The sequence below is a fragment of the Helianthus annuus genome, chromosome 3 (genome assembly GCF_002127325.2).
Source record: "Helianthus annuus cultivar XRQ/B chromosome 3, HanXRQr2.0-SUNRISE, whole genome shotgun sequence".
NCBI classification, from domain to species: Eukaryota; Viridiplantae; Streptophyta; class Magnoliopsida; order Asterales; family Asteraceae; genus Helianthus; species Helianthus annuus.
Genome location: NC_035435.2, coordinates 24495209 through 24567297, shown reverse-complemented (window position 1 = coordinate 24567297; position 72089 = coordinate 24495209). Strand labels below are relative to the sequence as shown.

General features: G+C 37.3%; 4 protein-coding genes and 1 long non-coding RNA gene across 10 annotated transcripts in view; 2 read left to right on the top strand and 3 right to left on the bottom strand.

The window, feature by feature from the left end:
- Window positions 1–5693, bottom strand: part of LOC110928806 — a 5872-nt gene extending 179 nt beyond the window's left edge. Inside the window, exons 1-4 of the mRNA XM_022171837.2 lie at window positions 5454–5693; window positions 5280–5348; window positions 261–392; window positions 1–175 (exon numbers count right to left, since the gene is read on the bottom strand). The exon at window positions 1–175 is cut by the window's left edge and continues 179 nt beyond it. Coding sequence (XP_022027529.1) covers window positions 1–175; window positions 261–387 — 302 coding nt within the window. The 5' untranslated portion in view covers window positions 388–392; window positions 5280–5348; window positions 5454–5693. The remainder of the gene's footprint in view (window positions 176–260; window positions 393–5279; window positions 5349–5453) is intronic.
- LOC118490334 lies at window positions 452–1841 on the bottom strand. Its single transcript, XM_035987887.1, has 3 exons — window positions 1513–1841; window positions 1366–1432; window positions 452–1282 (listed from the first exon to the last, which is right to left on the bottom strand). The coding sequence occupies exons 1-3, from the start codon at window positions 1830–1832 to the stop codon at window positions 533–535; spliced, it is 1137 nt and encodes a 378-aa protein (XP_035843780.1). The 5' UTR covers window positions 1833–1841; the 3' UTR covers window positions 452–532.
- A 2073-nt stretch (window positions 5694–7766) lies between the features above and the next one.
- On the top strand, window positions 7767–11104 carry LOC110928805. 2 transcript variants are annotated; one of them, XM_022171836.2, is made up of 8 exons: window positions 7767–8059; window positions 8165–8476; window positions 8548–8895; window positions 8976–9593; window positions 10100–10222; window positions 10315–10461; window positions 10535–10648; window positions 10724–11104. In XM_022171836.2, the coding sequence occupies exons 1-8, from the start codon at window positions 7906–7908 to the stop codon at window positions 10957–10959; spliced, it is 2052 nt and encodes a 683-aa protein (XP_022027528.1). In that variant the 5' UTR covers window positions 7767–7905; the 3' UTR covers window positions 10960–11104. The 2 variants fall into 2 exon arrangements, with proteins under 2 accessions (XP_022027528.1, XP_035843779.1); XM_035987886.1 differs by lacking the exon at window positions 8976–9593.
- A 31632-nt stretch (window positions 11105–42736) lies between these two features.
- Window positions 42737–56017, top strand: LOC110891754. The gene is made up of 4 exons (XR_004889268.1): window positions 42737–42984; window positions 44768–44825; window positions 55406–55463; window positions 55945–56017. It is a non-coding gene; the product is annotated as an uncharacterized LOC110891754 (long non-coding RNA).
- A 31-nt stretch (window positions 56018–56048) lies between these two features.
- Window positions 56049–69313, bottom strand: LOC110928797 (DNA (cytosine-5)-methyltransferase 1). 5 transcript variants are annotated; one of them, XM_022171821.2, is made up of 18 exons: window positions 69152–69313; window positions 64348–64391; window positions 62518–62598; window positions 61928–62035; window positions 61708–61799; window positions 61501–61575; window positions 60867–60936; window positions 60677–60778; window positions 60375–60489; window positions 60008–60070; window positions 58934–59441; window positions 58329–58468; window positions 58046–58132; window positions 57873–57950; window positions 57652–57699; window positions 57335–57490; window positions 57159–57262; window positions 56275–56597 (listed from the first exon to the last, which is right to left on the bottom strand). In XM_022171821.2, the coding sequence occupies exons 2-11, from the start codon at window positions 64354–64356 to the stop codon at window positions 59347–59349; spliced, it is 810 nt and encodes a 269-aa protein (XP_022027513.1). In that variant the 5' UTR covers window positions 64357–64391; window positions 69152–69313; the 3' UTR covers window positions 56275–56597; window positions 57159–57262; window positions 57335–57490; window positions 57652–57699; window positions 57873–57950; window positions 58046–58132; window positions 58329–58468; window positions 58934–59346. The 5 variants fall into 5 exon arrangements, with proteins under 5 accessions (XP_035843776.1, XP_035843775.1, XP_022027513.1 ...); XM_035987883.1 differs by lacking the exons at window positions 62518–62598; window positions 64348–64391; window positions 69152–69313 and having other exon boundaries at window positions 56049–56597; window positions 61928–62024; XM_035987882.1 differs by lacking the exons at window positions 62518–62598; window positions 64348–64391; window positions 69152–69313 and having other exon boundaries at window positions 56054–56597; window positions 58329–59441; window positions 61928–62024.
- Window positions 69314–72089: the final 2776 nt, after the last annotated feature.

Genomic DNA, 72089 nt, shown 5'->3' with positions numbered 1-72089 from the left:
GGGATGGACCGCCACATATACAGGCCGGCCTCCCGTGAAAACATATCCCTTGTTTTACCAACAGGGGTATACGTCACCTGCCTGTCAAACGTAAGCGATACAGGCCCCCCCGCTTTTACCAGACGCCTTAGTTTCTCGTTTTTTGCTTTTCCCCTAACCCTCTTCGGGGGAACCGCTGCAATTAAAACAAAAATAATTAGTAAGAACATTTATAATATATAAAATATAAGGACTACAAAATAATTTAGTAAAAGACTTACCGTCTGTCTCATGTGTGCCACGAAATCCACCAGGAGGAATCGGTGGATCACCAGCGCCGTCACCCCCATGTCCCCAGGGGGCCACATCAGCCATCAGATACGCGAATATCAACAATATCGAAAACATACTCCCTATAAAGTTACAAATGTTACAGCGTATGTATCTAATACAAATTAAGGGAAAGTACAACAAGTGTAACTCAAATTCAAATAAATATTTCAAACAAGTGTTAATCAATTACAAATCAATAAAAATTACAATAACTTTTCTTTTAGTCAGACTCCACATAATCGGGATCATCCTCATCATAAGCAGCCTCGACCTCATCAGAATCAGTCTCGACTTCAAACACTTCATCGACGGTGGCCGTTGGGGGATCAACTTCAATTGAAGGCTCACCCGCAGTAACATGAGAAGATCCAATTTGAAAGTATTGGGTCAAGTCAATGACAAGTGGACAGTCAGATGAAGAGTTGTTGTCAACAACGTCACTATCTTCTAAGCGTTCGCCAACATTTTGAACCTTATTGACGCGGTCATCACTTAATGGCCGATCCCAAATTCTTCGATGATTAACATTTTCGACTACCCACCTATGTTTATTTTTTTGGTTTCGATACATTTCTTGGATGAAGAACACTTGTTTGGCTTGCGAAGCAAATATGAGTTGATCGTCTTTGTCCCATTCATGTTCAGTGCTTATACTAGTGATATTATTGTCATGGTTTACACCCCTTTGAGTATCAAACCACTTGCACCGAAATAGGACAGTGGAATAATCATTTGTATAACGCAACTCAATAATTTCTTCTAATTGGCCATAAAATTTCACACCGTTCTCTCCAACCACTTCCACCCCAGAGTTTTGCGTTGCGCATTTTGCATCACGTTCAAGTGTCTTAAACCTAACACCGTTGACTATGCAAGCAGTGTAAGTGTAAGCAGTCATTTTCGCACAAATTGAAAGAGCATACAACTCCGGGTGGAATTCTGGAGAATTTTGTGTTTTCATCGAATGGACCTAAAAAATATATAGTAATAATGTTTGTTATATATGTATTACCTAGCAAGTATAGAGTAATGAGTGTTATATATGTATTATACCTTATGGAGAAACCATCCCGGAAATTTGGTTTTAAGATCATCATGGGGATGTGTATGTTTGAATTCACTACATTGATGACAAATATAAGAAAGGAACGAAAAATACCAATTAACAGATTATGAAATGTTAAAGATAGAAGCACTCACTTCATGTACTCCCTAACTTCTGCGCAGTTTTCGAGGACAAACCATTCCATCTTGCTTTTTTCGATGAATGATAGATATTTCTCCTTTCTTGCGCCAACATAACGACATTTTGACTCAAACACCCATAACTTTCTTTTTTCAACAACGACATCATCGTTTCTATCTGGGCGATTGAACTTAGTCTGAACATCTTTAAGGTACATTGAACAAAATGTTAGAGCTTCTTCAAACACATAACATTCAGCTATACAACCTTCAGGCCTTGCCGGGTTTTTAACATAGTTCTTTAGTTTTTTCATGTACCTTTCAAATGGATACATCCATCTAAAAGCTACTGGACCTCCCGCAATTGCTTCATCAGGTAAATGCACAAGTAAATGAACCATAATGTCAAAAAACGCAGGTGGATAGATCATCTCTAACTTGCATAAGATGCTAACAATGTCATCCTTTGCTTTCTTCATATCATCCACCGATAGTGTTCTAGAGCAAAGTTGCTTAAAGAACATACAAAGGTCTACTATTGGTGTAGATGTATCTTTAGTCAAAAGCCCTCTAACCCCAATCGGTATCAAACGTTGCATGAGGATATGACAGTCATGAGATTTCAACCCGGTAATGTTAGCATTGTTATATGTCACCCTCTTACTGATATTCGATCCAAACCCATCTGGTAATTTAACATTTTTTATAAACTGACAAAAAAGTTTTCGATCATCGGACTTGAATGAGTACTTTGGGTGGGGACTTAAGAACTTGCCACCCGATTGTTTCAGCCATTGTGACGGCCGAATGTTTAGTTTTTCCAAGTCAGACCGCGCATTTGGCGTGTCTTTGCTCTTATCGTTCATCAGAAGAGTACCGAGCAAGCTGTCGCACACATTTTTCTCTATATGCATTACATCTAAGTTATGTTTCAGCTGCAGAGAAGACCAATACTCAAGGTCAAAAAATATGCTTCTTTTGGACCAGTTCAACTCGAAATCTGACCGGGTTATCCTCCTACCTCCAAAATCTGGATGCTTGCCTGGTAGACGATTAATTAAACGACCTAGTTGAGCTTCTATGTCAGCTGGGCTAAACTGTCTCGGAGGGTCTCGTGTCTCGGGTCTCCCGTTAAAGTCGAGACTTGTTCTCCAAGGATGGTTGGCATCTAAGAACCGGCGATGGCCAACATAAGCACATTTACCAGTTACACGTATTGAAGGAGTGTCTTGGTTACAAGTTGGGCATGCCATGTAGCCTTGTCCGCTCCAACCTGATAGGCTACTACGGGCTGGAAAGTCATTTATGGTCCATAACAACGCCGCCTTCATTGTGAAGTATGTGTTTGTTGCTGCGTCTTTAGTACGTACACCTGTCTGCCACAATTGCTTAAGCTCATCCACTAACGGTCTAAGGAAAACGTCCATGTCTTTCCCCGGTGATTTAGGGCCAGGAATCAACAAGGTCAACATGAATGTGGACTCTCGCATACATAGCCAGGGAGGCAGATTATATGTGGTGAGTATAACCGGCCACGTGCTATGAGTCGAGGATCCACTACCGTTGTTAAAGGGATTAAAACCGTCAGCTGCAAGCCCTAAGCGAACATTTCGTGGCTCCATCGCGAAGTTTGGGTACTTTTTATCAAAGTCTTGCCATGCAGATCCATCAACTGGATGACGCATAGTCCCATCTTCCGATCGTCCGGTACTATGCCATATCATATCTTTCGCTGTGTGCCTTGAACAATACAAACGTCGTAGTCTAGGCGTCAAAGGAAAGTATCGTAACACCTTACGAGCCACCTTCGTGCCTTTTGTGTCTTTATCGACCCATCGACTCTCATTACAAACGGGACAATTTTGCAAGGACTCGTTTTCTTTCCAAAAGAGAGCACAATCATTTGTGCACACATCTATCATCTCATATGCCAAACCAATCTTCTTAAATGTCTTCTTAGCTACATAATACGAAGGGGGAATCTTGTTGCCTTCTGGCATTGACTCTCGCAACAACGAGAGGAGTCGATCTACTCCTTCATTTTGAAAATGGTACGTATCCTTTATATTCAAAAGTTTTGCTAAAAAGTCGATAGAAGAAAACTTAGTACAACCAGGATATAATTCTGTTTCAGCTTCCTTTATCAGGTCTTCAAAATCATCAACAACACCGCTACTATCTCCATTCGAGTTCTCTTGGTTAAGGTATGTATCTTCTTCCATACGCTCCCCCCTAATGTCTTCAATAACGTTTACCATACCGTCTTGTGGCGCAACATCGTTTACTTGTGCAATTGGAGTCGTGTCCCTGTGATAGGTCCACGAAGTGTATTCCTTCCAAAATTTGTTAATACGCAAATGGTATTTCATTTCTGCCATAGTTATTAAGCCGGAATTTTTACATTGGGTACACGGACATCTAACTTCATCGTGGTTTTTTATCACTCTTTCACACATCTCGATAAATGACTCGAGTCCTTGCTTGTAGTGAGGTGAATGACGTGGGGAATCAATCCAACTTTTATCGATAGGCATTATGCAACTGAAAGAAAATCTAATTTAGGATTAACAAGACAAGGGTAGGCTGCTAAACCCACTTTTTGAACACTTTATCTCACATGTGAATGTGTATTACATGATTGTTTGTTTAAGAAAAATTCGGCAGCATTTCCTCTTAGCTCCCAAGTATATATGTAATGATATATATACCCGAGGAGCAAAGAGAAAATGATAACCGAATCCTTCTTAAACAAACAATCATGTAATACACATTCACATCCTAAATGAGATAAAGTATTCAAAAAGCAGTCCCAAGATAAACGGGGACAACCCGAAATTAATTTCTAAATCAATTTCGGGCGGGTATTTCTAAGCTCGCTATGTTTAAAATGATTAATTCAAACACGGGTACAATTTTTTAAGCTTGTTATGTTCTTAATGATTGTTTTAAATTTTGAACGGAATGTTATGTTTTAAATCATGATTTCAATTTCGATTGGGTGTTTTCTTAGCTCGTTATGTTTGAAATGATGATTTCATACATACTAACATACACAATTTACATACCTAAACTAAAAATTATACAATTTCTAAACTTAAAAAAAAACGAACCATTATACAATTTACATACACATTTTTCAAATACACCTACATTATACAATGTAAACATACTAACAATTATACAAACATACATACATTCATTCATACACTTACATACCCACATACAACTTAAACTAAAAATTATACAATTTACATACTAACAATAATACAAACATACATACTAACATACTAAACTAAAAATTATACATTTTCCAAACTTTAAAAAAAAAACTAACCATTATACAATTTACATACACATTTTTCAAATACACCTACATTATACAATTTACATACTAACAATTATACAAACTTACATACATTCATTCATACACTTTACATACTAACAATCATACAAACATACATACTAACATACACAATTTACATACCAAAACTAAAAATTATAGAATTTCTAAACTTTAAAAAAAAAACTAACCATTATACAATTTACATACACATTTTTCAAATACACCTAACATACACAATTTACATAACAAAACTAAAAATTATAGAATTTCTAAACTTAAAACAAAAAAAAATAAAAAATAAAAAAAAACAATTTACATAACAATCATACCAACATACAAACATACATACTAACATACACAATTTACATAACAAAACTAAAAATTATAGAATTTCTAAACTTAAAACAAAAAAAAATAAAAAATAAAAAAAAAAACTAACCGGTTTTTGAGGTGGTGACCGGAGAAGAGATGGTGGTGACCGGAGAAGAGATGGCGGTGACCGGAGTTTCTTCCACAAACACAAAAATACACAAAAAATAGCAAAAATTAAAGCCTATAACGCGTATGTAACAAATGTAGAGAAGAAATGTAGCATAAAGCAAGTAAAACTAACCGATTGGGCCAAAATTCGGGTGTCTCCGGCGGTGGAAGGAAGAAATTTGGGGGGAAAAGTGAAGAGGAAAGAGGGAAAGACGCTGATAAAGGAGTTTTACGTTTCGACTTTTAGCGGAGACGCCACGTCGCCGGTGTTGACCATTCGTCGCCGCTATTGGTTTAACCAGGATAAGATTTGTGTGGCTAGGGTTTAATGTGGGACACAGACTTTTAGCGGAGACAGCTGTCGCCGCTAATACCCTACTTAACGTCGCCGGTATTGCCTTTTAAGTCCCCAACCGTTAGATCAGGATTTTGATCAACGGCTGGGGTTTGGTCTCAGGGTGTGTGACACGGATCGACCAATAGCGGCGACATTAGGACCGTCGCCGCTAATGGTGTCGCCGCTAAAAGCCTCCCTTTCTTGTAGTGTAATGATTTCAAAACACATGTAAACGCGTACTAAATAACAAAAGAAGTTCGCCGTAACACGGCGACGATGGAAAGCTAGTTATCTTTATGATGAAATATTGGTTACTTAACTAAAGTGTGTAGTGTATAACATTTAAAAAAAAGAAGTAAAGTGTACCACATTATACGATTATTGGTCTTATTTATTTACTTTCACCAACCCTCGGTAGTCAATTATGCATCCATTGATTCCTGAACCGTTGGATCTGGGGAGGGTGTGAACCAATATCTTATATATATAAACCATTTCTCAAGGTGTGAAACGTGAATGAGCTTCAAGTATACTTTTCTTTTCCAGATATTCAAAACAACTTGTTTGGCATAGTTGAAATAAGCCAATGGAGATGGCTGGTTCATCGAATGCACCTGATGTTTCTACACCAACACATGATATGAAATATATTCAGGCATTAACTGCTAACGTCTCCAACTTTGTTTCAGTGAAGCTTTCCGGGCGCAGCAACTATAAGATCTGGAAGGCCCAGATGCTTTGCCTGATAGAGAGTCAGGTGTTGCTTCACATCATTAATGACCAACACCCTTTTCCGGTGGATAAGGGTGTCCACATGATTTCGCAATATGACAAACTTGTCAAAGGTTGGATTTTTGGTTCTGTGAACGAAAATGTGCTCAAGGATTTGGTAGACTTGGGTACGGCACAAGAGGTGTGGATGAAACTACAATCCCTCTTTAATCTACCTGTAAGCGATACACATGGTACGTACTCCATTAACTACCACATTTTTTATTTCCCATAGTTGAAATGCGCCGATTTTACCTGAAATATCGAAACGAAATGCAGATGATTCATCTCATGCACCTGATGTTTCTGCCCTTGAAGTTATTGCACCTGTTATTTTTGCAATAAGAGAAGACCTCAAATATCTGCAGGCATCAAATGTTAACGTCTCCAACTTTGTTACAGAGAAGCTTTCAGGCGAGAGCAACTATGATACCTGGAAGACTGAGATGCTTTGCCTTATAGGGAGTCACGAGTTGCTTCACATCATTCATGCCGAATTTCGTTTTCCAGAGGATGCAGGTGACCCAATGACACAAAAATATGACAACCTTGTGAAAGGTTGGATTCTGAGTACTTTGAATGACGAAATGCGCCATGACTACCGAATCTACCGATCGGTACAATTGATGTGGAGGAACCTAGAATTGACCTTTACATATCAACCTGATACAGGCGATACCGATACAAAAGATACAGAAGTTAGGTCCTCCATTAACTACCATGCAGGTATTTGATTTCCCATAGTAGACTTTTGGTTTTAATTTAATTTAATGGAACGTTTTTATTTGACTTTTGAATTTATATATCCTTTCTGAAATATTGAAATGAAATGCAGTTGATTCATCAAATGAAAAAGAAGACTTGAAATACATGCAGGCATCAAATGCCAACGTCTCCAAGTTTGTTTCAGTGAAACTTTCCGGCCAGAGTAGCTACTCTACCTGGAAGGCTCAGATACTTCGCCTCTTAGAGAGTTACGACTTGCTTTACCTCCTGCATGAAAACCAATTAGTTGAGGACAAATATGACAAACTTGTTAGAGATTGGATTTTTAGTACTCTGGATGCCAGCCAACAGTTCGAGGATGGCGAACGACTCTACAGACCTGTATATTATTTCTGGAGAAAACTAGAAGACCGATTTAGAGATGGTACGTACTAAATTAACCACCATGCACTATTTGATTTCCCATAGTAGAGTGAACAGTTCGGGGATGGCAAGGAACCTATCCTTTTGACTTCTAAATTTATATCCTTTCTGAAATATTGAACTGAAATGCAGGTGTTCCATCGAATGTGCTTGATGTTTCTTCACGAACAGAAGACTTGAGATATACGCTGGCATCAACTGTTGACGTCTCCAACTTTGTTTCAGTGAAGCTTACCAACCACAACTATGATGTCTGGAAGAGTCAGATTCTTTGCCTCATAGAGAGTCACGACTTGCTTCACATCATTCATGCAAAAGCTCGTTTTCCATGGATAAAGGTGACCCCATGACTCAAGCATATGACAGGCTTGTCAGAGGTTGGATTTTGAATACTATAACCAACTACGTGCTTGAAGATTTCCATTTCTATCGATCGGTACAATTGTTGTGGAGGAACCTAGAATTGAAATATACAATTGGTGGTATGCACTCCATTAATTACCATGCATGTATTTGATTTCCCATAGTAGAATTGAGGCCGATATTAGTACCCAATATCCTTTCTGAAATATTGAAATGAATTGCAGTTGGTTTATCAGATGAAGCAGATGCATTAATATACAAGCAGGCGTCAAATATTAACGTCTCCAACTTTGTACTAGTGAAGCTGTCTGTGCGCTTCTACTATAATGTCTGGAAGGATCAAATGCTTCGCCTCATAGAGAGTCAGGACTTGCTTCACGTCATTCATATCAATATTCGTTTTACAAAGTCTGAATGTGACAACCTTGTCAAATATTGGATTTTGGGTAGTATGAACAAAGAACTGCTCAAAGATTTCACAGACTGCGATTCGGCAAGAGATTTATGGACAAAACTAGAATCCCACTTTACAGACGGTACGGTACTCCATTAACTACCATGCACTTCGAAATTTATATCCTTTCTGAAATATTGAACTGAAATGCAGGTGATTCATGGCCTGATTCTTTTGTTTCTGCATCAACACAAGACCTGAAATACACTCAGGCATCAACTGTTAACGTCTCCAACTTCATTTCAGTGAAGCTTTCCGGCCAAAGCAACTATCCTATCTGGAAGCTTCAGATGCTTTTCCTCATTAAAAGTCAGGAGTTGGTTCACCTCATTCAACAAGAAGGTCTTCGTATACTGGTTAAATATGACAACCTTGTCAAAGGTTGGATTTTTTGTACTATGAGCGAAGATCTATTCAAGGAGTTCATATATCTGGAAGACTATCCCGTAAGTTACGTATGGAATATGCTAGCAAGCATCTATGATCTACCAAAAAGCGAAGGTACGTACTTCATTACCTATCATGTATTTGATTTCCCGTTGTAGAAATGCTAGTGAACAGTAACTCAACACATCTACTAGGAGTTACGTTCGGAATAGAATTTATAAAAGACACCCCAGATATAGAACCAGAGAGTTCCCAAAGAGTTCAAGAAACACAAGACACTAATGATATAGAAACAGAGAGTTCAACGAGAATTCCAGAAACACAAGACACGGCCAACAACAGACTAAAGAAAGAATTGTACAAAGCTGCAGCTGAAGGGTGGTGGAGGAAAGCAAAATCCATATTGCAAAATAATAAATTTGCAGCCACAGAGGCCATCACTGCGAATGGCAACACAATCCTTCACGTAGCGGTTGAAATGGGCCACAACTACTTCGTTGAAAAACTGTTGGAGTTTTTAGAAGACGGAAAAGATATCGAAATGAAAAATGATAAGGGTCGAACAGCCCTACACATTGCTGCAGTAGTTGGTAATACACACGCGGCCCAACTCTTGGTTCAGAAGAGTAGCCAATTGTTGGAGTACAAAGACAATAACAATGTTTTACCAATGCATCTTGCTTCTGCCAATACAAACCTCGATACATATGCATATTTGTTCGAATCTCGTACACCACCTCGTGATTCACACTTTGAGTCATATATGAGTAACCAAACTGCTCTCTTAGCTGCTATTTTCTCAAAACATTATGGTGAGTAGTTATACCATGGGTGGTAATCGTGTTGGGTTGACGTATTTCGTGTTGGCGGGTTGAATTGATGAACCTGAAAACGACTTATATATATTTATTCGTGTCAAAAACATCAACAGTAACCCACACACGCTTGAAATCATGTAACCCAATTAATTATATATACGAGTCAATAGATTGAAGAATTGTAAAGGGGTTGTTAATGAGTTAAACAAATTGCAATAAATGGGTTAAATGAATCGTAAATGGGTTGTTTGGTTAACCTCTTAAAATATGGTTTTTATTGGAAATGAGTTGATGGATCAAAATACTTTTGATTAACCGAATTAAATATGTCAATCCGAACATGTTTGTCTATCATATAGATTATAGATGAAAACCCAAAACAAAACCTATTTTAAAATAGGGCTTGAGTTATATAAAGAATCACTACTCCTAATTATTACATCGTGTGATTACACGTAGGAGTAAATTAAAGTAATCTTATACTTTATTAATCCATGCAGATTTGGCAGAGACATTGCTCAAGGAATCACCTGATATTGCTATGGAAAACGAAGAGATATTAAAGGCAATAACTACAACCTTCCCAACTGATCTTGGCTTCAGGGAATCTTTAATCTATCCATGTATTTATCCACAACTGTTTTTCTGAAAAATTTATGTGAACCCTGTAGATACATTAATTTATTTCATTGATACTACTATGTCTACGTTGCAGCTTTCCACTATGTCTGTCAGAAAACAGTCGTGAGATGCTCTTTGCTATTTCACCCAGATAGATGTGTCGATAACATCTTACGGGTAGTGAAAATCTGTAATAACACGTGCTGCAACTTGTTGGGGAAGAATTCCGTGATATTACTTGGTGAGCGATCAACTATATATATATACGTGACCTGATTCGATTTATCTAATATTTTTTGTTATTTCTTGTGCAGTACTAATAGCCACACTTTATCCAATATATCAGTTGATTTGTCTCCTCATTCTGTTGCTTCATTTATCCTTTTCTATGTTGTATTTACTTCTATGGAAAGTTTTAGCAATTACTGGTAAGGGATTACACAATCTCTGTCTCTGAAGATGGAAACTTGAATTAAATTCCTTTTTTTTTTTCTAAATTGTAGTGCCTCCAATCAAGAATATAGAGAAGAAGAGAAAAGAGTACAAAAAAGCAAAAAATATCTTGAGCTTGATATGTAAAATGAAGGGCCCATCAAATGAAGGTTACAGTGACTCATTTTTTGAAGCTGTACGCAAAGATATATACGAAGTTGTTGATGAGATTTTATTTAAGTCACCAGCCACAATCAATTGTAAGGATGAAGATGGGTATAATATTATTCAGTTATCTATCACATAATAGATCACACAAAGTCTCATAGGGAAATGACCCATTCTTCTTTAAATAATCTTGGACACTTGGCTGGAAGATTGGCACCTTCATTTGTACTCGGTCGACCACTGGTGCAGCACTGCAACTACAACGGGAGCTTTTATGGTTTGAGGCACGTCACAGATAAGATATAAGTAATCATGTTCTTAACTTTGCTCTCTAGTTGCATAAACTATATAATTTGGTTGAATTCTACAGGAAGTGGAGAAGCTGGTGTTACCTTTTAAACTTGCGCAAAAGAATATAGACAAAGAGACACCAGCAACGGTGTTCACAAGAGAACACCAGGATTTGCTTAAGCAAGGAGAAATATGGCTGAAGAAAACTGCTGAATCATGCAGCATCACTGCTGCATTAATTGTCACAGTAGTATTTGCAGCAGCAATCACGGTACCTGGTGGAAGCAATCAAGAATCTGGCATCCCCTTGTTCGAAAAAGAAATCTTCTTCACTATCTTTGCTGCATCCAATGCACTCTCACTTTTTACAGGCACTACCGCACTTTTACTGTTCTTATCGATCCTCACCGCCCGTTCTTCCGAAAAAGATTTTCTCGTCGTTTTACCAAGAAGGCTGATTTTCGGACTATTGACGTTATTTCTCTCAACAATTTCCATGCTGGTAGCCTTTGGAACAATCTTGTTCCTTGTCTTTTGTGATAAAAGACCATGGATGCTAGCACCAATAGGTGTATCTGCTTGCTTGCCGATTTTAGTTATCGTTACTATAAAACTTCCCCTACTAGTAGATTTGATCCAATCAACATATTCCCCCATTATTGGTAAAAAAAGTTACCTTGAGTCTTGTCATGTTAATCGGAAAAACACAATATTTACGAACTAAAGGGAATATTATTATTCATTGCAATGACTGGTTACGTAGCAATTCATAATTCACTGGTGGTTGAATAAGTTTCTTGGGATTTAAGCATCTGATCTCTCTTAATTGTTGATTATTTTTGCTCATGGTCCTTGATGTTGGTGCACTTGTGTCTGTACTTTGTCTGTATTCGGTCTGTATGTAAACAATGTCCTTGGTAGTCTGTAAGTTGACCAAGTCAACCATCCTCCGGATTGACTTGGACAACAGTTAGAATACATTTGTTGTTTGTCTGACTCGAAGGATGAGTGATCGAAGGATAATGCAGATCCTTCGATCACCTCGAAAGATATGCTTCGACTGATGGACCTCGAAAGACAATCCTTCGAGGTCCTTGCTGATCCTTCGAAAGCACTATATCCGAAAGATGATCCTTCGGACCATCTATCGGATCCTTCGGACCAGACATCATGGGCTGGGTATAAATACCCATGCAGTGTGTTGTGTTTCATAGAGATGCACACAGACAAGAGCTTGAGAGCTGAGAGCATTCTGTCCGAAACACACACACACATAGTGAGAGTTTGCAAGTTAGATTTGTAAACTTTGTGCTTGTAACTGGATCCTTCATACGTATTAATACAGTGGTGTTAATCGGTGAACTCTTGTGTGTTTGTTTCTCTACTTGCTTCATCCTGGTTTGCTTACTAGCTTGGATTCCGCACTCGCTAGTAGGTTTGTATAACAAGGTTTAGGTTCGTCATCCTCCGTGAAAGGGACCTACAAGTGGTATCAGAGCTTTGGCTCTTTACCTTGTTTAAAACCGGGTTGTTCAAGATCTTTGGTGTGTTTGGACACTTGGTTTAGCACCCGTTTTTGGTAGTTTTCTGCATAAAAACGCGTTCTAAACCTTTCGGGAGTGTTCAAGGTCGGTTTGGGTAACACAAAATTTGTTTTTGTGAAACTTTGTGTTTCCGGCCATTTTTTCCGGTCATATCTCCGGTGACTGGTTTGAATAAGGTTGTGTCCATTTTGGGTAAACTTTTTGAAAGTCCAAAAAGTTGGTGAAAAGTTGTTGGCAGACCATATCCTTTCTGCCGAAAGTACTTCACCAACCCATCACCTTTTTCACCTACCTGTCAACCCTTGGTCGTTGTGTCAGAGCAATCGAAAGACATCCTTCGACATCGAAAGATAATCTTTCGAATCAAGGAGGCTCGACAGATACCCATCCTTCGAATATCCTTCGAAGCCTGTGTTCTATCTTTCGAGCCAAGGAATCTTGTCGTAGGATACATCTTTCGAGCTACTATTTCTCTACGAAAGATAAGGATCCTTCGTGTTGGTGAATCTTTCGAGATCTGTGTTCGAAACATAAGGAGAATCTTTCGAAATCATCTTTCGACAGATAAGGATCCTTCGTGTGATCAATCCTTCGAAATCAATCCTTCGAAGTCTTTGTTCGAAACTCAACAGGGATCTTTCGAACCTTGTTGATCATTCGAACAGGCATTGATCTTTCGAACAAGTCAGTATCTTTCGATTCTTATTTGCTTGTGTTTTTAACAGTTTGTGGTTTTTCAGCTCTTCTATTAGTATTTGATTAAAATGAGTTGTACAAGTCCATGGGATTGGAGTTTGGACTCACGATCCAATCAAGAGCTAGTCACTGCTGCAGATTGGGCAAAGAGTATGCTTCCTCAATCATCAATCAGTCCAAGTCAATGGGCTTTGGTATCCAATCAAAGTCAAAGCATTCAAAACCTTTTGATCAGTGAAAGCGAAACGGGCAGTAACAATCGTCCACCAAAGCTAAATCATATGAATGAGTTTCCATCATGGAAAAACCGTTTTCACACGTATGTCCAAGGGCAAAGCACCGATCTTTGGACGTGTTTCATCAATGCATTCAATGAAAATCTGGAGACTGCTGCGTCCACTTCTGAGGGTTATGCCAATATGCTTGAAAAAGACAAGAAGGCTTATGAATTGGAGAAAAAGGCCTTTGCCACACTTACTCAAGCACTCAACAAAGACATCTACCATCAGTTCTCATACTGCAAGACTACGAAAGCATTGTGGGATTGTTTAGTAGCTAGAGGAGAAGGCAATGCAGCTGCTCGAAAGTCTCGGCATGATTTGTTGAAGAAAGAGTTTGAATCTTTTCAGTTTTTGGAAAACGAGACTCTGAATGATATGACCACACGTTTCTATCATTTGATTAGTGAAATGTGTGCTTATGGAGTTGTCTCTACTCAACAAGACATGGTGAGTAGGTTTGCTGACGCCTTACCTCCAAAGTGGAGCTCTTTAATTGAGTTGTTGAAGCACACTGGAACTCTAGACACGGTTAATATCTACGAGTTCATTCAAAAGCTGGAACACAAAAATGATGAAGAAATCAGGAAAGCCAAGAGAGCTCCCGCCCCTCAAAATACAGAAATGTATCTTCCGGGTTTCGATGCTCTAGCTAGAGCAGCTGCAGCCCAGCAACCCAAACTGCAGACTGCATTTGTCTCCAACACAAGTTCCTTTCCATTTCCTCAGTCAACAGCTGCTCCACCACAACCTCAACCTCAATTTGATCCGAGGTCTTACATCCCTGTCCCAACACAGCCACAACCACAACCTCAACAACAACAACAACAGCAAGCTCATTATACAAGCAATCCTCAACCTCAACCCCAAAATCCTAACACAATCCGAGTCGACAACTCAAATCTTTCACACCTTAGCATTGAAGTTGCTAAGGAACACATGGAAATTATCAACACCATGATCAGTGCTTACTGTGGTTTGGTAGCAGGTCAGCTTGGAAACATCAACATGACCAATGAAGATTATGATCAGATCGACAAGGAAGAAATGGAGTTGATGGATATTAAATGGGCTTTTGCTAGTGCGGTTAGAAGGGCGAAAGATTTTATGGCTCGAACTGGAAGAACTTCGTTGGAAGGAAAGAAAAACACGAAGTATGGGTTTGATATTAATGCTGTCACATGCTTTAACTGTGGCGAGAAAGGGCACTTTAAACGTGAGTGCACTCGACCAACAAAACACGGCAATCACAACCCTTTCAGAAACCAGACGAATGTGAATGCCCAACAAGAAAACCGTGAACGGAGGATGGTGGCAGTGAATAACAATCAGGGACAGCCTGGAACTACAAATCACAATCGGGCTTTGGCTGTTCAAGCTGATGAAGGATGTGACTGGTCAGTGCAGTTTGGTGAAGGTGATCAGGGAAGTGGAACAGCCCTGTATGCTAAGGTCATCGAGCATGTTCATAAAGAAGAATCTTCTGGAAGCGATGACAGTTCTGGTTATTCTGGAAGTTCGGATGAAGAAGGCTCTGTTTCTGGGGATAATCACTCAGAGCCTGATGAGAAGGAGGAAGAAGGTGAAGATATTCAGGATCTTCTGAATGAAGCTGATGAGCTTAAATGTCAGAAATCAATTCTGATTAGAAAGGCGGATACTGCATCAAAGGAAATGGAAAAGCTATTCTCTGAAGATGGAGCTTTTTCTTTTCAAACTGCCTTTATGGCAAACGGCTCAGCCTCTACTAGTCAGGTAACTTCTGAACCTCCTGCTCCTAGTATTTGTAAATCATGTGCAGAGATGAAGCTTGAATCAGAAAAGCTTCATAGTCATAACCAGAATTTGGTTATTGAACTGTCGAAATGCAAAGAGGCAAACATGGCTTTAACTCGGAATGAAAAAGAATTTAAATCTGTAATTGAAACATTAAAGAAAGATGTGTCCGAGGTTAACAAAGTAGTTTACCACAAGCAAGTGAGTATAAATGAATATATTAACATTGTTGAAGAAACTAAAAAGCAATTAGCCATTGCCCAATGCAAACATGATGCGATCAAACAGAAATTGGATAGTTATTCTAACTCCAAATTTGTGCTTGATCACATCATCGATGTTCAACAACTAAAGGGAAATCAGAAAGGCATAGGGTATAATAAATGTCCGCCCCCCTTGATGAACAACTATACCAAGATGCCTGATGAGGAGGAAATGCCTCGGTATGAACCCAGTGTGCCTCTTGATGTTGAGGAGTTTGCTACTGGCCTTGGGTTCAAACCGGACAATTCTTCAAACACAGCCTCTAAGGAACAAGAAACTTCATCATCCATGAAGCAAAGTCCTCCAATTATCGAGGACTATGAGACATCGGATGATGAATCAGAAGTGGCTGTAAGTGATCAGGATAAATCACTTAGCAAGATGAAAGGAGTAGATATTCCACGTGAGAATCACATCCTTTGTGATCCTGATACTCCTGAGGTTTCATCTGTTAAGAAGCAAGTGATTGATCCTGTCAAAGTTGATAAGACAGGTGTGTCTACTGTTAAAAGCAGTAATGTGTTGTACACTTTGGTTGGAGATAATAAAATCTACTCAGATCATGTTTTTCCAATTAAAAATGTAAATAAATCTTTGATTGACAAAGTCTTTGAAGACAATACAAACAAATTTTTGGGAAAAACACTTCCGGGAATTGTGGTAACACAATGTGATCCAATTCCTAAGGCTGAGATTAGAAAACAGTTTGGTAATAAAAAATCTCCAACCACTCAACAACCTACTGCTTCTAAGGGTAAACAACAACAACGAGCTCCAAAGCCAAAGGCTAAGGTTGAATCAAAAGGAGCTCGTTACACGAAGAAAGGAAATGATGTTAAATTTGTAGCATCAAAAGGTACAGATAAAATTGAGACTTTTGAAAACAAATCAAACACTGATTTTGTACAACAAGTCAAGATTTTGAAACGTAACAGTGATAACAATTACACCCAACACACAAACGGGTGTGATGAAAATGCAAGTACCTCAGGTTCTACAGGTTCAACATCTGGTAGTAGATCAAGTTCTCCTAAGTTTGTTGAAAGGAGAACTTGTTTCAAATGTGGAGAAATTGGGCACATCATCAGAAACTGCCCAAATGCTCCAAAGAAGAAATTTGTTGAGAAAACTCCACCTGAAACAATTCACCCTCAACGTCGGTCAGTTTCACCTAAACTTGATAAACGAACTACAAAAGAACAAGAAACTAAACAACGACGTAAGAACATGAAAACTGTTGAAAAAGCTTTAAAATCTGAAGTTAAAACAGTGCAAAAGGAACCAAATGTGTCACAACCTGTAAAACCAGAATCTTCAAAAACTGGTAGGCAAAGACAAACTTGGTTACCTAAGTCGGGTGACAATTCAGGGGGAGCAGTTGTTCTTGAAAACCATCAAGAGATCGAGCTCACTTTTCGTGATGCCAAGGGACGACCCAAGACCACTAAGGCTTGGGTCCCCATTCTCAACTGATGTTTTTATGACATGTGCAGGATGTTCTAGGAGGAACTATTAATAGTCATTGGATTGTTGATAGTGGAGCATCCAGGCACATGACTGGCGACTTACGGCTCCTATACGACGTGAGAAATATTAGAGGAGGGTATGTTGCTTTTGCGGGTGACAAAGGCGGATTTATCACTGGAGAGGGAAGTATCTCCAACGGCATCGTGTGCTTTGATAAGATCAATTATGTGAAGCAAATTGATCACAATCTTCTCAGTGTGTCGCAAATCTGCGATAAGAAATTCACCGTGCATTTTGATGATGCCGGCTGCTATGTGCTGAAACCTGGATTCAAAATTCCACAAGAATGGATTCTCTTATCGGCTCCGAGAGTTAATGATCTCTATATTATCGACATGAGCCAGGCGATTACAACATCTGCACAAGTTACTTGCTTTGTCTCAAAAGCCACAGAAAAGGAGTCTATATCTTGGCACAGAAGAATGGGACACATTCACTTGAGAAAGATGAACCATTTGGTGAAAAATAATCTTGTGAATGGTGTGCCTGTGAGAAGTTTTCATTTACAAGACATCTGTGTCTCGTGCCAAAAGGGGAAGCAAACGAAGAAGTCTCACCCTTTGAAGAAAATCAACACTGTCAGCATGCCTCTCGAACGTCTTCATATGGATCTTTTTGGACCTATGAAGCACAAAACAACGTTCGGTGATGCCTATTGTTTAGTAGTTACTGATGACTACACTAGATTTTCTTGGGTATCCTTTATGGCACACAAGAGTCAAACTCCTGGCATCCTCAAGGATCTTCTTACAATGTTGGAGAATCTCTATTCGCTGAAAGTGAAGAGGATCCGAAGCGACAATGGAACCGAATTCAAGAATCAAGTTATGGATGAGTTTTGTACTTCTAAAGGCATTCTTCATGAGTACAGTTCTCGTTATACTCCACAACAAAATGGTGTCACTGAGAGGAAGAATCGGACGATTATAGAAACTGCAAGAACAATGTTAGTAGAGTCGGAACTCCCTATTCAATTCTGGGGGGAGGCTGTATCGGCTGCATGCTACACGTTGAACAGAGTTCTTACAGTAAAGAGACATGGCAAGACTTGCTTCGAACTCCTTCAGAAAAGGAAACCGGATCTTTCTTACCTTGAACCGTTTGGTGCTCCATGTACTATGATTGAGCCGGATGGAAAGTTTGGTGCTAGAGCTATCGAGGGTTTCTTCCTTGGCTATGCTACTCCGAATTTTCGTGTTTGGAATCTAGCTACCAAAAAGATTGAGCTTTGGAGCGAAGTCAGGGTTCAAAGGTACACGAGTCCTGTTAGGGCTCCGGGTGATCCGTGGATGTTCGATTATGATGGGCTATTTGACTCCTTCAATCTGCCAACCTTTGACGAAGAATCAGCAGCGGCTAGGATGTTGTTGGAAAGTGACAACGCTGCTGTCTCGCCTTTGGTTAGACCTATTGTTGTTGATCCTCAAGTTTCTACGTCTGTCAACAATATGGTTCAAAATGAGGTTTATGAAGATGCTGCTGATTATAATGACTCTTCTGAAGATGATGAATATCATGATGCAGCCGAAGGATCTTCAGCTCCAGCTGCTCCTGTTCAAGGTGCCTCTGGTGATACACCTCATACGCAGAATATAGATACTGCTGAAGGGAATGCATCCACCTCTACCCACATTCCTGGTGTGGAGTTGGTTGTTGATCTTAACCTTACCAATTTGGGTATCAATGCTCTTGTGCCAGATAATCCTGAAATGAGGATTCACGATACCCATCCCCAGCAGAATATCATAGGAGATGTCCATCGCGGTGTGCAGACGCGTAATCAGCTGAGAAACAACCGGAATGCTGGTTTGTATTCAGCTATAAGAGAATCTGGTCAACAAAATGACTGGTCCTTCGCGTGTTACGTGTCACAAGAAGAACCAAAGTCGTGGAAAGAAGCATTGAAAGATAGTGCTTGGGTTGAAGCCATGCAGGAAGAATTACAGCAATTTCACAAGCTGGGTGTTTGGAAGCTTGTTGAAAAACCTGAGAATTACAAGAAGATTGGCACTCGATGGGTCTTCCAATGCAAGAAAGACGACCGTGGAGTGGTTATTCGGAACAAAGCTCGTTTAGTCGTTCAAGGTTTTCGTCAGATAGAAGGGATCGACTACAACGAAGTCTATGCACCAGTTGCACGTCTGGAAGCTATTCGGATCTTTCTGGCTTATGCCTCATTCAAAGGATTCAAGGTTTACCAGATGGACGTCAAAAGTGCATTTCTACATGGTGTGGTTGAAGAAGAGGTATATGTCGAACAACCTCCAGGTTTTGAAGATCCTGTCCATCCTGATAGGGTTTGGTTGCTCAACAAAGCTCTATATGGTCTTCATCAAGCGCCACGAGCTTGGTATGCAACCTTATCTACATATCTGCTGGAGAACGGTTTTCGAAGAGGTCTTATCGATTGTACTCTCTTCATCAAAGAACAAGATGGAGATCTTCTTCTGGTTCAGGTATATGTTGATGATATTATTTTTGGTTCTACTAATGATGCTTTGTGTAGGAATTTCGAGCGCATCATGCAGGATAAGTTCGAGATGAGTGCTATGGGGGAAATGAATTTCTTCTTGGGCCTACAAGTGCAACAAACGGAGTCTGGGATATTCATCCATCAGACTAAATATGTTGGTGACATCTTGAGCCGGTTCCAGATGTCCGATGCAACGCCCATTGGTACCCCATTGCCAACTAATCACGGAATTACTCCTGACTTGAAGGGTGAACCTGTTAGCCCCTCATACTATCGCGCAATGATCGGATCTCTTATGTATCTCACAGCATCAAGGCCAGACATAATGTACCCAACGTGCCTGCTTGCCAGATATCAAGTTAACCCGAAGGCCTCACATCTTGCAGCTGTCAAAAGGATTTTTCGTTATTTGAAGGCTTACCCCGACACCGGTCTGTGGTATCCTAGGGATAATAACTTTGACTTGGTCGCATTCAGTGATTCTGATTTTGGCGGATGCAAAATCGACGGCAAATCCACAACGGCTGGATGTCAGTTTTTAGGAAATCGCCTAGTCACATGGCAGTGCAAGAAGCAGACATGTGTCACTACATCAACATGCGAAGCTGAATACATTGCTGCCTCAAGTTGTTGCTCCCAAGTTCTTTGGATCCAACAACAATTGCGGGACTACGGTTTTGAATTCCTAACTACTCCCATTTACGTTGATAATTCTGCTGCTTTAGATATCACTAGAAATCCTGTGCAGCATTCAAAGACCAAACACATCGAAATCAAATATCACTTTATACGTGATTGCTTTGAGAAAAGGCTAATCGATGTTGTTAAGGTCCACACCGATGACCAACGTGCCGACTTATTTACCAAAGCTTTTGACAAATCTAGATTTGACTTCTTATTATTATTGGTAAATGGCATTAAGGTCAAGCAAGAGTAAACCAACATCGGAAAATCATTTTTGTAAATACCTTTGTGTGTTTTAAATTTATCTTAGTTTATTGATTTTAGGGGGAGTAAATCCAAATTCTGAAAATCCAAAAACATCGAAAAATTTCAAAAACACAAAAACAATAGAAAAACAAAAATGAGTTTCCTGGTGAGCAAAAGAGAAAATGATAGTACATCAGTGGTCTATCCTAACCTCTTTAAACCTTAAATGAAAAACGATAAGCAGCTCTATATAAGATGTATCGGTAGGCTCAAAATCATTTTAAAGTGTGCAGGGTGATATAAATCTTAATCGACTGAAGACCAGGTGGGAACCATTCATTGGCATATGGTCTTAGTACCGAAATTTCGTTTGATAGATTGCCGAGGTTCAGAGATATTCGGTCTTTATGCTGCTTATCATCTGGGTATCATGGTTGTATCTTTTACCGAAAAATAACGGGGACGCAAGTCTAGATCTTCCATGATACTATACATACGTGTACATAATACATACTGCATTCGACCTCAATAAGTGATAAACAATCACATGTCCAAATCAAATAAGTGATAATATATCACATCTTTCCGGGTGTCAAGTTCGTCTCTCTGCTGTACGGAAGTACTGACCTGTTCACGGACTTGCACCTGTGCCCTCATGCATATGAAAATCAAGTTCCTCATCAATAAGTGATTATATCACATAGGGCTTGTTTTCAAATCAAAATAAGTGAGTATCTCACAGCTTATACGGTCAAACAGATGATAATCGGTATACTCACCGGTAAGATGAACTCTCGTGCATACCTTGATACGGGAATGTGTCGTGATGTGGATGAACACCGGTCGGTAAGTATAAATCATACCTTAACGTATCCCCTCGTCATGATTACATCTGATAAGTTGAGCTTAAGTGGAAAACAATACCGATAATTGTTATAGGATGCTTATCTTAATGTTAATTAACTGAACAACAAGAGTGTTTTGGCATGACCGTACACTGATATGATTCTCTTACCCTCGAAACTCGCAAAAAGAATGTCTGTATATATTTATTTACTGCTTAACTTTTATTGTTTTTCCTTTAAACAGTTTCGTCGTTTGGTGCATATCAGCACGACATTAGCGGTGATGTCGTTTGATAACACTCAAAGGATTTTAAATTGTTGTCTTTTAATTTCAAAAATACCAAAAAGATTTTAGGTGTGTTTTAATATAAACTTCGTAAAAGCCAAAAAGATTTTATTTCTTCTTTATTTTCGATCGTACGATGTTGGAGCTCGAGTCTTCGTTACCTGAAACCTGACTGAAAACCGAACTGACTAAATCTTCATAAACGGTCGAAATTTGCATGTTTGAAAGTTAAAGACTAAAATTGGCAAATTTATTAAACTTTCAAACTGTCGGACGGTGTTTGATTGTGACATGGTCATTCGTGTGTCATTTGTTTATACTATATTCCAAGCAGTTGTTCTCATTACGCGTTTAGATTTCTTGCATGTGCAGATTCTAAAGGCAAGGAGAACATGGTCGATGACAAGCTTTGGAATGAAGACACGACGAGAAGGCGCTCAAAAGATGAAGATGATCGAGTAGCCGCTGACCATCATCAACACCACAAGGATCTCACTTCATAAAGATCAAGTCATTCACGAGCACAGCTCAAGGGGGAGCTTATGTTAAGGGGGAGTTTGTCAACACACTTCCTACATGATTCGGGTAGTTTGTTGATACACTCTCTGCTTTCAAGACGTGAAGACTTCGAAGATCCTCCGACAATGAAGACTTGAAAGGACATCAGAGTTTTGAGAACTCGAAGACCAAAGACCATCGAAGTTCGAGACGAGTCTACAACTATGGAAGATAAAGACAAAGCTACAGCCAAGGGGGAGTTTGTTGGTGCACTTGTGTCTGTACTTTGTCTGTATTCGGTCTGTATGTAAACAATGTCCTTGGTAGTCTGTAAGTTGACCAAGTCAACCATCCTCCGGATTGACTTGGACAACAGTTAGAATACATTTGTTGTTTGTCTGACTCGAAGGATGAGTGATCGAAGGATAATGCAGATCCTTCGATCACCTCGAAAGATATGCTTCGATTGATGGACCTCGAAAGACAATCCTTCGAGGTCCTTGCTGATCCTTCGAAAGCACTATATCCGAAAGATGATCCTTCGGACCATCTATCGGATCCTTCGGACCAGACATCATGGGCTGGGTATAAATACCCATGCAGTGTGTTGTGTTTCATAGAGATGCACACAGACAAGAGCTTGAGAGCTGAGAGCATTCTGTCCGAAACACACACACACATAGTGAGAGTTTGCAAGTTAGATTTGTAAACTTTGTGCTTGTAACTGGATCCTTCATACGTATTAATACAGTGGTGTTAATCGGTGAACTCTTGTGTGTTTGTTTCTCTACTTGCTTCATCCTGGTTTGCTTACTAGCTTGGATTCCGCACTCGCTAGTAGGTTTGTATAACAAGGTTTAGGTTCGTCATCCTCCGTGAAAGGGACCTACACTTGAGAATGTGAATATGTTTGTTATGGTTTTTGATGCAAAAGGAATAACCTAAAATTTTGATGGACTTATTCCAATACTTGCTAAATATGATTACTGTTGTATATATTTCTCCGAAAAAGAAGCAAAGCTCCTTGAATTTTATTTCATGAAAAGTTAATCACATGTATTTAACTCGAAATCTATTTTATCCTCAGTAATATATATTAATGCACTTAAAACTTTTCATTCATCCCTTATTGTTTTCAATGTCATTCTTACATAATAACAACATAATTTTCCTTCTAGAATATAAATAGTAGAAGTTGACGCTTTTATAAAATAGTAATCAATTTTGCAATCCAAGTGTGAAACACCTTTCATAGTGTATTTGATTTGCATTGTTCATACTTGAATACCATTATCCATATTTGAATCATTCATGGGGATTTTGCTCATTGTATTTCTTTTTTACAAGTGTGTTGGATGTTATAGAAAAGTCAACACAGTCAATAGGTAGTTAAATGGTTAAAGACCAATCAGATGGTGAAAGGGTACAATAGTATTCTGGTTTTCAATAAAGTTTTGGCTGCTTATTCATTACTTGTGAAAGTACATGACCTAATGTTGTTTAAATGAAAGTTAGTTTGTTAGCTGGTGATTCAGCTCGTTTTAAGAATTTGGAGCTTCAACGGCTAGTTGTAATCTTCTTGGTTTTTCAGTCAATTTCTATGTAACTTGTTTTGATAGTTTTGTTTCAACCTTAATTGAATTAGCCTTAAATTGAGATTTCATATTCTTAGCCCTAGCCTTACACCCCTTTCGGGGGCGGACCTATTAAGAAAGTACGGGTTCCCAGAAACCCATTCGGTTTTTAATTTTTAGTGTAAATATAATAACAAACTGAAAAGAAACCCACAAGGAAAATATAAAGAGAACTAATAACAAAAAAGCTTTAGTTCTCCACTAGTTATGCCCGCATTATTCTCCCCAAAACACCCGGGTTTGAATCCCATACAAGGCACGATTAATAATTTTTCTTCCGTTTTTTTATTTCTCTTTTATTTTTTTCTTTAATGTAAAACCCATTTAGGGTTATAACAAAACAAATGAATCACCTCTACACCACAGTCAGAGACTCAGAGAACAAGTGACGAAGTCAGATACTCAGAGAACAAGTGACGAAGTGACAAATCGCCTCCACAGTCACCTCCGCCGATTGCCGACACCGGCGCCGTCCTCCTCCGCGGTTCCGCCTCCGCCGGCAGGTTAGTCTTAACGTGTTTCTGAATTCTTAATCTAAGCTCACAAATAACTTTTTGTTAGATATGTGTATTACACAACCAATTGAGATTATGTTCTTTGAATACTTTAACTGACTATCTGTTTATTACGCAACCAATTGAGATCAGGGCCGACCCTTTAGTGAATGTGTTTCTGAAGGTACATTATTTTTGCCCTAATTTTATCACCAATTTTGTTTTATTGACTGTTTTTGCAATATGTTTTTTTGCTACACTGCTGCTATTTCTTTTTTGCTAAAGCCAACGCTGTTGTTGCTGAAATCTTAATCTGTATTTGAAGTTGAAACATTTCACAACATTAATAGTTGTAAAATGCTTTCTGAAGTTTATGTTCTATCAACCTTTTTTTATAGAGTACTGATATATGTGACATTTTTTCCATACCTATTTATATACTTTGGAACATTTAAAATTCAGAAGTTTCTAATATTTTCTTAATTATATGTTTTTCAGAAGTTTCTTATATTTTCTTATTTGTTTATTTCTCTTAAATATAGTATAAGTTGATTTGGAAATAGGAATTAAAATGTGACTAAGATTATAATCAAAGTCGCTTTAGATAATGGTCACATTTTATGCCTAAAATCTTTGTAACTGGCTCGTTTTAACTCGTAATGACTTGTGGTTTTATTATCTAAAAAATCTGGGATTGTCTTGAGGGATAAGGAAGTAATGGATGCCAATAAAAAAAAAGCACTACAAGAGGATTTATTTATAAAGAAAATGATCAAGAATTTTGTTTGAAAAGGGCCCCAAGATAAATTTTCGCTTAGGGCCTCCAAATAGGTTGGAACGGCCCTGGTTGAGATTATGTTCTTTGAATACTTTACTTCATGACTATCTATTTGTTATACTGTTAAATAACTTTAGTTAGTCAGCGTTGTTGATCTTTGAATACTGTTAATTGACTATCTGTTTGTTATACATAAATTGGGTTTGATTACATAAATGGTGATAACTTAAGACGTTTCAATCCAAAATGGTACACAGAAAAGCATGGAAATTGGTTGGAACTGTCGAACCGACCCGAAATTTTTTATGTTCAGTCATATGAAATTGGAGTATCTAAAAAAGTGAACCCAGTGAAAAAAATTCCTGGATCCGCCACTACACCCCTTAGTGCTTCAGGTGCAGGAAAACTGTAAACTCCCCTTCCATGCTTGGTACTTGGATGACGGGACAATTATTGGGGACACTGTTCAGGTTGCTAAAGCTCTCGACATCATCGGTTCGGAGGGTCCAGCATTGGGGCTACGGCTTAATATTTGAAAAACTGAAGTATTTTAGCCGACATGCAACGGGGTGAAGGTCCGGCCAGGGCTTTTCCCCAGTGAGATTGGGAGGCCGGAGAAAGGTGTCAAACTGCTAGGAGCGGCAGTCAGCCGTGATGCCAGTTTTATTAGTGGTCTAGCGGCTAAGAGGGCAACGCGTGCTGTTGACATTATGGGACACCTTCCCTTGTTGCGGGATCCTCAAAGCGAACTCCTCTTGCTTAGATCTTGTATGGGGGTTGCAAAGTTGCTATTTGGTTTGCGAACTTGCCAGCCCCCCTTTGTGGATGATGTTGTTTCATGTTTTGATAAAGGTCTTCGGGAGGCAATAGAAGACATTGTCGTATGTGGGGGTCCTTTTTTTGTTGATCTAGAGTGGCGAATCGTGACCATGCCAATGAGGCTTGGTGGGTTGGGCCTTCTCTCGGCCCGGGTGTGGCTGCCTATGCCTTTGTGGCTTCCAGGTCTCAATCTTGGGAGTTGCAAGATCACATCTTACGTAATAGTGGGGTTGCTAACACTGATCCGGATTATTCCAGCGCCTTGGAACGCTTGCATGAATCTCTACTTGACTTTGATCTCAGCGGTTTCTCTAACAAGGACACCGCCCCCAAAAAGCCACGGAAAACTTTGGCGAATGCCCTTTGTTGTCGAATTGCACAAAGTTTGGGAGAAGATTTCCATTTGTCACCCTGCCAGAAAGCCGTCATTGAATGCCTACAGAGGCCTCACGCTCAGGATTTCTTAACTGTTATTCTTATTGACGGTTTGGGTCAACGTATGTCAGCAGTGGAGTACCGGTCAATCCTTAAGTACCTTTGATGATCCCCATGTTCTCGAATGATGAAACTTGCCCAGTCTGCCGTAAAGCATGCCTGGATAAATATGGGGAGCATGCGTTACACTGTAGAGAGTTGTCGGGGTTTAAGTATCGCCATGACTTTGTGCGAGACGCGTTAATGGATATTCTCAAATGAGCATGGATCTCGGCGAAGAAAGAGGCACCGATTAATTTTCTTACAGACCCTGTCAGAGGGGAGATCCACCCTACGCCCAGGTGACGTGCTAGTTTTTAGTTGGGAGGGCGGGAAACATGCTTGTGTCGATCTCACAGGTGTATCCCCACTAGCCGGGTTCCGGGAAAATGGGTTTGTGGCGGGGCAAGCGGTACTGAAAGCAGAGTCAAAGAAGGTGGAAAAGCACGCGAAAGCTTATGAGGATAATCAGCATGCCTTTGTCCCCCTGGCGTTTGACACGTGATGGAGAGGGTGAAACCCGAGTTTTAGTGTGTCTAAATATCATGTTTTATGTGCGTTTGATGTGTTTATTTGCTTAGAATGAAGTAACTACGAGATTTTGTGGTTTTACAAGTTAATCGACGTAATACGGTCAAGTTAGAGAGCGTAGTGATGAAATAGAACAAGAACGGGTGATTATTAAAGAGATATCACGTTACACGGGAGTTGTTCAGGTCAAAAAATAGCTCGAAGGAACAAGAAAAATGTGAATGAATGAAGTCCAGGGACCATTTGGTCATTAAATGAAAATTGCAATGCATACAAAAATGTCCAGCGAAGTCAAAACGTAAACTACGGTACTACATGCGTAACTTACGGCTTGGAAAGGTGAAAGAAACAGAATATAAATAACGTAACCTACGGTTTTTAACCGTAGGCTACGTTTGGATCGAACAACATGCATGAACTATTGTGAGGCAATTAAAATAAAAAAAAAGACCTAATAGAAAAGATATGTTGGACGGTTGAAGGGGGTCACGCATACCAAGGCATCAGGTGCACAAAAGGCAGCCGACATCTGGATTGAGGAGAGTCACGTGAGAGAAGGGTTTTTGGTCAAAGATATACAAAAAATCATCTCAAATATAACATCATCATGATGTGATGTTCATTGGCGAATGGTCCGAGTCAAATGTTATCAATCTACGAAGAATGATGCGGTGCTTTTACTTAGCTTCAGGTTTAAAAATTAACCTTGCTAAGTGTAGTATCTATGGGATTGGGGTGGAAGTGCAAGATGTTCAAAGAATGGCTTCTCTATTGAATTGTAAACAAGGTACCTTCCCGTTTAAACATCTCGGTTTATCAGTAGGTGCTAATATGAATCTTGCTCGAAATTGGAAACCGGTTGTTGAAATATTCAAGAATAGACTTTCGTTATGGAAAGCAAAAACCCTATCTTATGTGGGGGGGGGGAGAATAACTATTATTAAATCGGTTTTAAACTCGCTTCCAACATATTATTTTTCATTGGTTAAGGCCCCGTTAAAAGTTATTGATTCATTGGATAAAATTAGAAGGGTTTTCTTTTGGGGAGGCTCGGAAGAAAAAGCCAAAATGAACTGGGTGGCGTGGGAAAAAAACAATTGCTCCGGTAGAGTTCGGGGGGTTGGGTTTCGGCTCACTCAGAGATGCGAATTTAGCCATGTTAGCAAAGTGGTGGTGGCGGTTTAAAACGGAAAAAAAATTCTTTGTGGCGAAGAGTAATCTGGGTGATTCATCATAACTCAAGGGTATGGAATGATACTCCAGGTAAAGTTTCTATTGCAGGGCCTTGGAAAAATATTATTAGTATTCACCAGCCTTTACTGTTAGCCGATATTGACCTGAAACAAGCGGTGTCAGCAGTTTTAGAAAGTGGTAAAAATGTTTCATTTTGGCTGGATTGTTGGGCAGATTCAACCCCCTTTTATATTAAGTTCCCAGAATTATTTAAAATTGAAAAAGATAAAACATGTGTGGAAGCTGATCGAATGAAAGCTGGGCAGTTTGAAATTGAATATAGTTGGGCCTGGTTCAGCCCATATATGATGGTGTAGAAGAGTTCCAGTTACAGCAACTTAGAAACTTGATTGGTGGTTTGGTTTTGACAAATGGAACTGATGGATGGACTTGGAAGTATGAACAGAATGGAATCTTTAATGTTGCTAGCTTAAAGAAAATTCTTAGTTCAGTTAACCGTATACGGCCTGAGAGAATATTTGAGTGGAACAATTGGGTTCCGAAAAAAGTTGGTTTAGTGGCTTGGCGGGCAGAGATCGAGCGGCTTCCAACCAAACATGCGCTATCAGTTCGGAACGTGCTGGTATTAGATCAAATGTGTGTATTATGCGGAGACTATATTGAAACGAGTGAACACATCTTTGTGTCATGTCATTTTGCACAAATGATTTGGCAGAACTTAGCAGGGTGGTGTAGGATTCCTCCAATTTTTGCTTTTGATATAAACGACCTTCTCACTTTGCATGAAACAAGCTCGGGTTCAAGGAAAATGAGGAAAGCTCTACATGCAGTCGTGTCGGTGACGTTTTGGAGCTTATGGAAGAATAGGAATAAGGTTGTTTTCAGACAAATAGTTCCAAACTCTACGAAGATGCTGGATGAGATTAAAGCAATGGCGTACCTTTGGGTCAAGAATAGATCAAGAATGGCGACTTTATCTTGGGAGGATTGGTGTCGGTTTAACCTTGGTAGTTAGTATTAATGTAACCGATTATTTTATTTGGTGTTGAACATCTTGTAAATTTGATGGGTAGCGTCTTGCTACAATAAATAAAATTTTATCGGTCGTTCAAAAGAGAAACATCATCATTATCATGGTAGACAAGAGGCTTTGACGGTTGTTGTTGACTTCTTGGAACAACATTAAAAACATCATCATCTTCGAAGACAGAGGGGGGGGGGGGGCACGAAAGTCATTCAACAAACAGAATCATCATATTGGGGAACAAGATTGAACTGCAAGATATTAATTTTACCATAATTCTTTATATTATATTATAATATAATGAATATGGTGATTTTAATTATTATTCAAGCTTGTCAAGCTCCGTCAACCAAGATGAGCGGCTAGTCTTTTTGTGGTTTCCTCCGGATGGAGGGTTTTGTAAGTTAATGAATATTATGTGTTTGATACAATCGTTTTAACTTGGTGATCTAAGCATTCGATGCTTTTCACCATTGATTTGATTTATTGGTTGTAAACAGTTACTTTTATTTAAACCTTAATTTCTAAGCATTCAGTTCCCGAGAGTTCTAGTAATTGGGATATATTTGACATGGGGTTAGGGTTTGTAAATTGTAATTGATAATCATTCGATAACCTCCCGTTATGTGTTGACCGGTATACTTAGTCGTTGATTATCACAATTAATCAATCAAAATTATCACCTATGTCTATGTAGGTAACGATTAAACACATAGTTGAAGTTAATTTGCAAAACCTGAAATCTGGAGGAACCATCTTTCTTCTCATTGGTTTAAAACACAATTTTTATTCGTTAATTTAGCTATTTCTCAATATCAAACAAACCGATTTTCTCATTCAGTAATAGTTCATCAATACTTTTCATTACGACACTTTCCACAGTTCTCCCTTGGTTCGATACCCTGCTTATTCTATACTAATAGTTTAAATAGTTTTTTGCATGTTCATAATGACAGACATCAAAATGAAAAAAAAAAATGGTGCGGTGAACGTGGACCCCGCAACTTTTCGACTAGAGTTCAGCGTGTGGTCCACAGCAACTTTTCGACCCCTCAGGGGCGAGGCTTTGTTTTTAGTAGATTAGGGTTTTCTATTCAGAAAGGGATGGCGGCGCAGTTTGTTGCTCGTCTACCCGCTATCCTTATGTAATTTGCCCTGATGATTGGAATGAAATAAAAATGCTAAATTCTTCTAAAAAAAATTGATGTTCTTCCATGTTGTTTGAGATTGTTTCTGAGTTAATCTTTTTCAACAAGTGATATTAGATATTTGGATCTCGATTTGGTTTTTTTTTAAGAATTGATATGTTCATAAACTGGTTTTCACAAGAATGGTGAGTATGAAGTTCGATCTCAAAAAGTTGGATGGATAGAATGATTTCATCCTATGGTGTTCGTAGATTAGAGCATTGCTTACGCATAATGGTGTAGTTGATGTGCTTGCGGGTGAAAAACATTTATCATAAGGCTTGTGAAATCACCCAAAAATTCGTATTCTTATAAATTAATGTAATTCCTAATATGTTTCTAAGAACATGTGATCTGAACAAACCACCGACCTGCAAAAGTATATTAGCATGTGGGAAAAGAATTGTGAAGGAAGGAGTGAAGGACCAATAGATATCAGACTACTAGTAGTGGACTCAGGATTTTTTTTCAATGAGGTCTATTTTTTTTGGTGTCTAAAATTTTCATAGCAAAATGTTAAAATTTTCAGGTTGGTCCTCATTCGGGTCGAGTCATAGCAAGGTTTGAACTAGATTTAAAAAAAACAGCAAAAACTAGCTATACGAGTATTGAACCCATGAGCTCTTATTGGTAAAGAGAGGGATTTACCACTACATCAGGTTTCATTTTCTTTCTATGTTGTCCACCTAATTGTATTTATAGGGTCCTTCTACAATTTAATATACCGAATCTACTAAATTTTTTTAAAAACATTGGGGTCCGGGGACCCCGAACCACTCTATGTGGGTCCGCCCCTGATCCACACATAATATATTTATCATTTTGATAAGAAGATATTACATATTTTCTAAAAGAAGAAACTATCTGCACACATTGGTTGGCTATCTACACACTTAGAGTTTACCTACGCTGCGTATAGACCTATACGCAGCGTATAGCGTTACCCTTCTACGCTGCGTATAGGTCTATACGGAGCGTAGATAAGGGGTAGGTACACGACCAGACAGTCAAACCTAGTACCATGTCAAATCAGTCTAACGTACGCTGCGTATAGATCTATACGAAGCGTATGTACAAAAAGTTAGATGTTGCGTATAGACCTATACGCAGCGTATGTCAGACAGAATTGACACTCATACGATGTTGTCTAGGCACGTGAATAAAGCTATACGCAGAGTATAGAGCTATACGAGGCATATAATTGTGAATTCAAAAGTGTATTTAGACATCCATCTCTGCCTATTGTCTCAAACACGATTTCAATTCCTTTCAATTCACTTGTTCTGCATACATTCATTTCCTCTGTACCAAACACAATATTGTTAAAATGTCATCATTTTGGGACGGGAATTATTTCTTTAATCACTATTCTAACGATGCATGGGGAGTAAATGATGCTAATGAGGAGGAGGAGGAGGTTGTGTCTGGCGTCCCTGTTGATCAAAAAATACAGTTGCCAGACTTGAACGAGACTTCGACTACACCTGTTGATGAACCATATTACCCGGTGCATCAAGTGTATCTGGATTACGGATACGGGTATGAATCTCCGAACGTGCAACAAGATAATCTGGATGGATACGTAGGATACGGTGCTCAGAATGCACCTGTTGATGAACCATATTACCCGACGCAGCAATCGTATCCGGGTTACGGATACGGGGTGAAGTTTCTTACGTGCAACAAGATAGTTCGGATACATATGGAGGATACGGTGGATACGGTGGATATGGTGGATATGGTTATGAGCCTCGTAACACACCACTATATGATAATTATCAATCATCCACTTCGGGCAATCCGTTTCAATACAGGAGGTATCACATTAATATTTGTATTATTCTTATAATAATTAATATTATTGTTAAAATTATATTGTTATTGTTATTATTAATATTTTATTACTCTAAATAAGCAACAAAAATATGCATTTGAACTTGTACATTGTGCTTTGGGGTTTTAAAAAAAAAAAAAAAAACTTGATTTTTTTATTTTTAACCCAAAGGTTTTTACCTTTTGCGATTTTAACCCTACATAATTTGTTTTTTTAACTTTAACCCAAAACTTTTCATTACTTTTAACCCAAAGGTTTTTACCTTTTGCAATTTTAACCCTACATAATTTATTTTTTTTTAACTTTAATCCAAAACTCTTCATTATTTTCAATTTAACTTCACAACTTTTGTCACTTATACTTTTCATCTTTGGCTAATTTTCGGTTTACGTATAGTTCTAAATTTTTCGAGTTAATACGACGCAACATACGAGTGTGGTTCAACTTTTTTATGTTTTGTTTCAAATTTTGCAAGTTAACATGACGCAACGTGAATGTGTGGTTCAACTTTTTCACCTATATTTTTTCATGTTTAACAGGTTCGTCACAACACGCAGATCCTAGGTTGAGTCAGTGTTGGTGGTCGATAACGGTTGTGTGACATTAGTACTATTTGACACCATTTTACGCCCTGCCGCAACACAGAGTGTGCTTTGGGGGTTTTCCAATGAAAAAATAGTTATACATATAGTTGTAGGGCTGTAAACGAACCGAACGAACACGAACAAGGCCTTGTTATTGTTAAAATTACATTGTTATTGTTATTATTAATATTTGTATTTTTGTTATAATTCTTAATATTATAATCATTATTATTGTTGTTAAAATTATTATAATTATTATTATTATTGTTAAAATTATTATTATTGTTAAAATTATATAACTGTTGCCAATATTATAATAATAATTATTATTATTGTTAAAATTAAGTTATTATTCTTATTATTATTATTATTATTATTATTATTATTATTATTTTTATTATTGTTATTATTATTACTGCTATTATTGTTATTATTATTGTTGTTGTTGTTGTATTAGAGTAAACTGCCATTTTGGTCCCTAAGGTTTGGTCACTTTTTTCATTTTAGTTAAAATCTCAAAACTTTTAAATCTGGATCCCTGTGGTTTCACTTTCATTGCCGTTTTAATCTAAAAATCAAATTACCTGATATTTGGGTAATAAAGTATGGTTATTCTGTTTTTTCCTCACAGGCAAAATGGTCCATCTGACTTTATTATTGTAGGTCCGTGTTTCGGGATCCAATCCGTGATTCTCGTGTTCATGTTCATAGATGGAAGAGATAAAGAGATGATAAACAAACAACTTTTGTATTAATCCGGTAGTAAACATTACAAGTCGGCCCGATTACATGGAAACCGAACTAATACCAAAGAAGTATACATCCAGGGAGAAATCAAGTGGTGATTTCTCCCGGTGAGGACTCAAACCTCCATTCACTCTCTAGCACACACTTGTGCTCTCACTCTTGTGTTTTACAAGACAAGGTGTTGGTATTTATACCAAACACAGGTTGCACAGTCGAAGGATCAAGCTGACTGGTCGACAGATCATCTGTCGACTATCCAGCTTTCGAAAGACACACACATGCCTCGAAGGATACCATATCCTTCGAGGTCCATCTTCAACCTTCGATGGATATCTTTCGAGCTCATCGAAGGATATCAACAATCCTTCGATGCCCTATCCTTCGACACCAACATAAGCAACCATAACTTGTCTAGCAAACACACACGGTCAACCGAATAACCCTCTCGTTTGACCACTTCAAACGAGCGGGTCTATACACGTTCGATAGACCGTTTCACTAACTATTACAAATTCAGCGTAAAATAATAACTAATCTATTCGACAAGCATCGGACACAAAATCTGCATCAACAAATTCCCCCTTGTCCGTTGCTGTCGAATGCTGAACATGCAACTGCAATCGATCTTCAGTCAAGTATTCATCTTCTCTGTGTTAACCAATTCCCCCTTGACCGATGATCCAGGTAAGTAGTATCTTGATGCTCCTTGTATAATGTTTCCCCCTTAAAGTACGCGTATCCGTGTTGAGTGTTGTGCAATTTCCTCAAGAGGCTCAATTGACCGATCTTCCGCTGATCTTCCAATACTCCAACCGGCATTTGATAAGGGTTCCATTCTTTAAAAGCTGCATCAAGTCTTGATCTTCAAGCATACTACATTGATAGAGATTTCTGGTGAACTGTCTTCTGTAAACCGTCTTTGTGAAATCGACCAAGTAATGCACTTTAATCTTCAGCATCAACACTCAGGAAAGTCAGCTTGACCAAGTGTATCCCTTGCAAGCTCAACCAAACGGCACGCTTAGTTTCACTACATCCAGATCTCATTGTCTCGCCTTTGTGAAGTTGACCACGTAATGCACTACGAATCTTCAGCATCAGTACTCAGGAAGTCAGCTTGACCAAGTACATCGTTTGCAAACTCAACGAATTGAGTTACCCCCAGATCCCTGTAAAATCCCAAAGAAATATCAAACCCAAAACCGAATCCTGCAGGTCTTCAGCCTTGAACTATCAACTTCTATAAAGATTCCCCCAGGTCTTCAGTAAACAGCGCTTTGAAACAACTGTCGACTTTAGATACCTGTATGTTTCCGTGCAAAACCCTTCACGCTGGCTGGAGAATTAATTAAAATCCTCAAATATGTGTCTGTGCAAAACATTCCACTCCGAACCGCTTGTATCACCAGAAAAATCACAAACTCTACCACCTGTGATTGCGTTTAGAAATTTACCGAAGAAATTCAACAAATGAAAATTTTTATCCCCCCATTTCTTTGGTAAAATCTCTAAACCTTAACAGATTCTTTCCACTTCAAAGAAACTGTCGTCAAATGTTCACCAATTCCCTCCACTGAGCGGAACTGTCATCAATCTTCATTGAATGTTCTCGGTTCCGAAAATTCACGAACATGACTTTCTTCTTTGCATAATCTAGTTGAATAAGAACGTCCCCTGGTACCCCGTAGGATCTGAATTGTATCCCTCCAAAGAATTTGTGAACTCGTTAGGACCGGTATTGACATTCTAGGTTCATTCATTCGTTACCAAATGCGAGAATATGACAATAAACAAAAAGATTTCTTCGTTGCATATTCTAGTTGATAAAGAAATTTCGCCTAGTACCCCGTAGGATCCGACTTGTATCCCTCCAAAGACTTTGTGAACTCGTTAGGATCGGTATAGACGTTCCAGGTTCATACGTTCGTCTTCAAATGCGAGAATATGACAATAAACAAAATCCTTTCGAACATTTCCGAATAACCGGTAACAATCATAAATACTGATGTGCGGAAGCGAACATACCGTGTTGTTTTTGGCCCATAATAGTCGCGTTACCATTTTTGACACTGCATCGGTAACCGTGACTACCCCACAATTTTCAAACATCAAGCTTTCATCATCTTCTGTTTTCATCGTTCCGAATCATTCCGCGCGCTCCCAAAATCCATACAAATTTTGACCTTGATATTAGGAGCGCGATTCAGATCAACTCCGCAAATACCCGACCCCACTCTTAGTTCTTGTAGGCCCAATCAATGAGCAGTTTGTCTAAACCCATTAAACATTAAAATGCAAATTTTATAAACAAACTGTCCACCACCCAAATTCCATTCCATGCGGCCCATGTGTTTCAATTATTGTTTATTGTTTAATTGGCCCAATACACCGCCCCAATAATCCAATCAAATTAGATTGTTTGTTGATGTGCACTGCCCATGTGAATTCCTTAAATTGAAAACATCACAGCCGACAACCATCATGACATGTCTTTATCCTTTACTTTGGCGGTGCACAGCAAACACAAAAGGTTATTTATTATTTTATCTTTATAGACAAAATTCATAAAGCTTGATGTGTGTTGCCACCCACTAAAGTCAAAGGTTCATTGATAATTGTTGACCGCCCAATCCCAGTTTGATCACCGCCCCACTACTTCATTTTGCCCAATCACATTGCTTCACTTTTCTCATCAAAAGTCAACAACCGCCCCTTTTTTTATTTATTTAAACATCCTTCGAAGTTGTTGGGGGTTTCGAGCACATATCTTTCGGTCTCGAAAGATGATTCACAGATCAGTTTCTGTCTTTCGAACAGATTTGATCTTTCGAGGTTGTGAGATAATCCTTCGAGAAAAGAATCTTTCGAAGGTTGTGAAGTTGACTTTTCTGGCACATGTCAGATCTGGATCTGACACACATCAGCTGCTGTCATATCAGAACTGATTTTTTAAAAAGAACTTGACCCTTCGAAACAAAGAATGATCCTTCGAATCAATGAAGGATTACCCTTCGACTAAAGGACTGATCTTTCGAAAAAGCAACCTGATCTTTCGAAGTTCTTCACATCCTTCAAACTATGAAGATGTGAAGAACATCATGAACACAGGGACCTGGGAAAATTTGCAGATGCGATGAAACACTTTGTACACAATTTTTGATGAAGAAAACTTGAACTTTTAGGAGAAAAACATAAAACCCAACACTCGTTTTATCACAGATCTGAATATTCGGGTCCAGATCTGAGTTTTTCTCATTTTCACCTTTTTTTTTTTTTTTTTTTACATCTTGAACAAAAACCCACAAAAATCACAGATCTAGAGCACATGTGACTTAGTAAACGGTTAGTTTTACTAAATCGGGCACCATGGCTCTGATACCAATTGTAGGTCCGTGTTTCGGGATCCAATCCGTGATTCTCGTGTTCATGTTCATAGATGGAAGAGATAAAGAGATGATAAACAAACAACTTTTGTATTAATCCGGTAGTAAACATTACAAGTCGGCCCGATTACATGGAAACCGAACTAATACCAAAGAAGTATACATCCAGGGAGAAATCAAGTGGTGATTTCTCCCGGTGAGGACTCAAACCTCCATTCACTCTCTAGCACACACTTGTGCTCTCACTCTTGTGTTTTACAAGACAAGGTGTTGGTATTTATACCAAACACAGGTTGCACAGTCGAAGGATCAAGCTGACTGGTCGACAGATCATCTGTCGACTATCCAGCTTTCGAAAGACACACACATGCCTCGAAGGATACCATATCCTTCGAGGTCCATCTTCAACCTTCGATGGATATCTTTCGAGCTCATCGAAGGATGTCAACAATCCTTCGATGCCCTATCCTTCGACACCAACATAAGCAACCATAACTTGTCTAGCAAACACACACGGTCAACCGAATAACCCTCTCGTTTGACCACTTCAAACGAGCGGGTCTATACACGTTCGATAGACCGTTTCACTAACTATTACAAATTCAGCGTAAAATAATAACTAATCTATTCGACAAGCATCGGACACAAAATCTGCATCAACAATTATTACCTATTATTAATTAAATTTATTAAAATAAATATCCCTTTACATCATTAAAGACCAAATTTAATTTCATCTACCCCAAATTTCTTCATCTTCCCCCAAATTTCATCCTCATCAGTGAAATCACCACCATGGTCTGCATCAACAGCAATCAAACGTTTCATTTTTTACTTTGGTCCCACCTCATTACATGAACCAACGCAAACTAATACCCTTGTGCAGGGGAGTCTTACCTAAATGCTTCTTAGAATGGATGGGCTCCAATGGTAAAGGCACCAAATAGCCCAATTGAGATAGTCTAAAGACACATCACACAAGCTTCATTCATCTGTTGTCACCTGTCCATCAACTATTTGTACTACATTCATGTGACCAATTCATCGATCAAAACATCTTCATGCTTCAGCAATAATAATATCGTCTTGCCATAATTATGAAATTCGTATCAGGTTCGGTGAACCCGCCAACCCGTTGAACACGGTTAGAGCAACTAAAACGCTGCTATTTGAAATCATCATCATCATACTCAGGAAATCCCACTAATAACAAAGCTAAGGTAGGGTCTGAGAAAGGTAAGATGTAGAGAGCCTTACCTCTACCCTGTAAGAATAAAAAGGCTACTTCCAATGAGACCCCCGGTTCAATAGTAATTTTGTATCAAGCCTTGGACATGAGGCACATAACACTCATCAATCAGGACAAAGGCCGATTTGTGCATGTACCTCCTTGTCTTTCAGCTATCAACGTCACCACAACGCTGCAGCATGAAATCCAGGTCCAAAATCGGACCAACCATCCGGACCACCCCCGCATTGTGATGGTTTGACCATGGTGGTCCGGGTTCCACTGGACTACCTTGGTTTGGAAAATGATGGCCCTCACAAAGTCACAAACCTTTTTTTAAATGTAAAAGATGGGTGTGATGTGGAGGTTTGTAATGGTTTAGGCTGGAGGGTGTGGCTAGGGGCTTTATCACTGCCACCTCAGCGTGACATCATCGCCACGTCACACAAGGGCTTTAAAGCCCATTCCTTTAACTTGAAGGGTGTGGAAGGTGTGGCTAGGGGCTTTATAGCGACCCCTTTAAAGCCCATCAAATTCGATGGAGCCCCATATCTTCCGTTACCATCTTGGTGAGCTACCTATAGCCTCCTCCCCCCCCCCTAAAGATGATGGTATGGGTGGTGGAGCCCCACCGGTGTCATTGAAGGTGAGATGGCAGGGGTGGCGCCTCCACACCCTCCAGCCTTAGTGTTGTGGAAAAAATAAGATTTGGAATGATGTGACATGTTGACTAAGCTAGTCTGAATTTTAACTTTTACCCAACGTTGTGAATGTTTCTAGAACCAGTGAACGCAATAGTATTCGCTCATTTAGTTGTTTTATGGTTCTAAATCAAATTTGACACAGTCCTCCTTAGTGGTTGTGTAGTATATAGTACAGCTGTAGCTGTACAATATTATTTTTATGATGAAATATTGCTTACTTAAGTAAAGTGTACAACTGAATACGATTTTTGGTGTTCCTTACTTATTCACTTTCACCGACCCTCACTACTCAATTATGCATCCATCTGGGGAGGGTGTGAACCAATATCTTATATTTATAAACCATTTCTCAAGGTGTGAAACGTGAGTAACCTTCAAGTATACATTTCTTTTCAAGATATTCGAAAGAACTTGTTTCCCATAGTTAAAATAAGCCAATGGAGATGGCTGGTTCATCGAATGCACTTGATGTTTCTGCACAAACACAAGACCTGAAATATATTCAGGCATTAACTGTTAACATCTCCAACTTCGTTTAAGTGAAGCTTTCCAGGCGCAACAACTATAAAATCTGGAAGGCTCAGATGCTTTTGCTTTTGATATTACCTTGAGATCCTTTAGGAAGCCTTCTGGTAATGCACCGGATCCGATGAGGGGGGGGGGGATACAAGTTAAGATGATATATTAATGGGGAATAAGGCAATCTGATGGAATAGAAGATATCCCGTGAAATGGTACCCATTTTGCTTATTCTGTAACTTAATTAATTTGATGGCTAAATCACTTTGGTAATACTAAAGATCCCTAAACGTGATCCCATTTGTAAAGCTTGAAATGCAACCACTAATTGGTTAAGTTATAAAAAGATAATATAACCAACATGGCCTTAAACCAATCTTGTTGTGGCATATCGTTTACTTTACTAGTCGAAAGGCTAGGAAAGATTGAGGGATGTTGGCGACTGGACCAAGGAAGCCACTTTTAAACTAATTAAAAGATAAAATCAAAGACTTAAATATTTTCCTCATTTAATAAGATAAAACTATATTAATTAAGAAAGACTTATCAAAGAGTCTTTTATTATTATTTTAGTCTACTAAACTAAAATCATATAAGGATGGTCATAATAATAAACTAGTGGGAATACCCGCGCGTTGCCGCGGATATTTGTGTTTTTTGACGCACGTTGCGTGGCGGATTTCATGTAATTTTTTTAAATACCAATTTGCTAAGACAAGTAATATATCAATCACAAAGAGCAATCGAGTATAAACCAACAAATTGACATAAGAAACAACAATACAAGAGATTGTAGACGACATCCCTTTGTCCTAAAAAATAAATAGATGCAATGTTACACAACACAGTTTAGTTATATCTTCAAATATTGGAAAACAATCTATAACACAATTTAGTTAAATCTTCAACCCTAAGAAGCTTGTGCAACTACTCCTAAAAATTCAAACATTTGGCCAACCAAAAAAAATAAAAAAACCTCGGTCAAAATGCGAAATTATTTTTTTCTCAATTCTCACTCCAAGGGCAGCTATGGCTTCTTCTTTCCACTGGGCAATCTTGGTTCAAACCTAATAAATATTGACTTTAAAACACCTAGCTAGTGGTACACCAATAACGGCAGCGTCCGGGAAAAAATGTGGTTCCACTAGGTACCTTCACGACATTTTCGTCTATTTATCCTTGTGACCCTTTGTGAATACAAAATCATGACACAATAAAAGGATGTAAGCTAAGACTACAAAATAATATACTAACCTTTTCATCTTATTTAATAGAGGAGGCAATTGAGCTCTTTACTTAAAAACAAGTCGCTTTGAGTTGTCTTCTATCTCTAATGGGGTACATGAGAAAGTTTAGACCCAATATAGTTTTATGGTTACATAAATTCGGTTTGAATGAATATCGAATAATGGTTATTTAAGTTTTGGCAATTAGCACAATCCAATTACAGCTTTGCCACCCAAGGTTTAAAAGTACATAATCGTGCCTTGACGCCTCACAAGGTGTACGCCTTGAGGCGAACTGGGGCAGAATTAAAATATTAATAAAATAATTATATATCCTATAAAAAATAAAATACTAACTAATTTCATTATGAGATTCATCAAAAACACACATAAAAAAGACATGAAATGTTTGAAATTGACATAAAAAGTCAAAAACATCAAAACCCCCCTAGGCGCCTCTTTTCTACTGTCTCAGCCCTATTAGGCGCACATACAAAATAACCCCTTGAGGCGCCGCCTCAAACTCGTTTTTTGGGTGTCCCGCCTCGAGGCGCACGCCTCAGCCATTTTTTCAAACTATGTTGCCAAACAAAAAACTTTATTAATAAACTATTATGTTATTACTTCTTGAGAGTTAATTAATATAACAGGTGGAAAATCGTTACAAACTCTGAACATCTATGATTTATTATCTTCTGAACTGTTAGGCCCTTTGTAGTTCTTTCTTTGTACTTGATTCTTCTACACTCTCCTAGTCTCCTAATACTATACGCTTCCCCTTTTCTATTCTTATGAACACTTTTGACTTGAGCAGTTTCATTTGAAGGAGAACTCAAATAATAGAGCGCAAATAAATAACAATGAACATAAATACTTGAGACACAGAGAGCGAGAGATATAAAAAACTGAGAAAATATACTTAGGCCCGTTGCTGAATTGCAAATATTTGTGAAATCTCAAAAGTGCCACCCTTTAGCTCTCCAATATTTCCGTGCATTTTCATCATGACGACTTTTTTAACCTTTAAAAAAAGCTTATAAGCCATCTCAACTTTATTTGAATCAAGCAGTTTGTTAATCAACTTAGCACAAATAAGTCTAGTAAGGCAAAATCCTTTCTTCATGTGACAAACGGCAAAATTCCGGTAATTCCGTACAACTTGAACAACTATTTCGACTATTATTTTCGCGTATTTGACTTAATTTTAATTAATTAAAGTCTTGAGAGTCTAGGAATTACTAAAATCATAGTGAAGTATGATAACGAATCCGTTGCGATTAGAAACAATATCCTAGACTAACAATAGGAACGCGAATAAACGATACTTGTCAGTACTAGTCGCGGTACAGTCTGACACAATGAAAACAAGACATACAGTTATGTCTACACAAATATTCTATAAAAAGCTTTGTCCAAAAATATTATGTGTCTAATTATTTACAAAATTCCAATTAAAAATCAATTTGTCCAAGTCCGCAAAATAATACAGCAATCCTACGGAAATGTACAGCATTCCGCAGAGCGAAACAGTAACTGTCCGAAAAACCCAAAAATGAATATTATTTGACATAAATAATATAATGGGTATTAAAAACGACACAAAATCCGCAATCAAATCTTATTGCGTTAAGCTACACGGCTAGTTCAGTAACTGCCAGTCAGCAAAGCCGGTACCGGAACCGTGTCAAAAATAATAAAATTTTTAGTCCAAAAAGTTGGATTAATTATTTGAATAATAAATCAAGTGCAAAAATAATTTTTGTTATGTATTTATCTAAATAAAACACGGTGTCAGTATTTAACCCGGTACAGGACCCGAACCGACTTTTTCACCCGAATTACAAACTAAAAATTTTGGTGAACTAGTTTTACCTAGTGTCACATTACTTTAAAATATTAGAGCTTAAAACCTTGTAGATATTTTTATATAAAATATCAAAGTTCTAAAAATGCTTAAAGTATTGAGTTTAAACAATAATTTTATAAAAAAAATTCAGCAAAAATCCCCTTCCCTTGGCTGATTTTCGAATTGGTGGGCCCCTCTCAATGCCACCATTGTTTAACTTGTTGTGTTGGAACTAGGAGAGCATGATTAGTGTAGCTTTAATCCAAGTAAACCTTCCAACACTCCACCTTCTCTTTCATAATCCCAAAACCATCAAAAATTTTTACTACTCTTCCACTCTCTCTCTTAAAAATTTCGGCCAAACCAAACCACCCTCACACCAACTTCATTTCAAACTTCAAATTCAAGAGTTCTTGCACATATGAAGATCCATGGATGAAAGAAGCTTCAAGGGTGTTTAGAAAAGCTATTAGGAGCCTTCTTGGTGGAACTTGAAGTTTAAAATCATCAAGATTTTTCTTATCTTCATCCTTATTTCCTAGCAAAAATTGTAAGAACACTACACTAGTCTTACTTCTATCTTGATTTCTTTTACAAGTTCATCATAATCACATATGAAAAACAACAAGAAACAACTAAAAATCATTATTTTTAACCATGATTTTTCTATGATTATGAGATGAACTTGGAGAAATCTAGACTAATAAACTTGAATCTTGGTTATTCTTACTCAAAAAGATGATCTACATACATGCATGTAGGATCAACCAAGATTCATCAACAAAGTGATGAACATGAGTTTTTGATGAACATGCATGCTAGTAAAATGTGAAAAACCATTTAAAAACAAGAAAATAAATTTTTGAAAAATTTGTTGAATAAAGTTTCCATTTCTGGAAAGGATCAAAAGCAAGAAATATGTTAGTAGTAAACATTTTGAATACGTATTTATGCTTCAAATGACTTTGTAAGACATCTAAAACAAGAGTTTTTCATAAAATCTCGTTTTACAAATTTTTGGCAAAAATAAGGAATAAAGTTTCCTTTTTGGGAAAGTTAAGAACAATATCATGTTCATGCTACTTTCGTTGACAAAATGTGATAGATATTGATACTTGATGATGTTTTGTATTGAAATAATTTGAAAACAAGTTTTGTATAAACTTGGGGAAAATCCATATTTCAAACAAAACCATGGCAAAATTTTTATAAATTTTGTGATGTATTAAAAGTTGTTAAACAAAGAAGTTTGTGACTAAAATTATTATTTGAGGTCTTTAAACATGGTTAAACAATTTTTGGACAAAGTCATAAATCCATGTTTTATAAAAAGATTTCTAAATAAAAATGACAAGTATATATTTTTGGATAAAATGTGTACTTACAAAAATATTCATCAAGTATCATAAGTTTATATATTTTGATATGTACATCATGTGTTAGTTTTAGTAGGAACAAATGCAAAATTATTACACATCCCTAAAAATTACAATAAAATATATATAAACTTGAAAATGAAATAAAATGTCCATCCTTGGATCCTTGGACACGAAAACACAAATGGACAAATTCGGACACTATTGGACTATATGGACTTTTGGACAAACAAAAATGGCACAAACAAAGCAAATGGTAAAACGTGACGGACAACACAAACGGGATAAATGATACGAATAAATAAAACCGACAAGTAGTAAATGACTAGAATAAAATACGAACCGTCACACAAGTTTATGCACTAAAATGTTCAACAATGGCATAAATAACAATTTTTATAAAAATTAGATTTTTATAAAAATACAAGTATTACTATTATTATTATTATTTTTTTTTATTTACTAGCCCAAAAATTATGTAGTTTAAAAAGTGGTCTATAAATTAAAATTGGGCTAATGCCCATTTCTCATAAACAAAATTTGGGCTAGGCCCACTTTTACAAAACAATGGACTAAAATGTATTTTTAGTCAAAATTGGGCTAAAGCCCACTTTACAAAATACTTGGGCTAAGTCCACAACTATAAACTAAATTGGGCTAGGCCTACCTTTATAAAATGTTTTGGGCTAAGGCCCACTCCTATAAATTAATTTGGGTTTGACCCATATTTTTAAACAAAGTTATTTAGGCTAGGCCCATAAGCACCAAATACCCAAAATGGACTTAAATTCTAAAACATAAATTAAGCCCATTCAAACACAAATAAAATAAAATAAATGTATATATACAAGGAAGTTATATATATATATGAAAACACAAAAACAAAATACAAGATAGAATATTTGTATGATACACAAAAACAAACCTAAGTGTCTAACTAGATTAGAACACTTGTAGGTCGAGAAACGAACCGCGAACAAGGAATCGAATAGAGATTTGCACGGAACGCAAATCTGTGAGTTCATGTTTTCCCCTTTTACTTTGAATGTTTATAGTTTTAAACTTCGGGGATGTATACATGTTACAAATAGTATGATAATACAATGAAACTATTTTGATCACATGCGGATAGGTGTTTAAAATAAAGGGGCCATTAATGAATAAACAAGTACCGAGGAACAAACGGATAGATCTATTTGGGTTTTGGCAAGCCCCACTCTTAACGACAACGATAACCACGATCGTCAAGAGTGCCTTTGTGTCCAAACTAGTGTCGTTGACACACACGATAAATTGTCAAGGTTTGGTTGCCTCCTATTCGGCATACATATTAGTGTCCTTGCAACACACTAATGATCATACAATTTTTTTATCATACTATACAAAAACGAATTTTATTACTTCAAATGTTTTGGAGACTCATTTGATGCAAAAACAAAATAACATGAATTCACTCAACTTTTGTTGACGTTTTCAAAATTAACATGTATTACAGGAGATTAGTGGACGGCTTTGGGAAAATATGTTCAAGTGATTATCAAGAACGCAAGCTTTTGTGATGTCATCCGTTTTCAGTGTTATGCTTTGAACTTTGAATAATGTAGTTAAAGTTGTTGTTGTTGTTGTTTCAAGTTTTAAACAAGACATATGTAATGTAAATTATGGTTTTGAATCAAATGTATGGATGAACATCTTTTATGTTTCAAATATGTTGTTTACTCGATTGATTGTAACGATTGCCGCTCTCGTCACACCTCGCCATACGCTTCCGTACAAACCGAAAATCGGGGTGTGACAGACCTGGTATCAGAGCATCAATTGTAGTGAACTAAGATTCTTTTGAGTCTAGTCTACAATTTCAAATGATGTTTTTTTTTTACAACAAGCGTTCTACATTATATTTTTACAAAGCGTCCACTAATACAAAACAAAAATGCAAGGATACTATGTAGTAGTATTGAATGATAGTTCGAAACGATAATACCAAAGACTAGTTTATTTGGTACAAGTCTATGGGGTTTAGACACGATAACAATAAGTCGAACTTGAAATAATAAACGATATAAACAATGAACACAAAAGTACAATTGCCCAAAAATCTATTATTTATAAGTTGTTCACATGTATACGTTGTACGGATTATTTTGCCAGGACCATGTCATCCAGTTCAGACACAGATTCAGCGGGTCATGCCTCTGATGCCGACTACATACCATTAGACGATCCTGCCCCACCCGTTATACTCGTTTCCGATGAGGAGGTTTCTGATGACGAGTGGATGGACATTGATTTCCAGCCATTCGCCCTTCCTGATCCTGATCCAGCCGACATCCCACCGGTGGATGACGTGCTTGCTATCCCCCACTTTCATGACATGATTATATATGGTCACCCCGAGGGTGAGCATGTTGTTGCGTTTCTTCCGATTCCACTCGATGTTGTAGGCCCCGAGGGCGGCGATGACGTCCCTCCTGTTGTCGATCCTATACCAGATGACGATGTCGAGGACATGGTCATCCCTGTTGTTCCTGTCCAGCACCTTCATGATGATCTAGGCATCGGTGTTGATTTTGATATTGCTATTCTTGAGGTTGCTCATCCCGATGCTACCACCATTGATATTTCATCTTCATCCCCTGCTACACCTTTGACTCCATCTCCACTTCACTCCCCTGACACAGTGTTACCCCCGCCTACGGAGGCGTTACCATTACATGTTGATCCTGTTTTGCCCACTACATTCCTAGATGTCCATCCGATCATCCCTCCTGTTACTGGACCAGCTCACTACTCGTTGAGTGGTGCGACTATGCCAGATGAGCATTTACCTCCTTATCCGCCGTTCGGATCTTTTGCTACTCCTGTCACATCCACGGTCAGTTCTCATTTCGACCCGTATGCTGCCGGGCCGTCCTACACTACTCCTAGCTACCCTACGACGGGGTATCCTTTGCATACTTCAGTTCCTTTGTTTGGAGATCCATATCATTTTCCTACTTCCATGCACAGTACTGTCACTTACCCGTCTCCATACTTTGCAGATCTTCCTGCATATCCTCCACTGAGCATGAGTCCCCATGACCCATACTATCCGAGTCACATGCCTTCGTCCACTGATCAGTTCAGGCTCACATCTGTCGAGATTCAGCTCGGCATCGTTTTCCGTCGCCTTCATGAGCTTAGTGCTCAACAGTCTGCTTCTCGAGCACCTGCGAGTGCCGTACCATCTTCATCCCCTTTGCCCCCACTACCGACATCATCCCCTCCTCCTCCACCACCGTTACCGACATCACCTCCACCACCATCTCCTCCAGCACCGTTGTTTCCTTCACACCATGCCTTACGTCCATCTATTGAGGGACGCGTTAGCGCGTTAGAGGAGGATATGGCTTATGTCCGTGGGGTCATTGATGCATCTACACCCCCACCCCCACCCCCACTCTAGTCTTGGTATGTGGTCGCATTAGGAGGTAGATCCCCTTAGCAGGTTAGAAGACTAATAGAAGAGACTTTTTGAAGATATATATAAAATCAACTTGAAGACGATGAAGAACCATGTGAAGAAAAATCTATTTTGTAGTTGTATTTTGTTTATGACATGAATTTTGGAGTAATGTAACTCCTAACTATATTTTGTTTCTTCACAAACATTTTGTAACAAGTTGACGTCTATATATATGTATGTGGTATCTCTTCTTTTATGTTTTGTTATTGTTGGAATTGTTTTTATGTTGGTTATGATTTTTGTACGGATGTTTTTGCACGAGATATGATCGATCTATCCCATTTTGATGTATGTATGTGTTGTGGTGATGTGTTACATTCTATTTTGAGCCCATGGATGACAATATTTATTTTAAATATTGGTCTAAAATTCTTTATATGATTTTCATATGAAGATTCATGGCGCCAAGAAGGAGGAATTTACGTGATGTTCAAAATCCTTTACCCACGACTCAAGCTGAGCTTGATGCCTTACTAAACCAACGCATCGCGGATGCGATTGCACAGCATGAGGCAAACCGTGGTAATCGAAATGATGGGCCGAGAGATCAACCTCCACCAGTACCCCAAAATCCTACTAACGGTTGGTTACTCTTAACCTTTCAAAGGAATTCTCATTAATATTTATTGAAAAATATATATTTTTGACAATTTGAGAACCAAACATTTCAGGATGCACGTATAAACAATTCCTTGATTGCAAACCCTTGAATTTTGATGGCACGGGTGGTGCCGTAGCTTTCGTCCGTTGGACCGAGAAGATGGATTCCGTCATCCGCATGAGCAACTGTACCCCTAATCAGACTGTGTTATATGTCTCGGGTATGTTCATGGCTGAAGCTTTATCTTGGTGGAATCTACAAGTACAAATATTGGGAGATGCAGCCGCGTATGCCATTACGTGGGATAGACTGAAGGAGATGATGAGGGAGAAATACTATTCGAGGGCAGAGTTACAAATGTTAGAAACGGAGTTTTGGAATCTAACAATGGAAGGACCAGATATTTATGGGTATACACAACGATTCCATGACCTTTCACGAGTAGTTCCGTACATGGTAACTCCAGAGTTTAAACGAGTTGAAAGGTATATTTGGGGATTGGCACCCGAGATCCGGAGTATGGTCACGTCTTCACATCCTACCACGGTCACTGAGGCCATCACGATTTCTGTTAGTTTAACTGAAGAAGCGAAGAGGATGAATAAGTTTGACAAGAAGGGTACCGAGAAAGCGAAGGAAAAACAAGGAGAATCCACTTCACATGACAATAAGCGGAAGTTCTCACAATTCAAGAAAGGATCTCAATCAGGTAATAAGAAAAAGGAGAACCCCCCAAAGAGGTCGGGGAAGGCATTCGTAGCAGCAGCAGAAACAGAATCGAAAGGATATGCGGGGAATGCACCTAAGTGCAACAGATGTGGGTTTCATCACACGGGTAGTTGCCGAAATATCAAGTGTGACAAATGTGGAAAGATGGGGCACCGCACAGAAAAATGTTGGGGTAACAACAAGGTAGTTAAGAAAGAAGGAGGCAACAGAAACGATAATGAACGAGGACAAAACCAAGGCTGTTTCAATTGCGGTGATATGGGACACTTCAAGAAAGACTGTCCGAAAGAAATCAAAGGCCGCGGACGAGCCTTTGTGGTTGGAGCCAAAGAAGCGCGACAGGATCCCAACGTAATCACCGGTACGTTTCCTGTCAACGATCATTTCGCTTCTATTTTATTTGATACCGGTGCAGATTTTAGTTTTATATCTTTAGAATTTAAAGATATGCTTGGACTAAAGTCAACTAAACTAGATGTTCCATTCACTATCGAATTAGCGAATGGAAAGGTGATTGAATCCAATAACATTATTAAAGGATGCTCCTTAGAGTTAGGAGGACGAAAATTCAAAATTGACCTAATGCCCGTTCAACTAGGTAGTTTTGATATTGTAGTTGGAATGGATTGGCTATCCTCCAACCAAGCCGAAGTCGTATGTTACGACAAGATCATTCGAATCCCTCTTCCTAATAACGAAACACTTCTTGTTCACGGTGAGAAAAACGAAATACCTTTACGAATCATTTCTTGTATGAAAACCCGAAAGTGCCTACGAAAAGGATGTTTAGCATTCTTAGCGCACATTGTTGACAAGAAGGCCAAGGAGCTAAAACTTGAGGAAATCCCGGTTGTGAAGGAATTCCCTGAAGTCTTTCCAGAAGACTTGCCGGGAATACCACCACAACGACAAGTCGAATTTCGAATAGACTTAATTCCAGGTGCCGCACCTGTGGCAAAGTCTCCATACCGATTAGCTCCTTCGGAAATGCAAGAATTATCCACACAACTTCAAGAGTTGTTGGATAAAGGTTTCATCAAACCAAGCCACTCACCTTGGGGAGCTCCAGTGTTGTTCGTGAAGAAGAAGGACGGAAGTTTTAGGATGTGCATAGATTACCGAGAGTTGAATAAACTCACAATCAAGAATCGGTATCCATTACCGAGGATTGACGATCTATTCGATCAACTTCAAGGATCAAGCTATTATTCGAAGATCGATTTGAGATCAGGATACCATCAACTCAGAGTTCAAGAAGAAAGTGTTCCAAAAACGGCATTCCGAACTCGCTACGGACATTACGAGTTCCTTGTTATGCCTTTTGGCTTAACAAATGCACCAGCGGTGTTCATGGACTTAATGAACCGTGTGTGCAAGCCTTACCTTGACAAATTCGTGATAGTGTTTATCGATGATATATTGATATATTCACGAAACAAGAATGAACACGAGCACCATCTTAGAATTATTCTTGAGTTGTTGAAAAAGGAGAAACTGTATGCGAAATTTTCCAAATGCGAATTTTGGCTTCGCGAAGTTCAATTTCTCGGACACGTAGTCAACGAGAAAGGCATACACGTTGATCCATCGAAAATTGAGGCCATAAAGAATTGGAGTGCACCTAAGACACCGACTGAAATACGTCAATTCCTAGGATTGGCCGGTTATTATCGAAGGTTCATTGAGAACTTTTCGAAGATTGCACAATCCCTCACTTCTCTCACTCAAAAAGATAAGAAATTTGAATGGGGAGAGAAACAAGAAGCAGCTTTTCAACTGCTTAAAGAAAAACTATGTAATGCACCAATTCTGTCACTCCCAGACGGTATGGATGATTTCGTAGTCTATTGTGACGCCTCACGACAAGGGTTAGGATGCGTGTTGATGCAAAGGGAGAAAGTTATTGCATACGCATCACGCCAACTAAAGATTCACGAAAGGAACTATACCACACACGACTTAGAGTTAGGTGCAGTGGTATTTGCACTAAAAATTTGGCGTCATTACCTTTATGGGACCAAATGCACGATATTCACGGATCACAAGAGTCTACAACATATATTTAACCAGAAAGAGTTAAATATGCGCCAAAGACGATGGGTCGAATTGTTGAATGACTACGATTGTGAGATCAAATATCATCCGGGCAAAGCGAACGTTGTCGCGGATGCTCTAAGTCGAAAAGAACGAGTTAAACCTTTGCGTGTGCGATCTTTAAGGCTTACAATTCATAACGACCTTACCTCTCGAATTCTTAATGCTCAGCAAGAAGCATTAAAACAAGAAAATATCAAAGCAGAAATGCTTAGAGGTATGGAAAAGCAATTAGAGTCGAAAGAGAACGGAGCCTTATATTTCATGAATAGAATTTGGATTCCTCGTTTTGGTGGTCTTCGAGACCTAATTCTTGACGAGGCTCATAAATCGAAGTATTCGATACATCCTGGAACAGATAAGATGTATCACGATCTCAAGGAATTTTATTGGTGGCCTAATATCAAAGGTGATATTGCGACATATGTTGGAAAATGTCTAACATGTGCTAAAGTTAAGGCCGAGTACCAAAAACCTTCTGGATTGCTACAACAACCCGAAATCCCTAATTGGAAATGGGAACATATTTCTATGGATTTCGTAACTAAATTACCCAGGACTTCTCGTGGTCACGACATGATTTGGGTAATCGTCGACCGATTAACCAAGTCAGCTCACTTCTTGCCTATCCGGGAAAAAGATAGTACTGAAAAGTTAGCTAAAATCTATCTCAGAGAAATTGTAGCAAGACATGGTGTACCTTTGTCGATAATCTCTGACCGAGACGGTCGTTTTATATCAAGGATTTGGCAGTCTTTTCAAAAGGCCTTTGGATCCCAATTAAATTTGAGCACGACCTTTCATCCCCAAACAGACGGCCAAAGTGAACGCACAATTCAAACTTTAGAAGATATGTTGCGTGCTTGTGTGATGGACTTAGGTGGAAATTGGGATACTCACTTGCCTCTAGTGGAGTTCTCATACAATAACAGTTATCACACGAGTATTAAAGCCGCACCATTTGAAGCATTATATGGCCGAAAGTGTCGATCTCCTGTATGCTGGGCAGAACTAGGCGACAAACAACGGTTAGGTCCTGAGTTAGTTCAAGAAACTACTGATAAAATATTTAAAATTCGAGACCGTATCAAGGCGGCTCGAGACAGACAGAAAAGCTACACGGACAGACACCGCAAACCGTTGTCCTTTGAGGTTGGAGACAAGGTGTTGCTAAAAGTCTCGCCGTGGAAAGGCGTAGCTAGATTCGGTAAGCATGGGAAGCTTAGCCCGAGATACATAGGACCTTATGAGATTTTGGAAAAGATTGGAAACGTCGCCTACAAGTTAAAATTGCCTGAAACACTCAGTAACGTTCACGACACTTTTCATGTGTCGAATTTGAAAAAGTGTCTTTCGGATGAATCACTTATTATTCCCCCGGACGAAATCCGTGTAGACAACAAACTCCATTTCATCGAAGAACCTGTTGAGGTTCTAGATTCAAAGATTCACAAAACGAGGAGAAGTCGAATCAAACTAATCAAAGTCCGATGGAACTCGAAACGAGGACCCGAGTTCACATGGGAACGAAAAGATGAAATCAAAAAGAAGTACCCTCATTTGTTTAAGAAAGTCTCAACTAAGAAGGGACGCAGATTTAAAAATTTCGGGACGAAATTTTCTTTAACAGGGGGAGAATGTGACAAACGGCAAAATTCCGGTAATTCCGTACAACTTGAACAACTATTTCGACTATTATTTTCGCGTATTTGACTTAATTTTAATTAATTAAAGTCTTGAGAGTCTAGGAATTACTAAAATCATAGTGAAGTATGATAACGAATCCGTTGCGATTAGAAACAATATCCTAGACTAACAATAGGAACGCGAATAAACGATACTTGTCAGTACTAGTCGCGGTACAGTCTGACACAATGAAAACAAGACATACAGTTATGTCTACACAAATATTCTATAAAAAGCTTTGTCCAAAAATATTATGTGTCTAATTATTTACAAAATTCCAATTAAAAATCAATTTGTCCAAGTCCGCAAAATAATACAGCAATCCTACGGAAATGTACAGCATTCCGCAGAGCGAAACAGTAACTGTCCGAAAAACCCAAAAATAAATATTATTTGACATAAATAATATAATGGGTATTAAAAACGACACAAAATCCGCAATCAAATCTTATTGCGTTAAGCTACACGGCTAGTTCAGTAACTGCCAGTCAGCAAAGCCGGTACCGGAACCGTGTCAAAAATAATAAAATTTTTAGTCCAAAAAGTTGGATTAATTATTTGAATAATAAATCAAGTGCAAAAATAATTTTTGTTATGTATTTATCTAAATAAAACACGGTGTCAGTATTTAACCCGGTACAGGACCCGAACCGACTTTTTCACCCGAATTACAAACTAAAAATTTTGGTGAACTAGTTTTACCTAGTGTCACATTACTTTAAAATATTAGAGCTTAAAACCTTGTAGATATTTTTATATAAAATATCAAAGTTCTAAAAATGCTTAAAGTATTGAGTTTAAACAATAATTTTATAAAAAAAATTCAGCAAAAATCCCCTTCCCTTGGCTGATTTTCGAATTGGTGGGCCCCTCTCAATGCCACCATTGTTTAACTTGTTGTGTTGGAACTAGGAGAGCATGATTAGTGTAGCTTTAATCCAAGTAAACCTTCCAACACTCCACCTTCTCTTTCATAATCCCAAAACCATCAAAAATTTTTACTACTCTTCCACTCTCTCTCTTAAAAATTTCGGCCAAACCAAACCACCCTCACACCAACTTCATTTCAAACTTCAAATTCAAGAGTTCTTGCACATATGAAGATCCATGGATGAAAGAAGCTTCAAGGGTGTTTAGAAAAGCTATTAGGAGCCTTCTTGGTGGAACTTGAAGTTTAAAATCATCAAGATTTTTCTTATCTTCATCCTTATTTCCTAGCAAAAATTGTAAGAACACTACACTAGTCTTACTTCTATCTTGATTTCTTTTACAAGTTCATCATAATCACATATGAAAAACAACAAGAAACAACTAAAAATCATTATTTTTAACCATGATTTTTCTATGATTATGAGATGAACTTGGAGAAATCTAGACTAATAAACTTGAATCTTGGTTATTCTTACTCAAAAAGATGATCTACATACATGCATGTAGGATCAACCAAGATTCATCAACAAAGTGATGAACATGAGTTTTTGATGAACATGCATGCTAGTAAAATGTGAAAAACCATTTAAAAACAAGAAAATAAATTTTTGAAAAATTTGTTGAATAAAGTTTCCATTTCTGGAAAGGATCAAAAGCAAGAAATATGTTAGTAGTAAACATTTTGAATACGTATTTATGCTTCAAATGACTTTGTAAGACATCTAAAACAAGAGTTTTTCATAAAATCTCGTTTTACAAATTTTTGGCAAAAATAAGGAATAAAGTTTCCTTTTTGGGAAAGTTAAGAACAATATCATGTTCATGCTACTTTCGTTGACAAAATGTGATAGATATTGATACTTGATGATGTTTTGTATTGAAATAATTTGAAAACAAGTTTTGTATAAACTTGGGGAAAATCCATATTTCAAACAAAACCATGGCAAAATTTTTATAAATTTTGTGATGTATTAAAAGTTGTTAAACAAAGAAGTTTGTGACTAAAATTATTATTTGAGGTCTTTAAACATGGTTAAACAATTTTTGGACAAAGTCATAAATCCATGTTTTATAAAAAGATTTCTAAATAAAAATGACAAGTATATATTTTTGGATAAAATGTGTACTTACAAAAATATTCATCAAGTATCATAAGTTTATATATTTTGATATGTACATCATGTGTTAGTTTTAGTAGGAACAAATGCAAAATTATTACACATCCCTAAAAATTACAATAAAATATATATAAACTTGAAAATGAAATAAAATGTCCATCCTTGGACACGAAAACACAAATGGACAAATTCGGACACAATTGGACTATATGGACTTTTGGACAAACAAAAATGGCACAAACAAAGCAAATGGTAAAACGTGACGGACAACACAAACGGGATAAATGATACGAATAAATAAAACCGACAAGTAGTAAATGACTAGAATAAAATACGAACCGTCACACAAGTTTATGCACTAAAATGTTCAACAATGGCATAAATAACAATTTTTATAAAAATTAGATTTTTATAAAAATACAAGTATTACTATTATTATTATTTATTTTTTTTTATTTACTAGCCCAAAAATTATGTAGTTTAAAAAGTGGTCTATAAATTAAAATTGGGCTAATGCCCATTTCTCATAAACAAAATTTGGGCTAGGCCCACTTTTACAAAACAATGGACTAAAATGTATTTTTAGTCAAAATTGGGCTAAAGCCCACTTTACAAAATACTTGGGCTAAGTCCACAACTATAAACTAAATTGGGCTAGGCCTACCTTTATAAAATGTTTTGGGCTAAGGCCCACTCCTATAAATTAATTTGGGTTTGACCCATATTTTTAAACAAAGTTATTTAGGCTAGGCCCATAAGCACCAAATACCCAAAATGGACTTAAATTCTAAAACATAAATTAAGCCCATTCAAACACAAATAAAATAAAACAAATGTATATATACAAGGAAGTTATATATATATATGAAAACACAAAAACAAAATACAAGATAGAAAAACCTAAGTGTCTAACTAGATTAGAACACTTGTAGGTCGAGAAACGAACCGCGAACAAGGAATCGAATAGAGATTTGCACGGAACGCAAATCTGTGAGTTCATGTTTTCCCCTTTTACTTTGAATGTTTATAGTTTTAAACTTCGGGGATGTATACATGTTATAAATAGTATGATAATACAATGAAACTATTTTGATCACATGCGGATAGGTGTTTAAAATAAAGGGGCCATTAATGAATAAACAAGTACCGAGGAACAAACGGATAGATCTATTTGGGTTTTGGCAAGCCCCACTCTTAACGACAACGATAACCACGATCGTCAAGAGTGCCTTTGTGTCCAAACTAGTGTCGTTGACACACACGATAAATTGTCAAGGTTTGGTTGCCTCCTATTCGGCATACATATTAGTGTCCTTGCAACACACTAATGATCATACAATTTTTTTTATCATACTATACAAAAACGAATTTTATTACTTCAAATGTTTTGGAGACTCATTTGATGCAAAAACAAAATAACATGAATTCACTCAACTTTTGTTGACGTTTTCAAAATTAACATGTATTACAGGAGATTAGTGGACGGCTTTGGGAAAATATGTTCAAGTGATTATCAAGAACGCAAGCTTTTGTGATGTCATCCGTTTTTAGTGTTATGCTTTGAACTTTGAATAATGTAGTTAAAGTTGTTGTTGTTGTTTCAAGTTTTAAACAAGACATATGTAATGTAAATTATGGTTTTGAATCAAATGTATGGATGAACATCTTTTATGTTTCAAATATGTTGTTTACTCGATTGATTGTAACGATTGCCGCTCTCGTCACACCTCGCCATACGCTTCCGTACAAACCGAAAATCGGGGTGTGACACTTCAAACAATCCTCCATGATGACCACAGCATTTCAAGTTGACCATTGTTGCAAAGCCCGTTGATAATATGTACATAAACTTCTACATCAGAAACATAACCACTTTGTTCCATTTCATCCCATTTTTTCAAAAGCATACCACATTTACCAAACCGCGAGAGTCGCATAAGCAGTATCTTATAAGCGTTTAACGATATCGTACATTTTGCTTCTTTTGCTTTCTTATATATCATCATGGCAGCATGTGGTGGGCCGTAACTACATAACGATTCAATGACAGCGGTTATTGTCCCTGTAGTGGGCGTAATGTCTCGATCTAGCATTTCATCGAACAGTTCAAGCGCATCCGCTACCCTTCGAGCATTAAGAAAAGCAAATATTATTGTCACATAAGTATCAATATCTGGTTCACAGTTATTCATCAACATAGCATCGTAATACTTTAAACATTCATCAATATCTCCGGTCAATATAAAATGAAAGATCATGGCATTGAAAATAGCAGCATTCAGCACACACAATTTCCGTTCTTTCAAATTCTTAAACATCTTAACCGCGCTATCGATTTGCCCATTTCTCCCCCAACCCCTGGAGCAGGTAGCTAAAAGTCAAACTGTCAGGGTTAAACCTGTCTTCCACCATATCCTCCAAAACCCGCTCCATTTCATCAACCCTACCGAATCAGACTCCCTTTCTAAAGCATTACAAATCAAGAGTTTTGATACATTTTCAATATTCTGTAATGGATACTCTGTGTGTGCTCAATTGTTACTCTGCCACCAAGAATCCTTCATCTTTAGAAACCCATTTATCAAGGGAAGAATTCGGATTCTTTCGTAACAATAACCCATTAAGTACTCGTTACATTTGGAAAACACATGATAGATTTTTGTTTGATCATGTCACGACACTTACCTGTCTTTGATGGAAGCCGTCATGGCCATGAAAGCCTGTTCGACATTGGTTGCATCTCTTGCACTTGTTTCCAAGAACGGAATTCCAATTTCATCAGCAAATGCCTGTAAATATCAACCAGAAAATTCACTTAAATGATGCGTTTATAGTACTGAAAATCCCAATTGAGATTTTACCTTGGCTGTTTCGGTTGAAACGACTTTATTTGCAACAAGATCGCATTTGTTTCCAGCAAGGATTTTGTTGACATTCTCACTGGCGTAACAGTCGATTTCACTCAGCCACTGCTTAACATTATTAAAGCTCTCTTGGTCCGTCACATCATAAACCACCTGAACACATACAAAAAAGACACATTACTCGACAACGATGCAAATTGCAATCTTTGACTCCACGATACGAATTTTCTAACCGGAAAGACGCAAAAAAAGTTTAGTCAAACTCCAAGATGTGTATTTCAAGTTAGCAATCAACAGAAATAATAATTACGTACAAAATCGACTCCGATGGTGCTTATGTAACTGTCCAAGTAAGATTCATCCTATAACAAGTAGAAAAGTTGATCAAGGAAAATCAGTCAATGCATATTTTTAACGGGCATATATATTTAATGGGCAGCAAAGGAAAAACTCGAACAAACAAGAAAAATATCTCCAAATAAATAATACGTAGATGTACAAAAAGCAAGTTTTGTGTACCATCGAAGACACTTACAGCAAAGGAAAAACTCTGAAAACTTGTTTGTGGGGCACCTGCATACTCCATTTCATCCTTACCATTGTTGTTTGTAACCTAAAGATAAATTATATAAGTATTACTTTTGAAAATAATTAAAGAAATAACATTAACAATAACCATGACATCGTATAAAAGTAATTAGCACTTACCTCAGGCAAGTCTGAAATTGCATCACCAAGACGTATGCTCTTCTCTAACTTGTATGAGTTATCATTATCAGACCCGAAAATACAGTCCTACAATTATATATAGAACAGCTTATTAAAATCTTACAAAAACATACTTGGAAATATTTTCAAGAATGCTTAGAACAAAACTATTTTTTATAACACCCAATTAAAAACACAAACAACCTGACCCGAAAACAAGAGCCGATGAACACCTCTATTTTCAAGCATACTTAGAACAAAACTATTTTTATAAAATACTTACCATCATCGTATTAGCACCCCAAAGAAAGACCCTCAGTCTGCATTGAGGAACTCCGTATGATCCAGCTGCCATTATCCACATACGTGTTTGATAATTCATAGAAACTAAACGCCCAGCAGCATGATATCCCAAAATAGCATCTGCAAATTTTACAAGATCACAAACATTCTCCATCAAAACAAATTTTGGTTTCAAAAAATCAATAATATCCATGTAGACTACAAGCTGGTGATTCTTTGGATCCTTTAAAGGATCAGTATAGTTTCTAAACCGACTATGACCACTGATTCCTTGACATGGAGGACCTCCACATATCTAGTAAAAAAACTCTGCAAAGTTTCATAAACCACATAATAATCTAGTAAAAAAACTAAACCCTATCCCTAATCCTTTAACCTAACAATATCTCAGCAGCTATATATATTAATCAAGCCACAAACTGAAACTGAAATAGTGAGACTTGATTGTAACTCCTAATATACATAAACATCATATAATTATATCAATATATATGTTCTTGAAACCCTAGCATCAGATAAACACATAAAAATAATATAAGTAAGATGATTGCCATTCAAGAAACATGGAAATCTCAAAAATCTTACCAATGCTCTGATACTCTGTACGTTCTGGGTCAAATTAGGTCGTATTGATGAAGAAGAGTGGGAAATATGATCTTTGATTCGGTGTTGTTACCTAAATATGGTTCATCGCCATTGATTAAAGCATCAAGAATCGAAAAACATGTTAGGGAGGATCGAACTAGTGATCGCCGCCTACTCGCCTAGTTTCCCATCATCACCAGGTGTCACTGAAAACTAATGGGGAGAAGCAGGAATTGAACTTGGGTCTCTTGGAAACCCAAGTCTCTCCCTTACAACGCCTATTAACATTATGTTTCCTTGATAGTTTTGTCTAAATTTCAAAAACACCTTTATTTTACAGGCAACATACATTTAAAACACATCATTACCGATACATATGCATTGGCTTGTATATATTTTAGTGCGTGATCCAACTAGTAAACATGGCTATGTTGCTTGGCAGTCAAGAAAGCTTTTAAGCTCGCGTTTTTTTCTTCAATGTCCTTGAATGCAACTCTCCGTCCATGGCCTGCAGAGAACTTTAATCAGTTTGCCTAATTTTAGAGCTCGCAAAATGGTCGGGCTGGGCTGGTAATGGATAAAAAACGAGTTATTTGGTACGGGTCAATTTAAGTTGGTTTGACATATAAACAAGTTTGATCAAACTTCTATACATACATATAAAAAAAGTGTAAGTTCCCGAGTCGCTTGACCCATTTGACCCGCTTCCTTCTATCTATACTATGACTATTGAAACAACATGATTTTGGCAATCATATTCAAACATTATTATTTTTTCTTTAAAACAGAAAATAAAATTTGGACAAAAAGTGTATGAGGTGAACCCAGCCTAACCCGTTACAACCTGTACCAATAATTAACTGTTAGGGCCCATTACCCCACCCGACCATTTTGCTGCCTCTACTTAGTTGTGACTCGGGTTCATACTACCATGCATGGAGGTTTCATAATGCAAGACTCGAGTGAGCCCCAGGCATCTGCCTCATAAAGAGGATTACTAAAAACGTTCACGTTTCTTTTTTTTTTTCTAGGGAATTATTCTCAACTAGCTTGTAAAATTATAAATAAACCAACCTGGTAATATCCACTCAAATTCCAGCTCAAGCAACATGGCAACACTATCCAACTGTATAGGCACTGCAAATTCGAAACAAAATCAGTGATTTACAAAATACTATACTAAATGAATATTAATGCCCAGAAAAGCAGATCTTTAGAGTTAATTAGTTTCAAAACTATGGCATTTATTGTTTCAGTTGCTTACAAGTATCATTTTAAAAGCAGGTAAATTCAACCAGCTCATATGAAAATGGGTAAACCAATACTCGAAAATTATCAGTTCTGTCGTTACCTAGGCCGCACTGAGTGACTTTTAAACCGAATTCAAGATACATTCAATCTTTTTTTTTTTTTGGAACTGATGAAAAATAAAATCATATACCTGAATAAAAATTGTATATCTCAGAAGTAGCCAGATTAGATTCATCCATTGCCAATGCCAGATGATCTCCGGTGAAAAGCACCTTTAAGGGCTTATAAAACAAGCACACTGATCCCTGTCATTCCATTCACAATACAAATAAACATCATTTATTAATCTGTATCTATTGCGACATGTAACAGACAGCCAGACACCATGTAACTTATAGCTGCAGCATCACTTTATAAAGAATTTTGGATGATAAAACAAAAAAGAAAAGATTTTTATGATGAAAAATGAAACAAGTTAACTTATCTACTCACTTCTGTGTGGCCCGGTGTGTGTATAAGCTGGACATCATCACTAAGACTCCACGGTCCACATCCATTCAACTTCATCTCAACATTGCTGGTTGAAACATTTACCTGACATTAAAATATATACAGATTATATTAAAATTTAAATAATTTCACCAAGCTAAGCACGTGTGGTGTAAAAATGTAACCATCATACCTCTGTGGAGTGAAGCACTCTTTCACAATTTAATCGCTTTGACCACTTCTCGTGATCTGCCACGTCATCCCTAATTCAAAAAAGAAGTCGATACTAGCTTATAAACTTAGAGGTCGCGACTTTGACCCGTTTACTTATAAATGGTCGATTTGGGTTAAATTTGTCATTAACTGAAAACGATAGAGGATCCTGTACATTAATCCAGAAGTGTGAGAAGTATATTATAACACTATATATAACACTATATAACACCATATAAACACCGTATAACACTATGTAACAACATATAACACCATATAATACTATATAACAAATATAATACTATATTTTGTCTGATAGCATGTCTATGATAGATGTATAGTGTTATATATTGTTATATAGTGTTATATAGTGTTACATAGTGTTATACGGTGTCTATATGGTGTTATATATAGTTTTATAATACACTTCTCACACTTCTGGATTAATGTACAGGATCCCTACCCGGTTAAATCCAAGAAAGAGTTAAAAGTAAACGGGTCAAGCAGGTAGAAAGTCAACCAAAGTTTTATTCAGATAGATAGATTACTGGTGTAAGAACATAGTTTTATTATAATAACATATATCACATTATACTCAAACCACATCATCATACCGGTGAGTGAGAAACATGTATCGAGCTCCACCCATTTTCTCAATGTTGGAAGCTAGCCTTTCTGTATACCGAGGACTGCAATATATAAAGAAATAACAATTGATTCAAGCAACGTTGCATTTAAATCGAAATTCTTAATTTTCATATTTCCATGTGCTTGTTTGACAAGACTACTATAGTTTATAAGAACTTGGATGGTTAGATGACCTGTCGATAAGAATGTTCCCTTCAGGATGAACCAACAGATAGGAGGCTGCTCCGTATGATTTATCGGAGTGATAACCACAATGATACACCCCCTGATATTGATAATTTGTTTTGAGTAAGCATTGACACCACAAACATGTAATTATAAATGAGAAGCGACAAAACAAAAGGGTTAGGTAAATACAATATAATGATGGAAGAAATAGATTAAAAGGATTACCGGAATTCTGTCGATGTCAATGGGTATTGGAAATGTTTTCTGAACCTCCAAAATATCATGAGCAGGTTTCTCAGTGCTGATTGAGCTTGTTGGGCATGAAAGCAATGCCTGCAAATTTAACATAGTTATAGAAGACAGGATACAGGTGGGTTGGTTAACGGGTCAAACATGTATAGGTTCAAATGACTCTTTCTAAAAGGGTCAAAACAGGGCAGGTAGGGTTGAACCATAGGCAATTTTTTGTCCACTTATCAATATTTCTAGTAACCATGATTATAAAAACGATATTATTTATTAAAATAATAATCTAAATTTTTGAATAAAATGATTTGAAGGGTTGTATGCATAAACAATGACATTGGATCACTTTCAACTTGTTTGACCCATTTGACTCCTTCCCCGTTTAGCTAGACCTTTCGATTTGTTACACGTATGAAGTAGAAGACAACCTAAATCGGCCCATTAATATGTAAATGGGTTGATATTTCCACCTCAAGTTGCAAATAAGTTAATATGGTGAATGGCTTTGCTTAAACAATTTTATCAACTTAAAAGGCATAATACCTCAAAAGTCTCATATGACACATTACCTGAAGAGCCTTAACGTGTTCATCTTGACAGGTTGGCTGCTTTGAAACAGCAGACATGTCACCAACACGAGTGAAAATCTCCTGAAACGTTAAACACACAGAAAATATAAGCAAGCCCCATATAATCATATAGAGGCAGTCATAAGTAATGTCACTTCATTCAAATTTAACACTTCTGTCTTAGAAATGGTCTTCACTTCAGAAAATAATATATTTCTAATAGGATGATAGTTGATGTGGCACGCCACCACATCATTGAAAAACCGGTGCCACGTCACCAGATTACATACTGTAAAGGGAAAATTGCATTATACGTCCTTTAAGTTACAATAAAATTTCAGGCGCCGTCCTTTAACTAACGAAATTACAACGGATGTCCTTTACGTTTTAATTTCTTAACAACATATGTCCTTTATGTTTAATTTCTTTACAACGGATATCCTTTGTTTTTGTATTCTTCTTAGGCAGAAAGGAAACCGCCTGTAAAGAAATCTAATCTAACATATAATAAAAGACTCCAAATAATGACACATGGCATTTTCTCTTTCAACTTATTAAATATTAATAATATAATAATATTATCAGTATATCTAATAAGGAAAAAAGCTTCTTACTATATCTAATAAGTTAACATTAAATGAGGATTAATTTAAATATTAATAATATTGATAACTAAACTATATATTCTATATTAACTAGAATTAACACGTTAACAGTAAAAATCATATTATTAGTATATATCTAATATCTAATAAATTATTAATATCTCTTGAATTAATATGAATATGAATATCTTATATCTGAGTTTTTTTACTTTCATTGTTGGTCCCCCATACTTTTCATCTTTCGCAAGTTTTCTTTTACGTTTCATTCTAAATTTTGTGAGTTTACACGCCGCAACGTGCGTGTGAGTTTCAACGTTTTTTCGTCTATTTTTTTCCGTTTTACAGGCTGGTCGCAAGGCGCGTATTTCTTCTTCTTTGACATGTTCGTTGTGACACGCGGGTCCTATATCGATTTAGTTATTTCTTATATGTTTTATGTTTCGGACTAATTTGTTCGCATTAACACTCGCAATGGGTGTGTGTGGTTCAATGATTTTACGTCTGCTTTTCGTTCGGTTTTATTTTTTCCCTTTTTTATTTATTTTGTTTTTACAAACTTTTCCAATGTTGGTGGTCGCTTATAGTGTTGTGGCATTGTTGCTACTTGGCACGGTTTCGCTCTCGCCGCAACGCGGGGGGGGGGGGGGGGGCTTAATACTAGTTAGAACATAAAGGACATTCGCTGTAATTTCGTTAGTTAAAGGACAACGCCTGAAATTTGGCTAAAACTTAAAGGACGTAAAATGCAAATTACCCTACTATAAAAGGTTAATTCTATGCAATGGTAAGAAAAACCAGAACCATGTTACATACAATTTTCTTACATAAGCAAACAAGAATGTGAGGAAAACTACTTCATTACAGCATAAGGGTGGAAGGAGTGGGTTCGGGGAACTCATGCGGGGAGGGGCTTTGCCGATCGGGGAGGTGTTGCCGGCCTTCAATCGGTGAGCGGGGAGGGGTGTAGGCGGTGAGTAGTCACCGAGTGGGGAAGAGGAGAGAGGTGGGGGAGAGAGGGGGTTAATAGTGGCCCCAACCCCTTTCAACCAATCACTTTTTTTTTTTGTAAATTGTTTACCACTCTCCATGTGTTTGAGCATTGCTAGTGACTGAGTGCAAAATGGGGAGTGGAGTGGAGACTTGACATGGCATGACATTATTGGTTAGAAAATAAGATTCAATTATCGTCAAATAGATTATTTAAGAATGAAGTAGATGTAATTACCGGGGCCATCCAACGACAGGTGTCACAATCAATGCATGTATGATCTGAAAATCTATACCTTATAATAAAACAAAACAATCTTAGGCCACTTGGCATGAACTTAAGCTATTAGATTCCACATGGCATTTTATTGTTTCCTCTTTTTTCCCTTTGAGCGGCAAATTTAATAGGCTCTTCCTATTCTAGGTTTCATAATCTTACACTAGAAGAATTCCCAAATCCCTCTCAATCATCCTCTCATCTTCTCTCAAATCATCTTCCAAAAATATATACATTCCATATTCTTATTCTTGAAGATCATTCCTTTCAATAATCTCCTCATCACAAACCCTAATCTAAGGCGATCGTTCCACTTTGACAATTTTTGTTTGTCGCATTCATCCGCCGTCACAGGTTCATCGATTTCTTCTTCATCTTTTTCAGTTGTTAATTCACATAAAAAAACAGTAATAAAACATGAGATCGAAATTTGTGTTGATTATGAATCGATTTTAGATCTATTTTTGACATCTTGAATATCAAGTTTGTAGAAAGTGTTGAATTGCAGGTTTTTATTGTTACATCGAAGAAGAAGAGAACAATATATTTGTTAATTACAATTCATATATCACATCACTGTTTCTATTGTTGTTGGCAATTGATGAAGCTGAAGATGAATGGATCCGAGAGCAATTTTGGTTGCATAATTTGAAAGAAATTGCAGGTTGTGATTCACGAAGATAAAAATTGCAGGTTTTGCTATTTACCGCAACTCCAACGATCAGATGCACTCTATGATTTATATAATAGGTATGGTGTTTCTATTTTTCGTTTATGAATTTTTCATTTACAGATGCTAATAGTGTTTCTTTTTCTTTTTTTTTCATATTGAAACCCTAAATCTGACATTGATTATTCATTCTTCAAAACAGGTTAATTAGTTAATTCTTTTAGTTGTTTGTTTGTTGGGTTTGGTCCCTTTACGGTGAATCCAAACTCTTATTTCGTATATATTGAATCCAAATCCCTAATGTTTGTTTTTAAATCAGGATTTGTTCCCCTTGCACTGAATCAAATCAGATGCTCTATCAGTTCCAGGTAAATACGGTAATTTTTTCTTGGTTTGATCGGATATTTGTTAAATTTTATTTGTTTCATTTTTAATCTAATTTCATTTAATTAAGAACAGGTCAATTCGTGTTGTGTTTAATCTCTCAAATAGGATTAAATCAAAATTTTCAACTTATAATTTAGCACTAATATTAAGTATGTTATAAAGTTTCATTTTACTAATAATAAGCATCTATAAGAAAAAAAAGGCTGGATATCAATATTGAAACTAAAATTTGCACATTGTTTTGCTCCTTTAGTGCAATGACAGATGAGGTTAACAAAGAAACCATTGGAATCAAGCTCTATGCCTCCAATAGAGAGCTGGAACATTACTTTTAAAGTATAATAATTCAGTTGTTCTGTGTAAAAATAAGTTTGAGTTGCATATGATGGTATGTTCTCTCAACAGAAAGTTCTCTAGACCATTAACGGAATAGTCTTGAAAACTTTCCGTTCGGGGAAAGTATCATCATCAATAAAAAACAATTGGAATGTAACTTTGCTCAATCTCAAATGGATCATTATATTTCATCATGCCGGTGCTATTATGAGCAATGAAATAAGAGTTATTGATCATAGAAACTTCCATGTTTTAGAGATCGAACACAAGTGAATTAACATCTTGCATTTTGATTATGATAATATTACAATAACTTCTCTTCGAGGTACCCACTTCCCCGTATCATTTTGTGGGAAGTTTGAGTAATTTAAATTGGTTTTTAGCTGATATTTTTTCTATTTTTTATAAGTTTGTTGATAATGTGTTTAGCCTATGCAAAAGCTGTATGCACACCTTGAGGTTGCGATAAAGGTTATATTATTTCTATTCATTTTTATGTAGATAGAGATTTTAATTATAAACGGGTCATTTTTGGCTTGTGTTATTGATTTGTGACTGAACTTGCGTAATCTAATTATCAAACTTGCGAAATCTGGATATCGTCTTCTAATACTCAATTAGGTATTGATTTGTGACTGATATTCTTTTGGTGGATGTGGCTTCGTAGCATTTACAGAGATCGTCTTGAATATTTCGGAAGCTCTTAAACCAAATGCCTAACCCAAAGATGGATGTGGCTTCTACTTGACAAAATGTCAAGAAATTGGCTTGAAGTTAAAGGTAAACAAACAAGGTGTCTTAAAACGGATGCAAGTGTTTTCTGAATTTAATATTCTTTGATTTTTTTTTCTAAGAACTTCTAAATAGGATTGATAACTAAGCTATCAAAAAAGTATGGATGAAGCTCAAACTTAACTAAGTGTTGTCACCATTATTGTGTGCAAGCACCTTATATCATTAGAGTGACCAATACTCTATATGACCAACAAATATTGATTTCAAATAAGGTTTAGTTGGTAATCTAAAGGGGTAGTGTTTTCCTTCTTTACTTGACACATTCAAAATTATTGCATGCATGCCCTTTTGCCATCTTTCTTTTGTAACACATATAAAGTTGTGAAAGATTACACATAAGATAACATCCAAAGCAGTTATAGAAACCTTACCACCATACTTTGGTTGACTATATTGTTTTCCATGACATCTTAACACACTTCACTAACAGTACATGTCATGCTTGATCTTTTTTTCAGAGAAGTGAAATTGAAGCTGTTGCGGATTCAAAGGCCTACTCACATTTTGATACACTTATTCAAGTCAACCATTGCCATATTATATAATATACATCTTCACCATGCAATAATGCACTTATATTTATTAGTTTTCGGGTCAATCAGGGCTGATTAGGACGTCTATTCTGCTGCAACAAGTGAGGTGCTGGTAATATTTTCTCTTTCTTTTGAGTGTGAATGATTGTACAAGCCTACAAGGTGTTGCAGGTGGGTTGGGTAACAAGTCAAAACAAGTCGAGCATATTAACTCATAAACACTATATTGTTAAAAAAAATTATAAAATGTATAAATGATTACAATTCATTGTTATTATGAAAGCTAGATGATTACTATAATAATTTGAACTTTTTTCATATTAAAACCATTTGGAAGGTTTTATGCGTTTTGGTGTGTACTGGATGGTTTTTTCATACTTTATCCTGTTACATTTTGAGTTAAGTTATAGCCTTTAAAATGGTTCCAATATGTATACTTAGGCTGGATAGGAGTTAACAAGTCACTAAAAGTAATGATGTTTTTCAAATTGATCAAGACTCAACATTGAATAAAACGGGTGCATACAATGCTTAGACTATAGATCTAAATTTTCTAAAATTTTGACCTTTTTAACTTGGGTGCGAGGACAAACAAAGTGCTTACAGGTCACAATTTTGCAGGTCTCTCGGCTTATTTGTCGCTTTATCAAGTTCGACACTTTAAATTCGTTGATGATTCATTGTTGATTTAGCACATTGTTTGTTGAATTTCAATTCGATCTCGCGGGTAGAGGGATGGATTTCGTTACTTCAATGATTATTTCATTTAAAGGATTATTTTAACATTTTTAAGTTATATATTTGTGTGTTAGTCCACCCGCGAAATTACAATTGTTTATTGTTAACATTATTATCTCTCACAGGTTTCCATCTCTTGCGTCGGTGATAATGTAACGCCAATTTCTTCTGCCGGCATGAGTCGCACGTTGGAAAAGGATAAAGACAATGAGGTATCTCCAAGTAACAGTCTTAAACGTAATCGATTTGTAGTTCAACGTTTATTTAATTAAGATGTTTACTTAGATGGTGTTGAATAATATTAATTACTGTTGGTCCACCCGTGTAACACACGGGTACTTAGACTAGTTATAAAAATAAAACATATCAAACTAATTATTTGACTTGTTAGCAAAATCAAATTTTGGGGAGAATTTACGGTTTCCGGCATAAATCGCTGAAATTCGAAAGGATAATATGATAAAATTAGGTCAAGAACTATAACTTATGAAGAGTTTACTGAAGGCCTATAACATCACATCATCATATGCAGGAGTATTATCAAAACATCTGAATAACAAACTTGAAGATAAGGAATAATACAATTTCATTGAAATTGGCGGGAATAAGTTGTTAATTTAATGCCATTATTTTCAAATTAAACATCATGAAAGTTGTATAAACATGATAGAGTTAAATGTCATTTTAGTCCATTTGGTTTGGGCCATTTTTTTCAGTTTAGTCCAAATGTTTCATTTTTCGCCTGTGGGTACAAAAAGATTTCACCGTTGCCATTTTAGTCAATTGGATCAACTTCATCCACGTTTTCTGTTAACGAGAAGGGCAATTCGGCCATTTTATGTATAATTCTGTTAATTAGAATGGCAATTCAGCCATATAAAATGACCGTATTGGCCTTCTCGTTAACATGAATAATTGCTAAAGTTAACCCAACGGACTAAAATGACAACGCTGAAACCTTTTTAGACCCGCAGGCGAAAAATGAAACCTATGGACTAAACTGGCAAAATGATCAAAACCACTAGAACGAAAATGGCATTTAACTCAACATGATAAAAGGCGTAAATAACATTTTTAATTTTGGTTCAATTAACAGCAAATAGACTGAAGTGAAAAAGGATAAGTTTGCAAACAAATCAACAAGTATGAAATTAAAAACGAACTGAAGCCAGTGGCGAAGCTTGAGATTTCCGACCGGGGGTCGAAAACGTATATATCCAAAAATATCTATAAAACGGGGGGTCGAAAACGTATATACCCATGACTAAAGCATTTAAATTAGGAGAAAGAGGAGGTAACAACGAACCGACGAAGAAGTCTCCATCAACGTTCTCCGGACGACGCGTCTTCTTGGATAAAGCTTGCAGTTGTGAGCTCTGAATTTGAGTTCTGATTTTGACGACAAAGTTCGCCGGAGAAGAACGCCGTGCGGTTGACGATGTAAAAGGATGGTGGTGGTTAGAGAGGAAACGACGAAAGGCCCATTCTATACACACCCCCCTCCTTCCTGATTACACCCCCTCTTGTGAGAGGAAAACTGTCGGTCCCACGCAGGCCCCACCTGTAAGTATGTGAGAGGAGGGGGGTGAAAAAAGTAAATAGGGGGGGTGTAGAAAGTAGCACCCAAACGAAAATGCGTCACCATTGGCATTGTTGCAGAAGCTGATTGCTTGCTCTTCGTCTCACGTGCTTAGATCCTCGTAGCGTGTGCCACTCTTGTATTTTTCTTTTCGGATAATGTAAAAGAACAGTTAAGATTACACAATTTTAAAGAGAAAATTACTTTTTGAATTTTAGGGGTGTTTTATAGTGTTCACTAATAAGAGCATTCACATTCTATCCATCATTTTATACCCTATAATTACACTAAAAGGAACTACATTTTCTCTTTCCTTTCAATTAAATAATAATAGTTTATACCTTTATTATAACTTTTTATCTCTTCTCTACTCACAACCAGTTTCAAAATATATTAAAAAATTATACAGGATGAACAGTGTCCCCCCAAATATACAGATGAACAGTAACATTTTCTCTCTCCTCCACTCACAACCACTTAAACCACTTTTTACTCCCTCCGTCCCATATTAAGTGTCCAATTTTGACTTTTCAAGTCTTTTTCTTTCAATTTTGACCGTAAATATCTTAGAGATAAATGTAATAATCCCTTTCCTTTAAAGGAATACAATCTTACCACCGTAAATCCAATTCATTCATATATTTTATATCAAGTGTTAAGTAACACACACAAAAAAAAAATCTACGGTCAAAGTTGAAAGAAAAAGACTTGGTAATTCAAAATTGGACAATTAATATGGGACGGAGGGAGTATAATTTAAAAACCTCTCTCCCAAGATTTGGTGGATAGAATGTGAATGCTCTAAGTGTAAAATTAAAATGTTTAATCTTCAGAGTCTTTAACTGCTTTTTTATAATCCTTTGAGTCTAAATTTTTAACTATGTTAGATTTTTTTATTAAATTTTGTTAAATTATCAAATTACCCCTATAGTTCAAAAAACAAAAAGTAATTTATTATTAGATTTGTCTCTCTCTCTCTCTCTCTCTCTCTCTCTCTCTTATATATATATATCTCTCTCCTTTATCTTTCTCTCTCTAACAATCTGCGTCTCTCTTCTCGTCTATGTTAGTTTATATTGAGAGTGAGATTCGAACACATGACACTTTGAAGAGGACGAGACGGATGAGACTCATCCGCACGGATGAGTAATCCGCTCCAAGGGATATCTCATGTCTATAAATAACAGGTCATGTGTTTGAAGTTGATAAGTTTTGCAAAGTTTTGGGGAAAGGCTGGAGAGACCTTAGATTTCTTTCCAGCTTGTAATTGCAAAATGATGTATGCTCTTTCGGTATGAATGGAATCCTTCTACTTTTGTTTATTTTTACGAGATTTCTACCGAATTAGCTTTATCTTATCCAAACTTTCGTCTAAACCCGTCGGATCCGGAACTTTCAATTGGTATCAGAGCTACGGTACCGATTCAATCAATCTAACAATTGATTGAATCACCTACGCTCATGATTTATGGGTTTTTAGACAAAAAACATCAAATTGAAGGTCAATCCACGGATGGAAGTCAAAATGAAGCCATAGGATTGATCATAAATGATTTTCGACCTTGTCTGTGGAAGAATCATCATGAAATTCGAAGAAATAAAGATTTTGGATAAAAAAGATTTGAACAACAGCTTTCAAACGGACGAGACTGTTTCATGCGCAGGAGTCATTCATCCGCACAAATGAGCCAGGTTCATGTGAAAAATTGTGTTCATCCACACAAATTAGTCAGATATTCGCACGAAACATCTTTCATCCGCACGGATAAGCATTCATCCGCATGTACCAGTTTAACCCGTTCCAAAATCAGTTAGTTCATACGCACGAAGGAGTCATCTGCTTGAGGACTCTCATGTGCGAATGAGTAAAAAAATGTCTAAAAAAAGAGAGATGTAGATTGTTAAACCTACTACTATTCGTCTTATTCTTTCAGTCGCTTTCTCTCGTGGATGGTCTATTTCTCAGGTTGATGTCAACAATGTGTTCTTACATGTGGATCTTTCTGAGACTGTGTATATGACACAACCCCCAAGCTTTATTGACTCATCTAGAACACATTATGTTTGTCGTCTGCAAAAGGCTCTTTATAACCTAAAGCAGGCTCCTAGAGCTTAGTTTTCCAAGCTATCCACCACTCTGCTTGCTGATGGTTTTACCAAGTGTCTTTCAGATGTATCTCTCTTTGTTAACATTTGGGATTCCATACTCTGTTATGTGTTGATTTATGTTGATGACATTATTACTAGTGGGAGCTCTTTTGATTTTTTACTAGCTTAATTAGTCGTTTACATTCATAGTTTGCACCCAAGGATTTGGGGCAATTTTCATATTTTTTCGGTATTAAGCCTACATTTTCTGAAAATGTTTTACAGTTATCTCAACAACGCTACTTACTTGATTTACTACAACGCACTGGTCTTGCTGATTGTCGACCATTATCTACTCATGTCTTTTCTCGTAGACAACTTTCTTGACATAGTAGTGATCCTTTATCTGGCCTTACTATCTATCGGAGCATTGTTGGAGCATTACAATATCTTGTGTTGACACAATCAAAGATTGCTTATGTAGTTAGTAAGGTATCACAGTTTCTTCAGACACCTACTAATCGACACTGGGTCGTTGTCAAGCGGATTTTGCGGTACCTTAAAGGTACCATTTCTC

Coding starts and splice junctions, on each gene's coding strand:
- LOC118490334 (XM_035987887.1), bottom strand. CDS start 1,832: ATGTATCCATTTGAAAGGTACATGAAAAAACTAAAGAACTATGTTAAA. Junction 1,433..1,512: donor GAAGTTAGGGAGTACATGAA/GTGAGTGCTTCT, acceptor TCATCAATGTAG/TGAATTCAAACATACACATC. Junction 1,283..1,365: donor CGGGATGGTTTCTCCATAAG/GTATAATACATA, acceptor TATATTTTTTAG/GTCCATTCGATGAAAACACA.
- LOC110928805 (XM_022171836.2), top strand. CDS start 7,906: ATGGATAAAGGTGACCCCATGACTCAAGCATATGACAGGCTTGTCAGA. Junction 10,223..10,314: donor GGAATCTTTAATCTATCCAT/GTATTTATCCAC, acceptor TCTACGTTGCAG/CTTTCCACTATGTCTGTCAG. Junction 10,462..10,534: donor GAATTCCGTGATATTACTTG/GTGAGCGATCAA, acceptor TTTCTTGTGCAG/TACTAATAGCCACACTTTAT.
- LOC110928797 (XM_035987882.1), bottom strand. CDS start 58,541: ATGGATATTATTGATTTTTTGAAACCAAAATTTGTTTTGATGGAGAAT. Junction 57,491..57,651: donor GCACCATCGGAGTCGATTTT/GTACGTAATTAT, acceptor GTATGTGTTCAG/GTGGTTTATGATGTGACGGA. Junction 57,263..57,334: donor TTTCAACCGAAACAGCCAAG/GTAAAATCTCAA, acceptor TGATATTTACAG/GCATTTGCTGATGAAATTGG.